General features: G+C 37.2%; 6 protein-coding genes and 1 long non-coding RNA gene across 7 annotated transcripts; 4 read left to right on the top strand and 3 right to left on the bottom strand.

The window, feature by feature from the left end:
* Positions 1-19527: 19527 nt before the first annotated feature.
* LOC107768976 (protein PIGMENT DEFECTIVE 338, chloroplastic) lies at positions 19528-27964 on the top strand. The gene is made up of 8 exons (XM_016588153.2): positions 19528-20499; positions 21557-21631; positions 21712-21783; positions 22380-22460; positions 22682-22779; positions 24820-24945; positions 27472-27520; positions 27613-27964. Exons 1-8 carry the CDS (start codon positions 19609-19611, stop codon positions 27781-27783), a joined length of 1563 nt encoding a protein of 520 aa, XP_016443639.1. The 5' UTR covers positions 19528-19608; the 3' UTR covers positions 27784-27964.
* A 7057-nt stretch (positions 27965-35021) lies between these two features.
* Positions 35022-39274, top strand: LOC107768978 (uncharacterized). Its single transcript, XM_016588154.2, has 2 exons — positions 35022-38475; positions 38692-39274. Exons 1-2 carry the CDS (start codon positions 35574-35576, stop codon positions 39072-39074), a joined length of 3285 nt encoding a protein of 1094 aa, XP_016443640.1. The 5' UTR covers positions 35022-35573; the 3' UTR covers positions 39075-39274.
* Positions 39275-41138: 1864 nt separating this feature from the next.
* On the bottom strand, positions 41139-44500 carry LOC107768979 (embryogenesis-like protein). The gene is made up of 2 exons (XM_075226401.1): positions 43933-44500; positions 41139-41589 (listed from the first exon to the last, which is right to left on the bottom strand). Exon 1 carries the CDS (start codon positions 44407-44409, stop codon positions 43936-43938), a length of 474 nt encoding a protein of 157 aa, XP_075082502.1. The 5' UTR covers positions 44410-44500; the 3' UTR covers positions 41139-41589; positions 43933-43935.
* A 1039-nt stretch (positions 44501-45539) lies between these two features.
* LOC107768984 (uncharacterized) lies at positions 45540-45887 on the top strand. Its single transcript, XM_016588158.2, has one exon. It carries the CDS (start codon positions 45540-45542, stop codon positions 45885-45887), a length of 348 nt encoding a protein of 115 aa, XP_016443644.1.
* Positions 45888-46343: 456 nt separating this feature from the next.
* LOC107768980 (uncharacterized) lies at positions 46344-49422 on the bottom strand. Its single transcript, XM_016588155.2, has 3 exons — positions 49004-49422; positions 47703-47867; positions 46344-46822 (listed from the first exon to the last, which is right to left on the bottom strand). Exons 1-3 carry the CDS (start codon positions 49307-49309, stop codon positions 46724-46726), a joined length of 570 nt encoding a protein of 189 aa, XP_016443641.1. The 5' UTR covers positions 49310-49422; the 3' UTR covers positions 46344-46723.
* Positions 49423-51837: 2415 nt separating this feature from the next.
* Positions 51838-52548, bottom strand: LOC107768983 (uncharacterized). The gene has a single exon (XM_016588157.1). The coding sequence runs from the start codon at positions 52546-52548 to the stop codon at positions 51838-51840; it is 711 nt and encodes a 236-aa protein (XP_016443643.1).
* Positions 52549-54566: 2018 nt separating this feature from the next.
* LOC107768981 (uncharacterized) lies at positions 54567-56201 on the top strand. Its single transcript, XR_001644287.2, has 2 exons — positions 54567-55569; positions 55976-56201. It is a non-coding gene; the product is annotated as an uncharacterized LOC107768981 (long non-coding RNA).
* Positions 56202-72089: the final 15888 nt, after the last annotated feature.

Here is a 72089-nt window from a genome sequence, read left to right as displayed (position 1 = left end):
AATATTTGACAAAGAATAGGAGAGAAACAATTAATATAATAATTAATTTATAATTTTTCAAGTAAGCAGGCAAACAATTAATTTGACGACGTATAGACACTCGACGACGTATAGACACTCGTCACCTCGCCTATACGTCGTTCATATACAATTCACATAACAAATGATTTAAGGGTTCTATTCCCTCAAGTCAAGGTTAACCACGACACTTACCTCGCTTTGCAAATTCCAATCAATTACTCGACCATAGCTTTTCCTTTTAAATTTATCTCCAAAAGCTTCAAATCTATTCACAAACAATTCGATATACTCAATTCGAATCATAGCAATTAATTCCATATGAATTTACAATTTTTCTGGATAAAAATCTGAAATATATTAAAATATTCGGCAGTGGAACCCACGTCTCAAATCCCAAAAAAACTTACGAAATCCGAACACCCATTCTGAGACGAGTCCAACCATACAAAAATTATCCAATTCCGATGTCAAATGGACCTTCAAATCTTAAATTTTTATTTTTGGAAGATTTTATAAAAATCTGATTTTTCTTCCATAAATTCACGGATTCATGATATAAATGAGTATGAAATCATGAAATATAATCAATATAGGATTAGGAACACTTACCCCAATATTTTCCCGCAAAAATCGCCCAAAACTCGCCTTACCTGAGCTCAAAAATGGAAAAGGGTTGAAAATGGGACGAATCCCATTTTTCAGAACTTAAGTTCTGTTTCTGGGACTTTTACCCTTCGCCAACACGGTCAGTGCCTCGCATTCGCGAAGTACAAATTTGTGCTGTCCCATTTTACACTTTGCGATCGCGAAGGCTACTTCGCGAACGCGAAGCTTGCCTAGCTTGGCCTTCGCGAACGCGAGATGCCCTTCGCGAACGCGAAGGCAATAATCCTGGACAGCCTCTTTCCCTTCGCGAACGCGAGGCTTCGGTCGCAAATGCGAAGCTTTGAACCTCAGGCCTTCACGAACACGGTCACTCTGTCGCGATCGTGAAGCACAAAACGTGCCAGGCCTAGTTTTCTCTTCGCATTCGTGAGAGTACCTTCGCGAACGCAAAGAAGAACACACCAGAAGCCTGAAGTTTGCAGAAAACCAGATTTCCTAAGTCCGAAAATGATCTGTTAACCACCCGAAACCAACCCGAGCCCTCGGGGCTCCAAACCAAACATGCACCCAAGTCCTAAAACATCATACAAACCTGCTCGCATGATCAAATTGCCAAAATAACACCAAGAACTACGAATCGGACACCAAATCCAAGGAAATTTCTAAGAAAACTTTAAAACATATATTTTTACAACCAGACGTCCGAATCACGTCAAATCAACTCCGATTCTCACCAAATATGGCAGACAAGTCATAAATATTATAGTGGACCTACACCGGGCTCCGGAACCAAAATACGTGTAAGGACCCGTAAAAAGTTTAACCAAAAACTCGGAGTTTTGTGGTGCCAAGATAGATTCATGCGTTACTATAGTAGAAAAGAGCTTCTAGGAATTGACACAGAAGGCACTATTCCGTAGTGCCAAAATTTTAACTACTCTTGCCTCTCCATTGACTAAATTGACACAGAAGGCGGTTAAGTTCCAGTGGTCCGATACTTGTGAAAGGAACTTCCAGGAATTAAAATCAAGATTGACCTCGGCGCCGGTATTGACCCTGCCAGAGGGTACCGAGGGATTTGTGGTGTATTGCGATACTTCAAGGATCGGTCTTGGGTATGTATTAATGCAACATGGTAAGGTTATAGCATATGCTTCAAGGCAACTTAAGGATCATGAAAAGAACTAGCCAACTCATGACTTAGAGCTTGTGGCGGTGGTTTTTGCATTAAAGATTTGGCATCATTATTTGTATAGAGTCCATGTAGATGTATTCACCGACCACAAAAGTCTTCAATACATTTTCAAGCAGAAGGAATTGAAATTAAGGCAGAGAAGGTAGCTTGAGTTGCTCAAAGATTATGGCATCGACATTTTGTATCATCCGGGGAAAGCTAATGTGGTGGCGGATGCTCTTAGTCTGAAATCTATGGGTAGTTTGGCTCACTTGGAGGCATGTCAAAGGCCCTTGGCCCGGGAGGTTCACCAGTTGGCCGGTTTGGGAGTTCGTCTTACGGACTCTAGTGAAGGGGGAGTAATTGTGCGGAATAGGGCGGAATCATCGCTTGTGACGGAGGTCAAGGAGAAGCAATACAGTGATCCAGTGTTGGTGCAATTGAAAGAGGGGATTCATAAACATAAGACCACAGCTTTTTCTCTTGGCATGGATGACGGTACATTACGGTACCAAGGGCGGTTATGTGTTCCAAACGTATATGGTCTTCGGGAAAGAATCATGGTAGAAGCTCATACTTCTAGATATTCCGTGCACCCAGTCTCTACAAAAATGTATCATGATCTCAAGGAAGTTTACTGGTGGAATGACATGAAGAGGGGTGTGGCGGACTTTGTGGAAAAATGTTCAAACTGTCAACAGGTGAAGGCCGGGCATCAAAGGCCCGGTGGGTTAGCTCAGAGTATAGAAATTCCAATGTGGAAATGATCAATATGTCTTTTGTGGTTGGGTTACCGTGCACTCCGTGTAAGTTTGACTCAATCTGGGTGATCGTGGATCCACTCACGAAATCAGCTCACTTTTTGCCAGTTAAATCCACTGACACTGCGGAACAGTATGCTCAATTGTATATCAAGGAGATAGTCAGGCTTCATGGCACTCCAGTTTCCATCATTTCCGATCGAGGGGCCCAATTCACAGCTAATTTCTGGAAGAAATTTCAGCAAGGTTTGGGTATGCAGGTAAATCTTAGCACGACTTTCCATCAACAGACTGACAGGCAAGTAGAGCAGACTATTCAGACGCTTGAGGACATGTTGCGTGCGTGTGTGCTTAACTTCAAGGGTAGCTGACATGATCATTTGCCGCTCATAGAATTTGCTTATAACAACAGCTTCCATGCCAGTATTCAGATGGCACCGTTTGAGGCCTTATATGGTAGAAGATGTAGATCGGTGATTGGGCGGTTCGAGGTTGGAGAAGCTGAACTAATAGGACCAGACCTTGTGCATTAGGCTATGGAAAAGGTTAAGATCATAAAAGAGCAGTTGAAAACTGCTCAGAGTCATCAAAAATCCTACTCGGATGTTCGTCGCAGAGACTTAGAGTTCAAAGAAGATGATTGGGTATTCTTGAAGGTATCTCCCATGAAGGGGATCATGCGATTTGGAAAGAAAGGGAAATTAAGTCCGAGGTATGTCGGGCCATATAGAATCATTCAAAGGATAGGTCAGGAAGCGTACAAGTTTGAACTACCACCTGAGATGTCATTAGTACACTCGGTATTCTATGTGTCCATGTTGAAGAAGGTAGTTGGAGATCCGTCCGCTATTGTGCTGGTTGAGACCATCGAGGTTAGTGAAGAATTGTGATATGAAGAAATTCTGGTTGCTATTCTTGATAGACAGGTCCGAAAGTTGATAAACAAAGAAATTGCATCCGTGAAGGTGTTATAGCGAAACCAATAAGTCGAAGAAGCTACTTGGGAAGCCGAGAATGAAATGAAAGAGAAGTACCCTCATTTATTTGAATAGCCATGTAATAGCTCTATAAAGTTCCCCCCCCCCAAAAGTTTGTATCACTTGTTCGGCTAATATAAAGACACTCCTTTCTAGCTATATGTCCCCTATGAGGCTTCGGTTGGTGTTAATTTGCATTATATTGTGTCATTTAATTCTATATATGTTGCTAAGGTGTGCTTCGGGGGCTCTCTGACAGGTGGATAGGTCTAAATACAAAGGAAACTCTGGCAAAATTTTCAGGAAGTTAGGCAAATTTGGGGCTGATGGTATGTGGCATAACTGAAACTGTGTTAAGTGAACCTTGATCCTCATTCGAGGACGAATGATCTTAAATGGGGGAGGATGTAAGGACCCGTAAAAATTTTAACCAAAAACTCGGGGTTTCGTGATGCCAAGATAGATTCCTGCGTTACTATAGTAGAAATTCTTTGCGGTTCGGACTTTTTGGATTGAACAGTACCCTACGGACTTAGAGGAAATTATTTCGCAGAAGAAAGCATTTCTGCGGCCCATTATGCGACCGCATAATCACTCTACGGACCGCATAATGCCCGCAGAGTGAAGCAGAAAGTTTGGCCAATTTGAGGTCAGTTTTGCGGTCGATTATGCGACCGCATAATCAATATGCGGACCGCAAATCGGTCGCATAATCCCTCTTGGGTTTTTGCGGAGGGAGTTTTGCGGTGCATTATGCGACCGCAAAACAAGTATGCGGACCGCATACTGGTCGCATACTTGGGCCGAAAGTTTAGTCCCCTGAGGGCCATTTCTGCTGTCACATTGCGGACCGCATAACCATTATGCGGTCGCATATGCGACCGCAGACCTGTGTCGGGGCACCCATTTTCTTAATTTAAAAATCGACCCCCATTCCGTTAAAACACCCCTTTAGTCTATTTTGAAGCTCATTTCTGATATTTCTAGAGTGAGAGAGAGGGTTCTAGAGGGAGGGCCTAAGTTTTCATCAAATTGATCTTCAATCATCACTTAAAGCTTTGGAAATATTCAAGTAGAGCACCAAATTCTTCATCCAAAAAGGTAAGACTTCATCACCCCAGCTCTTAATTTCAGACATAGCTATAATGAGGTACTAGTGTGATACTTCATGGGTATGAGGGTGGTTGAACTTGCATGCATGTGTGATAAAGAGTGTGGGGGAAAAGTGAGTTAGAACCATGAACGTTTTCCTAATTTTGGGTTCAATTTGTATATTGCTAAAATAGATTGAGGTTGCTAAGGGTTCCGGATAATTGTAGAGTCTAAAGAAGCGCAATTGAGGTATGTATGACTAACTCTCTTCTTCTTAGAATCGAACTCCTGGTGTCTGAATAATTGGTGTAAGTTCCAACTTGATCATACTAGAATTGTTCGCCTTAGTGTATTGGATTGAAAGATTCATGTTCCCTAATTGATTTAGATGGTTACCATGTCATCATGCTATTTGAGAACATAATTATATGTTTTTCCAAGCTCCTTCCCTTATGTGTGCAATGCCTTATGTGATGGTACTTATCGACATGAATGATGATGTTATTTGAACGGATAAAAAGGGAAAAGACATGAATTTAAAATGTTCCCCAGTGCCAAGAACTACTTAATAAATGAGGTTGTTTGTGCCATGTAACGAAAGATGGGAAAGAAATATGAATTTAGTAAACAATTGAAAGAGGTTATGTCTCAAGTGAGATGGCTTAGCTGATCGGGCCGAGATCATGCCATGTTGTACACATGGTGGCATTTGTGTTGGAATTATTGATTTACATTGTGGATATGGATATGTCTCACTTGAGATGGCTTAGTCGGTCGGGCCGAGACCGGACTCCGTGTAAAAACACGGTGGCATTGTGAGTTGTGGCTTTGGCACTAAAGATTATTAATCTAAAAAGATGGAAAGATTGAATTGAAAACTATGTGATCCTTACTTGGTGTTTTCTTTGTATTTCTATGAAGCATTTATTGATTATTATGACTGCCTTCTCTTTGTTTCACTGTTCATTCTACTAAGATTGGTGTTTGCCTTACATACTAGTACTATTCGACAGTACTAACGTCCCTTTTGTCGGGGGCGCTACATCTTTGAATGGATGTAGGTGGTTCCATCGCAGATAGTGATGCTCTCTTTCTCTCCTCACGGCAGTCTTGGTGAGCCCCATTTCTCCCAGGGGTCATGTAGTCCTTCTTTTGTAAAAGTTTTCATATTTTGAGGTATAGCCGGGGCCTTGTTGCCGGCATTATCATGTTGCTCTTTTGTACTCTTAGAGGCTCCGTAGACGTTTATGTGGGTCATGTATGTATGTTGGGGTGGTCGTTGGATCGAGTTGTATTTTGGAAACTCAACTATGGCATAATGTATATAAGGAAAAATGAACTAGCAACGTTTATATACTTATATAACTGATCTCTCCCCTATTTTACAAATGGTGATGCGGTCCCTTTTTGGATTATGAATGACTCGGGTAGGAAAGGTATAATAGGCTTGCTCGACCGGGTTCGCTCGGTTGAGCGCCGGTCGCGCTCCCCGAGGTTGGGGCGTGACAATACGGACCCGAGGTCAATAAATCCAATATTAGTAATTTTTTAAAAATCATTAAGCTTTCAAGCTCTTAATTTTTCTTCAAAATTCCATATCTCGAGCTAGGGACCTTGGAATTCGATTTCGGGCATACGCCCAAGTCCCAAATCACGATACGGACCTACCGAAATTGTCAAAACACTGATCCGAGTCCATTTATGCAAAATGTTGACTAAAGTCAACTCAGTTGAGTTTTTAAAGCTCTATTTCACATTTTAATCCATTTTTCACATAAAAACTTTCCGAAAAATTATACGGACTGTGCACGCAAGTCGAGGAATGAAAAATGGTACTTTTTGAGGTCTTAAAATATAGAATTACTTATTAAATTTAAAGATGACATTTTGGGTCATCACATTCTCTACCTCTAAAACAAACGTTCGTCCTCGAACGGCGTTAGAAAAAGTACCTGAGTTGGAGAAAAGGTGTGGATATTTACTCTGCATGTCCGACTCGGACTCCCAGGTAGATGCCTCTACCGGCTGACCTCTCCATTGCATCTGAACTGAAGGATAACTCTTAGACCTCAACTGTCGGACCTGCCGGGCTAGAATAGCCATCGTCTCCTCCTCGTAAGTCAAATCTTTATCCAATTGGACTGAGCTGAAATCTAACACATGGGACGGATCACCATGATATTTTCGGAGCATAGACACATGAAACACTGGATAAACCACTGATAAATTAGGTGGTAATGCAAGCTTGTAGGCTATTTCACCCACCCTTTCAAGAATTTCAAAGGGTCCGATATATCTAGGGCTCAACTTGCCCTTCTTTCCGAACCTCATTACACCTTTCATAGGTGAAACCCGGAGCAATATTCTTTCTCCAACCATGAATGCAATATCACGAACTTTACGGTCGACATAACTCTTTTGCCTAGACTGAGCTGTGCGAAGTCGATCCTGAATAATCTTAACCTTATCCAAGGCATCCTGTACCAAATAGGTACCCAACAACGGAGCCTTTCCCAGTTCAAACCAACCAACTGGCGATCAGCATCGCCTTCCGTATAATGCCTCATATGGAGCCATCTGAATGCTCGACTGGTAGCTATTATTATAAGCAAACTCTGAAAGTGGCAAGAAATGATCCCAAGAACCTCCAAAGTCTATAACACAAGTACGAAGCATATCTTTCAATATATGAATAGTGCGCTCTGACTGTCCGTCTGTTTGTGGATGAAATATTGTACTCAACTCCACCCGCGTGCCTAACTCACGTTGTACAGCCCTCCAGAAATGTGAGATAAACTGCGTACCTCAATCTGAAATAATAGACACGGGCACACCGTAAAGGCGGACAATCTCACGAATGTAAATTTCAGCTAACCTCTCTGAAGGATAGGTAACTGCCACTGGAATAAAATGCGCTGACTTGGTCAACCTGTCCACAATGACACAAACTGTGTCAAACTTTCTCTGAGTCCGTGGAAGCCCAACAACAAAATCCATAGTGATACGCTCCCACTTCCACTCAGGAATTTCTAATTTCTGAAACAAACCATCAGGTCTCTGATGCTCATACTTAACTTGTTGACAATTCAAACACTAAGCTACATATACAACTATATCCTTTTTCATTCTCCTCCACCAATTATGTTGCCGCAAATCTTGATACATTTTGGTGGTACCTGGATGAATAGAATACCTAGAACTGTGTGCTTCTTTAAGAATTAATTCACGAAGCCCATCCACATTAAGCACACAAATATGACCCTGTATTCGCAGAAACCCATCTTCCCCCACAGCAACCTGTTTGGCATCATTATGCCGCACCGTGTCCTTAAGGACAAGTAAATGAGGATTATCATACTACCTTTCTCTAATGCGCTTATATAAAGAAGACCGAGCCACTGTGCAAGCTAGAACCCGACTGCGTTCTGAAATATCTAACCTCACAAAATGATTAGCCAAAGTCTGAACATCTGCAGCTAATGGCCTCTCACTAACCGGAATATACGCAAGACTACCCATACTCACAGCCTTTCTACTCAAAGCATCGGCCACCACATTGGCATTTCCGGGGTGATACAAAATGGTGATATCATAGTCTTTCAATAACTCCAACCATCTTCTCTGCCTCAAATTAAGATCTTTTTGATTAAGAAGATACTGAAGGTTGCGATGATTAGTAAATACATCACACGAGACACCGTAGAGGTAATGCCTCTAAATCTTCAGTGCGTGAACAATGGCTGCCAATTCTTAGTCATGAACAGGATAATTCTTCTAGTGAACTTTCAACTGCCGCGACGCATATGCAATTACCTTGCCATCTTGCATTAATACTGCACCAAGCCAAATGTGAGATGCGTCGCAATATACCGTATACGATCCTGAACCTGTGGGTAATACCAACATTGGCGCCGTAGTCAAAGCGATCTTAAGCTTCTGAAAGCTCAACTCACACTCGTCTGACCATCTGAATGGGACACCCTTCTGGGCTATTCTGGTCAATGTGCTTGCTATAGATGAAAACCCTTCCACGAACCGACGATAATAACCTGCCAAAACCCAGAAAACTCCGGATCTCTGTAACTGAAGTGGGTCTAGGCCAATTCTAAACAACCTCTATCTTCTTAGGATCCACCTTTATGCCTTCTGCCGATACCACATGCCCTAAAAAGGTAACTAAGTCTAATCAAAACTCACATTTTGAAAACTTGGCATATAACTGATTATTCTTCAAAGTGTAAAGCACATTTCGAAAATGCTGCTCATGCTCCTCTCGATTGCTGGAGTAAATTAAGATATCATCAATGAATACAACCACAAAAGAGTCCAAATAAGGCTTGAACACACGATTCATCAAATCCATAAATGTTGTTGGGGCATTTGTCAACCCAAATGACATCACTAGGAATTCGTAATGCCCATACCGAGTTTGAAAAGCTATTTTAGGGACATCAGAGGCCCTAATCTTCAACTGATGGTAACCAGACCTCAAATCGATCTTCAAAAATACCTTGGCACCCTGAAGCTGATCAAATAAGTCATCAATTCTTGGCAGCGGATATTTGTTTTTGATAGTGGCCTTGTTCAACTGCCGATAGTCTATACACATCCGTATAGAGCCATCTTTCTTCTTTACAAATAATACTGGTATACCCCAGGGAGAGATACTAGGTCTAATGAATCCCTGATCAAGAAAGTCTTGTAACTGCTCTTTCAATTCTTTCAACTCTGGCGGGGCCATACGGTATGGTGGAATAGAAATGGGCTGAGTGCCCGGAGCCAAATCAATACAGAAGTCAATATCTCTATCGGGTGGCATTCCCGGAAAATTTGGAGGAAATACTTCTGGAAATTCATGAACAACTGCTACTGAGTCCATAGAAGGGACATCCGCACTGGGATCGCGAATATAAGCCAAATAGGCTAGACACCCTTTCTCTACCATACGCCGAGCTTTCATATAAGAAATAACCCTGCTGGCAGAATGGCCAGGAGTTTCTTTCCACTCTAACCGAGGTAACCCCGGCATAGCTACGATCACTGTCTTGGCATGACAATCCAATATAGCATGATAAGGGGACAGCCAATCCATACCCAAGATGACATCAAAATCTACCATATCAAGAAGTAGAAGATCCACACTAGTCTCAAGATTACCAATTGTAACCACACACGAACGATAGACATGATCTACTACAATAGAGTCCCCCACCGGTGTAGATACACACACAGAAGCACTAAGAGAATCACAAGGCACAACCAAATATGAAGCAAAATAGGAGGACACATAGGAATAAGTAGATCCTGGATCAAATAGAACTGAAGCATCTCTATGACAAACTGGAATAATACCTGTGATCACAGCATCAGATGACTCGGCCTCAGTCCTAGCTAGAAAAGCATAAAATCGGAGTTGGGCCCCACCACTCTGAACTGCGTCTCTGGGACGGTCTCTAACTGGCTGGCCTCTACCTCTAACGGTCTGACCTCCACCTCTAATGGCCTGACCTCCACCTCTAATAGCATGACCTCTACCTCTAGCTGCCTGACCCCTACCTCTAGCTGCCTGAGTAGGCGGTGAAGCAACCGGTGCCGGTATGATGGCACAAGAATCTTGCCGAGATCTGTTACTTGCCAATCTAGGGCAATACCTCCTGATGTGACCAATGTTCCCACACTCCTAACACCCATCCTGATGCCATGGATGCTGAAGCTGAAACTGTCTCATATGGGCCGGATAACCACTGTAGTAACTCTGGAGTGGTGGTGCACTAATAGGAGCTGAATGTGCACTGAATACTGGCTGCCCAGAGTAAGGCATAATAGGACCGTGACTCCCTGAAGCACCGAGAGATGCATGTAGTGCTGAATGAAATGGTCTGGGAGGATGACCCCTACCAAAATTACCTCTGCCTCCAAACGAGGCACCACTGAAACCACCGAACTAAAGAGGCCTCTTATTGGACCTCTGCCATCTCTCCTGTGTAAGAACCATCTCGATCCTCCTTGCGACATTAGCCGCCGCCTGAAAAGAAATCTCACTTCCGGTCTCCTTGGCCATCTGAAGTCTGATAGGGTGAGTGAGTCCCTCAATAAACCTCCTCACTCTGTCTCCCTCCGTAGGTAGTAAAAGGAGAGCATGACGGGACAAATCCACAAAACGGGACTCATACTGAGTAACAGTCATACTGTCCTGCTGTAGACGCTCAAATTGCTTGCGGAATTCCTCTCTCAGTGTGATAGGGAGGAACTTCTCCAGAAATAGCTGAGAGAACTGCTCCCAGGTAAGTGCAGGTGATCTAACTGGCCTGGTCAATGTATAATCTCTCCACCACCTCTTGGCGGAACCCGTTATTTGAAATACAACAAAATCAACCCCATTGGTCTCAACTATACCCATGTTTCGCAGCATCTCGTGGCAGCGTTCAAGATAATCATGTGGGTCCTCAGAAGGTGTACCACTGAAGTGAACTGGAAAGAGTTTAGTAAACTTATCCAATCTCAATAAGGCCTCAAAAGATATGGCGGGCCTATCACCGAGCTGTGCCGCAACAACTGGCTGAACTACCCCAACTGGAGGGGCAGCTGGAGCCTGATTCTGGGGAGCCATCTGCTCCGGAGCGGGAGTAGTTAGCCTGTGAGACGGCTGGTGCCACTAGAAATGTACCATTATGGGCCACGCCCTCCATAAGACTTACCAAATGGACTAGAGCATACTGAAGTATTGGAGTGGCTATAAATCCTTCCGGGACCTGAACTGGTCCAACTGGTACATTCTGAACTGGAACCTCCTCCTGAAGGTCCACCTGAGGTTCGATAACAGGTGCAGTTGCTCGAGCTTTGGACTGACTCTACCTCGGCCTCTGCCTCGACCTCTACCCCTAGCCATAGTTGCTACCGGGGGTTCTGGTCCCTGTCCATTGGTAGAGGTATTACGTGTTCTCACCATCTGCGAGAGAATAAGAGTAGAATTGTTCAATCATCGATGATAGAATAAAATCGCACGACAGAATAAGAAAGAAGTGATATTGTTCCTAAACTTCATAGCCTCTGAGAGATAAGTACAGATGTCTCCGTAACGATCCTTCAGACTCTACTAAGTTTGCTCGTGACTCGTGAGACCTATGTAACCAAGTGCTCTGATACCAACTGTCACGACCCGAAATTCCCTCCTTTGGACCGTGATGACGCCTAACATTTTACTTGCTAGGCAATCCAACATTTAGAATAATATTAACAAATTTTTAAACCATTTTTAAATTATTAATAATCAAGGAAACAAAAGCGGAAGCAAAGTTTGTAACATAGTGAAATAATCCATAAAAACAACGGTGTCTAAATACCATCCCAGAATTGGTGTCACAAGTGCACGAGCTTCTAGAATAAATACAAATAAAGGTCTGAATAAAATAAAGCTGTCTGGAAATAAACACACAGCTATAAAATAGATGGGGACTTCAGAACTGCGGACGCTATGCAGTTATACTTCAAGTCTCCTCTGGTAGCTGAAATCCGAGCAAGTCTATGGTACACCGCTGGGACCAACTCCAAAATCTGCATAAGAAGTGCAGAGTGTAGTATCAGTACAACCGACCCCATGTACTGGTAAGTGCTGAGCCTAACCTTGACGAAGTAGTGACGAGGCTAAGGCGGTTCACTTACATTAACTTGTACGCAATATTAATAACAACAATAAATAATAGAAATAAATCAGGTAACTCATTTATAATAATTGAAGCCAACCCTGCAGTCATAATTCATTATTATTTCAATCAATTCTATTGCAGCGTGCAACCCGCTCTCACAATATATTCACATTTAATTTTGTTGCAGCGTGCAACCCGCTCTCCCAATATTTTCCTTTTAATCAAGTCTGTCATATATTTATTTCAATCAAATATATATATAGACTTTTAAATAAGTCTATTGTGGCGTGCAATCCGATCCCCTAATATTGACTTTTAATAAGTCTGTTGCGGCGAGCAACCCGATCTTCCAATATGGACTTTTTAATAAGTCTGTTGCAGCGTGCAATCCGATCCTCCAATATTGACTTTTAATAAGTCTGTTGCGGCGTACAACCCGATCCTCCAATATGGACTTTTAATAAGTATGTTGCGGCGTGCAACCCGATCCTCCAATATGGAATTTTTAATAAGCCTGTTGCGGCGTGCAACCCGATCCTCCAATATTGACTTTTAATAAGTCTGTTGCGGCGTGCAACCCGATCCTCCAATATTTTCCTTTTAATCAATTCTTATAGAAGAAATTTTTTCAATAAATGCAACAATTAATATAAAATTATAAGACAACAAGCATACAACAATTATGATTTAATTATGAAACAAACAATGATAAATAGCAAATTATTATAGAAATCAGGGAGAAAATAGGCAGTTTAATATTTAATATATTAAATGTCAAATAACAATTAAAACACATAATTCAAATAGCATGTAACAATTAATGCGGAATTCAAGAATTGATATTTGATAAAGAATAGGAGAGAAACAATTAATATAATAATTAATTTATAATTTAAAATAATTTATGATTTTTCAAGTAAGCAGGCAAATAATTAATTTGAAGACGTATAGACAGTCATCACCTCGCCTATACGTCGTTCATATACAATTCACATAACAAATAATTTAAGGATTCTATTCCCTCAAGTCAAGGTTAACCACGACACTTACCTCGCTTTGCAAATTCCAATCAATTACTCGACCATAGCTTTTTCTTTTAAATTTATCTCCAAAAGCTTCAAATCTATTCACAAACAATTCGATATACTCAATACGAATCATAGGAATTAATTCCATATGAATGTACAAATTTTCCGAATAAAAATTTAACATTCATTAAAATATTCGATAATGGGACCCACGTCTCAAATCCCAGAAAAACTTACGAAATCTGAACACTCATTCCTAAACGAGTCCAACCATATAAAAATTATCCAATTCCGATGTCAAATGGACCTTCAAATCTTAAATTTTCGTTTTTGGAAGATTTTATAAAAATTTGATTTTTCTTCCATAAATTCACGGATTCATGATATAAATGAGTATGAAATCATGAAATATAATCAATATAGAATAAAGAACACTTACCCCAATGTTTTTCCGTGAAAATTGCCCAAAAATCGCCTTACCCGAGCTCAAAAATGGAAAAGAGTTGAAAATGGGACGAATCCCATTTTCTAGAACTTAAGTTCTGTTTCTGGGACTTTTACCCTTCGCGAACGCGGTCAGTGCCTCGCGTTCGCGAAGCACAAATTTGTGTTGTCTCATTTTACACTTGGCGAACGCGAGGGCTACTTTGCGAACGCGAAGCTTGCCTAGCTTGCGAGATGCCCTTCGCGAATGTGAGATGCCCTTCGCGAACGCGAAGGCAATAATACTGGACATCCTCTTTCCCTTCGCGAACGCAAGGCTTCGGTCGCAAACGCGAAGCTTTGAATCTCAGGCCTTCGCAAACGCGGTCACTCTATCGTGATCGCGAAGCACAAAATGTGCCAGCCCTAATTTGCTCTTCGCGTTCGCGAGAGTACCTTCGCGAACGCGAAGAAGAACATACCAGAAGCCTGAAGTCTGCAGAAAACCAGATTTCCTAAGTCCGAAAATAATCTGTTAACCACCCGAAACTAACCCCAGCCCTCGGGGGTCTAAATCAAACATGCACCCAAGTACTAAAACATCATACGAACTTGCTTACGTGATCAAACCACCAAAATAACACCAAGAACTATGAATCGGACACCAAATCCAAGGAAATTTCTAAGAAAACTTTAAAACTTATATTTTTATAACCAGACATCCGGATCACGTCAAATCAACTCTGATTCTCACCAAATTCGGCAGACAAGTCATAAATATTATAGTGGACCTACACCGGGCTTCGAAACCAAAATATGGACCCGAGGTCAATAAATCCAATATCCATAATTTCTTAAAAATCATTAAGCTTTCAAGCTTTTAATTTTTCTTCAAAATTCCATATCTCGAGCTAGAGACCTCAGAATTCGATTCCGGACATACGTCCAAGTCCCAAATCACGATACGGACCTACCTAAATTGTCAAAATACTGATCCGGGTCCGTTAGCTCAAAATGTTGACTAAAGTCAACTTAGTTGAGTTTTTAAAGCTTTATTTCACATTTTAATCCATTTTTCACATAAAAACTTTTCGAAAAATTATACGAACTGCGCACGCAAATCGAAGAATAAAAAATTATACTTTTCGAGGTCTTAAAATACAGAATTACTTATTAAATTTAAAGATGATATTTTGGATCATCACAATATGAGGCAACTGCTTTTCTAAACTCTACAGCATTTTCAAATACCATACCAAGCTCAAAAATAGCAAGGTAACAGTCAGGGTCAAACCTTACCTTTTTACTTCTCCTTCTAGGAGGTAAATCAATACCCTTTTCAGCTAAAACATCTAACTCATCTGTGTTATCATCACTTCCAATATCAGAACTGGTGTAGTAGTCTTCATCCCCTCCTAATTTTTCAGCAAACCTGTCCTCCTTAGATGGTCTGCCAATATCCTCAAAGCCTTTATCTATTCCAGCTTCTCCCAGAATAATCTCTTCAGTTGGAGTAGGCTTCTTTCTTTGTTTCTTCTATTTTTTCTTCTTTCTTCTTTCATGCCTTAAGGAAGTGAGCTCTTCATTCACATCACTATCATCTTCATCAGGAATGTTAGCTAATTCAGACTCACTACTTGGCAGATCTGATGCCAAACTAGCATCTATGTTTGTTGTTTCTTCAGCCCCTTGTAAATTCTCACCTGCAACTCCAACATCAGCTAGATTTTTCTTAGGCACATATGTGTTATCTGCAGCACTTTCTTGGACATTTATATCCTTTGGAACAGTAGATGTTGCCCTAGCCTCTTTATTTAATGTATTTTTACTTGGTTCAACAAATTCTGGCCCGCATAAAAGGCCACATGGAACAGTCTCACCAACCAACACAAGCTCATTAACTACATGCTTAATATACAAATCTAAATGATCAAGATGATTAAGGTGACAAACTATATTATATAGTTGTTCATCATTTTCAATCAAGACAAAGTCATTAGATTTAGGATTAATTAAATAAAAACCCTCTACCTCAGCATAACCCATATCATTTTTATGGGACAGAAGCTCAAAAAGAGAAAAGTGGTCCTTATCTATCATGTGACTATCCTCACCCCTCTCTCCTACATATCTCGGGACAGGATCCTTGACAATATATCCACCATGGTAAAAATCGACAAAAATATATTCGTCTGCAGATATGTCTAGACCCTCGAAACTCCAATCACGACCAACTCCAGTCACGACCAGCTCCAGTTACGACCAACTTCACTCACCACCACGATCAAAAGAAGTAAACGATTACCCGTATTAGTAATATAATGGCCAAATAGTTGACGGACAGTTGAATCTAACTCAAAATCGATGAAGATTCCACCGGAAATCGGTCTCAATATAGTTTATTAGGGTTTATTAGGCTAAAGAAAGGGGATTTTGGGTGGAAGATCAATTAAGTGAGGCGAGGTATGTGGGTAAGGTAAAAACAGGTTTTTTTATCCGACCTGAATAAATAAACACGTGTCAGACTATTATTGGTATATTATTCCACGTGGGAAGCGTTTAAAAACACGCGCTTAAGTTTTTACAGCCCGGTCATGCATTGTGTTTAAATGGTATAGTCCAAAATACAGTTAAAGTGTTCAATAGGAAAATAGCTAAGTTAAGGTGTTAAAATGGAAAATGGAGCCAAATTTAAGGGGATGTATACCTATTTGGCCTTTCTAAAATTATATTTTTTTTAGGAAACAAGCACCTTTTGTGCAACTATACTTCATCCTATGTTTTTTAGATTCACCACCCTAAACTTTTGTCTGTAGCTTCTTTTAGTTACAATTCGTGAAGAGACTGAAGCACCTTATGCAAATGTAAACCATCATAGATATTTTAGATTCATCACTCATACATTTTTATTGAAATAATATTTCTAGAAATAGTATTTGAAGTAATGCTCCTTATATGATTACAGGGTGTTGGTTAGGTTCCTCGAATCTTATTATATGTCATGGTGCTCATTTTGATGGGTACTAACATTTTTTGAAGTTAGAAGTTTCAAGTCAAATAAATAATTTTGATACTCCTGGTTATAATGCTTATATACAGGTTCTATGAATTTGAAGGTTATCTATAACCATATGTTTTGAAACCTTATTTAGACGTGAACTAAATTTTGATGAAATTCAAAAATAGCTAGATTTGCAAGTGGTAATTGAAAAATATATATATATGAAAAATTCCTTTCTGCCACTCTCTTTGGCCACAATGGCCCAAATTAGGGTTTTGTGCTAATTTTGTACCAAAAATGCCCTTCCTGTTAGGTTTTGAATTTCTCTCCTTGATTCTCTCTCATTGTAACGACTCGGCCGGTCGTTTTGAGAGTAATAGCCCCGATCCCCTATTTACTGCTTCTCTCATATCTATTTCTACTATTGTGACTTGCCGGGAGGTTTCGTTTTGATTTTTGGAGTGTTTTGGGACACTTAGTCCCTAAATGGAGGTTTAAGCCTTAGGATTTGGACCGTAATCGGAACTGTATGAAGACGACTCCGGAATAGAATTTTGTTGATTCCGTTAGCTCCGTTAGGTGATTTTGGACTTAGGGGCGTGTCCGAATTGTGCTTTGGAGGTCCGTAGCTTATTTAGGCTTGAAATGGCGAAAGTAGAATTTTTGGGGATTTTGGACCGGCAGTGGAATTTTTGATATCGGGATCGGAATCCGATTTCGAAAGTTGGAGTAGGTCCATAATATTAAATATGACTTGTGTGCAAAATTTGGGGTCAATCAGACGTGGTTTGGTTGGTTTCGGCATCGGTTGTCGAATTTGGAAGTTTCCGCACATGCGATAGTCGCAGATGTGGTCGCATAGCCGCAGGAGCGGAACCTGGGATTCTAAGTGGAATCCGCACCTGCGATGGCATTTTCGCAGGTGCGGCGTCGCAGATGCGACATAGAGTCCGCATGTGCGAGAATTCTGGATAGAACACTGAAATGCAAAGGTTCGCGATTTTTGCTCATTTTCAACATTTTGAACTCGGGGTTGACGATTTCTTGGGAGCATTTAATTTAATGTTAAAAAATTACATATCTATCTATATTATATTAAAAATAGTAGTGGATAAAAATATTAAATAAAGTCAAAAGTTAATAAAAACTCACATGAAAACGTAATAATTACATATTAGATAATGTTATAACAAAAGTAAGAAAAATAATTAAAATTCAACTAAAAGGAAAAGACTATTTGAACTTGCGATTATAAAGTTTTTAAAGTTAGGATGAAAATGCTCAAAATATAGATATGACAACAAAATTAAAGTCAAGTATACTAAATAAATATAGCATGTAGGTAATTTTACTAATGAAAAAAGCCAAATTTGTTTCTAAAAACTAAAGAGAAAAATAAATAATTATATGTAATACAAAAAATAACTATAAGACATTTCAATAGATTTGAAACATTATAAAATAGCTTATGTATTAATTTTTAGACTAATTCAAAGTTATATTTTAAAATAAAATGTGATATTATTTTGAGTATAGGTAAAATATTTATGTAAAAAGCTAATTAAAATTTCTTAGCAGGGAAGAGAATGTATAAGGAGGAAAATAGAGATAGTGGATACTTATATTTTAAATTTATTTAAAAATAAATAAATTAAATTATTAATAATATTCAAAAATATTATTGGTAGATTTAAATGATAAAAGAGTTCCGAGTATGAGGATAATAGTGTAAAAATATATTAAATTTCAAGAATAAAAAAAATTATATTTATTGATTATTATTAAAAGGGTAATAAGTAAGACATTAAGTCAATTCATAAGCTAATAAAAGATCACATTACTGTATAACAATATTAAGTTATAAATAATGCAAAAACTATAAGCAAGGAACAATAAAGAGAAACATTTTTTTATCTAAAAATGTAGAAGGATAAAACTTATTTGAATTTGAGATGAAAAATAAAGTGGTAGTAATAATTATTTTTTAAATAATACGATTTAATGTGCTCAAACTAGACAGATCACAACATTATATGTTTAGTATTCTTTAATATTGACCGTAAAGCAAAATACAAATGCCAAAATCAAGGGATTAGGTTATTACGGATATAAAAAAAGGTTATCTACTATGAGATTTAAAAAATGGTTTCATGTCGTGCTTCTTAATTAATATCTAATAATCATTTTATAATTTCTATATCGAAGGTTTAATTTTAAGGTTATTTGCACATAATTCAAATAACCCAAATCATAATTTGACATGGTTCATGTCCGCGCATCGCGCGGGTACTAATACTAATCTTAATTAAGGAGAAGATAAGCACAAGCCAGCCGTTCGAAAAATAAAAGAGAATCTATTATGATCACTCCTTAAATTTATTTCATTATTTGGTAAACTCTTACAAGCCTCTAATCATATACTATGACTGGTAAGAAGCATTTACTTATATGACTCTAATTCTAAATTAATTGGGTTAGTGTACTTCGGATATGTGACAGTTAAACCAAAAAAGTAAAAGAAAATTTGGGCTATATTAATTTTACGAATTGACTACTCTCAAGTTTAAATACATTAATATGAAATGCTATGATAGGGAACATTTTTTATAAAAAGATGCAAGTTTATTGTTCAAATATGAATTACTTATTATAAAGTAACTAAACTTTAAATACTGACTAGGTTTAAACAGTAGTCTTGAAATAGGCTATTTTTGCACTTCGCCAATCGTATGGCCCTTGGGCCCAATACTTCCTAGGTCCATTCAACATGTCTCTCGGGTAAAAAACTAAAAATATCAAAGGCAAACTGTAAACAGATAACGGAACAAGCGGCAATTCAAGTAATCTTAGTACTTGAGCTTCAGAGCTGATGAGCAGCCATGCCAATTTTTCTTCTTCCATGTAAGTCTTTCTCTATACTCAATCCAATTCTGCCCCTCAACACTTCTGTTATTTACAATACTGCCACCAAATTCTCAATTTTTTCCACTCCCCCAAAATACCCACTTGTTAAAACCCCAAAATTTTCCAAGAATTTGTCTTCCCATTGGAATTCTCAAATAAGTTTACATACCCATGTCTCGTTTTGCTCTAAAAATGAAATCTTGGAAGAATTTAGCACTACCCAGTTGGCTAAAGTGCCTGAAATTGAGGAGTCTGAAGAGTTAGAATTGCTTAATAAGCCATACTTAAAGCAGATAAATAATGGGGTTGGTGCAGAAATAGAAGAGGAGCCTAAAAAAGTTAGTAAAGATGAAGTCTTGGAGCCTTTTTACAAGTTATTTAAGCCTAGGGAGGAGTCATTGGAACAAGAAAGTAGTGATACAGAAGATACAGAACAGGAGGAGGAAGAAGTTCATTCAGTTGAAGCAGAAAGTAAGAAGATTAGTGTAGAGTATTACGAACCGAAACCGGGTGATTTGGTGGTAGGTGTTGTGGTTTCAGGCAATGAGAATAAACTTGATGTGAATGTTGGTGCTGACCTTTTGGGTACAATGTTAACTAAGGATGTTTTGCCTTTGTATGACAAAGAGATGGGTTATTTGTTGTGTGATTTGGAGAAGGATGCTGAGGAATTCTTGGTAAGAGGGAAAATGGGAATTGTGAGTTATGATGAGGCAATAGAGTGTGGGGAATCAATGTCAGGGAAGCCTGTTGTGGAGCCTGGGACTGTTCTTTTTGCTGAGGTTCTCGGAAGAACTCTCAGTGGTCGGCCGTTACTGTCGACGAGAAGGCTCTTTAGACGCATTGCTTGGCATCGAGTGAGGCAGGTTCTTTTCTCACTTTCTTTATTTTATAATATGCAAAGTTTGAATTTTCGTCTGTAGGGAACCTGATGTTTTAACTAGTTCAATCAGTCGTCTAAACCTCAATTCCAAACTATTTTGGGTTAGCTTGATGATTTACCTTATCAATGGAGCTGTTAGAAACCTGTCAGAATCTGTACTTCAACTTAAAGCTCAAAATTGGATCACCATCTCCATTCTGAGCACGATTATACTTTCAACTGTATTGATTGGTTGTCTTTTTAGTTATACTGCTGTCTCAAGGAGGCACTGGTCCTATTATTCATTCATGAATTATAAAAAGTCATGTATTATTTTCCAAATTTTTGAGCCTGAGTAACCAATCAGTCAACTTTGTCTCAATTTCAAATTGGCTGAGGTCAATTAAATGAATCTATTGCACTCTATTCAGCTCAATTGCATTCCTATAGTAAATAGAGCGTAAGACTCTATAATGTGCTAATTGCTGCTGGAAAACACTTAAATTTGGCTCTAAACATATGCTATTGATAATATTATTCCTCTTAAGCACATAGATGTCATTGTCATATATTCTTCTAAATTTGGGACCTGAGAATCAGCATATTGTTCCTATTCACCAATCTGTGATGCTTTTCCATTTTAGATTGTGAATTGGGAGAATTTTTTGGGTATGTCATTTGAACATCTTGAATAGCTCTATCATTTACCTGTTTGCATGTTCAAGTTATGCTGATAGATAATATAGCTCTAGGAGAAATGGTTCCAGTTATATTTGGTACAAACAAAGGGATGGTGGAAGACCAGACATTAGGAGGGGCGAGGAGAGAATATGGAAATTGAAGGATGAGTGAGCTCTGAGGGAAAACATAAAAAGACCTACTATTGCTAAGAATGAGTGAGGAAGTTGTGTGTCATGATATACTGGATCAAATTTGATGCTCTTACTTAGTTCTGAGCTATGTTTTTCTTTTCTTTTTTTGAAGTGTTTCTATTCTAGATTTGTTTTATCCTAGAGTTTTTAGCCCAAGAACTTAGCATTTTTTCTACTTTTATGCCACAGATTAAACAACTAAATGAACCTATTGAGGTGGTGATAACGGAGTGGAACACTGGCGGTCTTCTTACCAGAATAGAGGTATCTGGCCACACCTTGCCTCCATCAGTCCAGTGCAGGTCTACTTCTCTGTGTTAAACAGCTTGAATGTGGTTTTGCAGGGCTTACGGGCTTTTCTTCCTAAGGCTGATTTAATGAACAGAGTTAATAGTTATACCGAGCTGAAGGAGAATGTAAGTTGGAACCTTTTAGTGTTCACCGATCGTATATACATTTAATTGACCTCTGTATCTTTGGATTTTATCATACATTTCTTCTGCTGCATTTAAAGCATGCGGCATTATATCACCTCTCAATTTAACTACTTAATTAGAGTGCTCGGAGGCACTAGCTTTCGTAATAGCAAATAACATCACGTTTATTAAGTTGTAACAGTAGATTGTAGATATGTAGGAAGCACTGCAATTGTATCTGTAGTTGGCCACGTTCTTCTAAGTTCAGTGTGCATACCAAATGGTTAGTGGCACAGTGCTGCTTCTTTGGCATCTTTCCCAAAAATATAAAATTGTTATATGACATCCCTTGGGGTGCAGCCCTTCCCCGGACCCTGCGTGAACGCGGGATACCTTGCGCACCGGGCTGCCCTTTTTTATAAAATTGTTATAAAAAAATAAAAATAAAAGGAAAGTGCGAATTTTTGGTGGCCAGAATGTACTCTGCAATATGTAAATATTTCGTGAAATCTCCGCATTCTGCATCTTCTGCTCCATTTGACTTGGATTCCTTTATATTCATGTCTGCTTATTATATCTATTTCTTGTTGTTTCAGGTGGGGCGTCGAATTAATGTGCTTATTACCAGAATAAACGAAGAGACTAATGACTTAATACTTAGTGAGAAGGAAGCTTGGGTTAGTTCTTTTCACCTTTGATACCTTTGTTTCTTGTGCATAATGATCTCATTGTTTTTGTTATTTATGAGATTTATCGCCTTTTTTCCATGCGGGTACCTTGGTTCTGTTTGGTTTTTCAAATTCTATCAAGATTTTCCTCCTCCAATTATTTATTCTTGGAGAACCTCTCTTGATTATTTTGTTTTCTTATTTTATTTCTCGAATCTTGGATTCTACAGCAAATGTTAAATCTGCAAGAGGGGGTCCTTGTGGAAGGAACAGTGAAAAAGCTTTTTCCCTTTGGCGCGCAGATAAGGATTGGTGAAACAAACCGAAGGTAATTTACACTACACTTTCCAAAGAAAGAAGTCGGATTTAGCTGTGATTATTAGTGGCATGTAAAATCAGTGTTGTAAATAGCGCCCGCCTCAGCGCTAATAGCGTGAGGCGATGCGAAGCGGAGGCTTAACGCTGTTTTCATCTGAGGCGTAGCGTTTTCTGAAAAGTGACAGCGAGGCGTGGAGGCGACAGAAGCGTCACTTTTTTAAACTAAAAAAAAATGACAAGAGACTTAAATAAAACATTAGGGTTTCTTCTCTTCAAACCACTTCTTCCTCTTTCAGCAGTCAGCACAACCGCAACTCTTCTTCGAGTTTCAGGTACTGATTTCTCTTCTTTCTTTCTTTTTTCTTCTTTCTTTTTCTTTTTCCGGCAGTAAGCCCTCTCTTTTCCGGCTTCTTTTTCCGGCAGCAAGTCCTCTCCTCTTTCTTCTTTCTTCTTTCTTCTTTCTTATCTTTTTCTTCTTCCGGCAATAAATCTTCTTTGTTCTTCTTCTTTGCAGTAGCAACTGATTTTCGGCATAAATGTTCTTTCTTTCTTTTCTTTCACCTATGTTTTCTCTCTTTTCTACTCGTCTTTCTTCTTCTGTTTCTCTTTTATTCTATTTTTTTTAGTTTTTGTATACAAGTAATTGCATATTAACTTCTCTCTATAATTATAATTACAATTAACTGTTCTTTTCTCTCTTTAATTACAATTAATTTCTCTCTTAAACAATATTCAATGAAATATTTGCTAATATGTTATGATTATTGAATTTTTGGTTATTTATATATGCAAATTTAATATTTTAATTTTTTTGTATTAATTGGTGCTTCACTGCAAAAAGGCGAGCGCTTCGCTTCTCGCTTCTCGCTTCTCGCCTCAGTGAAGCGGGCACTCGTCGCTTTTTGTCGCCTCTCGCTATTCAAAACACTGTGTAAAATTAAGAAACTTAATAATTCTGATCTAGGATAGCTCTGAATTTTGCAGTTGGAGCATTGGTGCAAATTGCAATCAACATTTCTTTTCTCGTTTTTATGCACAAATAGGTAGATGCAATTGATTGTTGTTCAGTATCATCTAGATATTGAATTGTTTCAAGGGAAAAGGCCCAAATACTGCCCCTGTACTATCTGAAATTGCTCAATTTTGCTCTCCATCACGTGTTTGGTTCAATCATACCTTGCAATTAGCAAATCGTCTCGTATTTATTTAACCTTGCCATTAGTGGTAACTCTAGTGTGAAATGGGTGGACTCCATGAGTCCACACGTCCAAATTTTTTGAGGAAAATGTCCAAATTTACCCCTCAATTTTTGAATGTGGTATAGAATTACCCTCAAGTTATAGCTTTTTTGTGATAAATGGAAAAACTGATAACTTTTTCCTAACGGCGGGGTAATACTAGACCAAAAGTTTAACCTACATAAAAGAAAAAAAAAACTAGACCAAAAGTTTGACCGAGGGCAAAGTTGCTCAGTTCCGGATAGTATAGGGGCAAATTTGACCCTTTTCTTTGTTTCGATTAAGGGAGACTATTCTTTCTATCTTATTTGGTAATTTGAGTCTTATATGCTCGTCACACTTTCAATTGATGGAGGCGTGGACTTGGTTCTTAATGATAAACTTGGAAAAACCTAGTAGGAGAATATCTTCGAGGTTTGCTAGGCTTTGTCGTCTCTGAAAGAAATTTTTTTGGATTACCATTTCTTTTATTGCAGATATGTACTTTTATTGGATTTCTTTTATCTATTTCTTAGTGTCTTTACGATGGAAGTTTAGTTGCATGTGCATATGTTTAAGCAGCAGGAGAGGTGAGGAGGTGACAGGGAGTCTAGCTGTACAATTCAATTCAATATCATTTGTGATTGTTGCATGAATTCTTTATGGTATCATTCAGGTGTATTAATTCATGAGATATGTTTAGGGAGTATGAGAGAGGAGATAAAATTTTGAACATTCTTTGGCTAAAGCAAGTCATATTTTCGTTATTCCAGAAAAAGAAAGTATTTTTTTCCCTTCAAATTCTTATAACGCTTTTGCTTTTGAATTCTCAGTGGCTTGCTACACATCTCAAATGTCACCCGAGGCGAGATTACTTCTATCAATAACTTGTTAGCTGTTGATGAGAAGGTGAAAGTTATGGTTGTGAAGTCAATGTTTCCTGACAAAATATCTCTCAGGTATGTTGTAGAGATAATTTGTTTGATTATGCCCTATTCAATGGTAGACATAAATGCACCTACATGCCATAGTGTCTTAAAAATTACCTTGATACCTTTTATATGCATGCGTACTTTGATCGTTTATATTTCGACTTTTTGATATTTTGATATTTCAACTAGTAATATGTTGCCTCCATCTAAAAAATTACTAGTAATATGTTGCCTATAATTTCTGAATCTTCAAAAATATTTTCATCTATCAAATTTATGCATGTCCTATTTAACTTCGAAATGATATACTATGGCAAACAATTTCGGTGAAAGGCGTAAAAGCTAATATCCTTTTACCTTAAGAGGTTAGGTTAGTATATTAGTTATAAATTTTGGAGATCCTAGGATTGCATCTCATTCATCCCACTTGTAGAGACCCCTTTTCCCCCTCCCAAAATAAACCAAGCAATGCGATACAACAACTGTGCCTCAACTCAAGGTAGTTAGGGTCGCTATATGAGGTAGTCAGTATCCATTTTGCTCCATTTGGAATGAAGCAGCACTAGAAGCTATTATAATCACTCTTAGCTAAAAGCAGTGCTCATTACGTTGGTCATTCAACAGCTTTCATTGTGTTATCAACTCCTTTGCCAGGTAATACTCACCTAAATAGTGTTAAAACGTGTGACTGAAATTTGCAAGTGGGGTAAAAACTTGGGGTTATAGTTCTCATGTCTATTAGATTTGAGTATGGTAATCAATGTGGGCAGCCAGTTCAAGTCAGACAAATTAAGAATGTCACTCAAGCTCCGGTTTTGTCCCATTGCTACTTCTTCAATTGCTGCAAAGATGATTTGGAATTATTTTTTCACGATTTTGATGGTCCAAATTGTCATTTTATGGACTAAAACAAGCACTCAAATAATGGCATGCAAAATTTGACCATAATAATATGGTCAAATGATTTTAAGATTAATGAATGTGACAAATATGTGTACATTAAAAAAGCTCCAAATCACATAGTCATTATTTGCTTGTGACCAGGAGGTCACGGGTTTGAGCCGTGGAAACAGCCTCTTGTAGAAATGCAGGGTAAGGTTGCGTACAATAGATCCTTGTGGTCTGGCCTTTCCTCGGATCCCGCGCATAGCGGGAGCTTAGTGCACTGGGCTGCCCTTTTTTTTTTAATAATGTTAGTGCGGGATATTTCCAAATGAGGCAAGATTTTCTAGGTATTATGTTAGTTATGGCTGGAAATTTGAGCCAACTTTTCCGCTTCAAGTGAATGGAACATGAAACTTAAATCTTGTGTGCTTTAACTTTCATGTTTATTTTATATTCGTTTTTCCATTAGTTAAGATGGTATGAGTGAAGAACAAGAGAGAATGGATGGGAATTGTGTCTTGTATGGAGTAAATAACACTTCAGAATGAGAGCTCCTTATATAGGAATTTATGCCGCATATAATGTGGTAAATAGTTATTTACTACTCTTAATGTGGTAAGGGAATATTCTACTACTAAATATAGAATTTTCGACTAAATATTACAATATGTGATTCAAGAAATATGGTCAATATTGTCTTTATCAAAAAAGAGATAGGGTCAATAATCAATATTGTACCAAGGGTAACTTTTTATTTTTTATTTTTTAAATAAGGACCAATGTCAGTTCTTTCACATACAACTACCATTTTTTGGGAATGTAAGGCAATAGAGTCCTTAATGGGATCTAAACTTGCCACCGTACCGATGCCCGCACTCCTACTAGGGGTTTCACTCTTGCAGCGTGTTTGAAAGGGCTAAGCCCGAAGTGTGAGTTAACCATTTAGCTACTCCACTTGAGCAGACATAAATCTGTAGCTTAAAGCATAACAAAAACTTCTGCTTATGTTGCTTTGGTTAAATGAATGTTTGTTCCCTAGTCTCTAGTACAAGCAGTGTTATGCCATGACCTGGTGAGCCCTTAAACATGTTATCTACTGCTGTATATATTTACTATATCAGACCCAGCTCAACTGTCACAAAGGATGTCTTGTTACATAGCACTAGTACTTGACATAATTTCTTATCAAGCTTTAATCTGGTTTTGTTTTGGGGTGCTTGGACAAGACAATCTAGAAAATAATCCATCTCACTTGGGTATGTAATGTATTACTTTTGTTTGCTGGAAGCCCACGGCTTTATGGCATGTTCCTTTTTTTCATAAGTCTTTTTAAGGGCTTTACGACATGTTATCTTCTTAGTTTGATTTTTCGATTCCTTGTTCTCGTGTACATCTCCTCGTTGGAGCCCTGTCCTATTCAGCATGTTGCTAACAAGAAATCAGGCAAAGATATTTTTTAAGTGGTGCGATGCAAAGGCTCCTACCAATGGATTTATTAAGATATTCACTACATTCCTGCATATGCTCAATTTGCTCCTTGCTTTCCAGTTTCCACAATTAAGTTTCTGAATTTAAACGAGATCAAATAATTGTCATGTTGATCTCCTGGAACAGGCAAATAGTTGCCAATCTGATATCCTCTCATTTTTGTCATTTTGTCAAATGCAGTATTGCTGAACTTGAAAGCGAGCCAGGATTATTTTTAAAGGACAAGGAGGTGTGTCTCTCTTAAGTATTTCAGATCTCATAGCTGGTTTCAGTCGGTCATTCTTGCTTTTTTCCCTTTTATGGTGTTATTCTTTGCTGCAGAAAGTATTCGCTGAAGCAAAAGAGATGGCGAAGAAGTACAGACAGAACCTACGAACTGTTTCAGCAACAAGAAAACCAGAACCCCTTCCAACCGATAGACTACCTTTCGAAGATGAAGAAAGTCTGTATGCTAATTGGAATTGGTTCAAGTTTGAGAGGGATACCGTATAAATGGCATATCCCAACATTAAATATGTAATGAACTGTATATCCTTCGGTACGTCTTTAGGTCTTTAGATAGCATCCATGATAAATGTACCATACTTCAAACCCCAGTTATATTCTTTACTGAACTGAGTAATAAGTTCCATTGTTATTGAACTTTCCTTTAAGAACACCCTTTGAAGTTTCACATCCCTTTTGGCAATATCTTGTTTCCGCAATTGGACTAATTGAGTACAAGATTCCGAGGCATTTGCACAAATGGCCTTTTTTGAGGTCACTATTTCACTGCTACCCCTTAGTTCGGGGGTTGAATTTGTCAGTCCGATTACTTTTAAAGGCAAAATTTAGCGCTCTGGATTAACGGGCCAGAGTTTAAATTGTAGCTTCAGAAAGGCCAAAGATAGAAATGACACCAGGTAGCCACTCTAAAGGACTATTATTTAGGAATTAGGCAATGTGTCCTGAATTTTAGTTTTTCCGTTTAATTTTTGTGTCCTGAAATTAAGATTTTTAGTTCAAATTATCGGGATAAAATAAGTACTGGTTAATCTTTTAGAGCCTTAAGAATGGTTGTTTGTGTACTTACCCCCAAAGTTTCCATAGATTCTACCTTGGGCCTTCAACCAGTTGGCTCATACAATTCATTTCCCCCAATATGCATTTGAAGCCTAATTTGTAACTTGTGGTTTTCTCTTCCAGATCTTTAATAGAAGCATAGGGAATGTCAAAACTAACCAATTCAAAAAAGGAATTTCTGGAATAATAATAATAATAATAATAATAATAATAATAATAATAATAATAATAATAATAATAATAATAATAATAATAATAATAATAATAATAATAGTAGTAATAGTAGTAGTAGTAGTAGTATGGGATCTTGAGGTATCTCATTATTAGCTTTGTTTATTACAATCTTTTCTTTGTTTTGCAAGCAAATGCTTTCAACTCCATAAAGCCTGGAGCCTGAAGGAGGATACAGATAGCATCTGTAATTAATGGCCACTCCCTACTATCACTTTAGTTTTACTTCATGTCAAACATGACCAAACAAATGTAATTCACAGCTAGCTTGCAAAAAAGTCATAATATTTTCTTGGCTCAATGCAGATTCCCATAAAAGATGCCTCCTTCATTTAAGTGAACCCTTTTTCTTGTCTATTTGATTGATAAATTCCTAAGGAAGAACTTTTAAAAAAATGTAATTAAGAAAGAAAAAAAAAAGAATACAGTTTATAGACCTCATAATCCTAGTATAAACTATTTTTTTGCAAATCTTGAGGTTAGGGCTAAAATTATATAGCTATTTGTCCTTTTCATGTCTGCTTAAATGATTTTGTCTCTGTACTTTATCCAACTTTGTTTAGAAAATTAATTATAATTATGATAGAATCCAAGTGTAATGAATTGGGTCAGTACTCAGTAGTGTACCTATTTCCCTAATCTAATTAGGTTTGGGGCTCCATGAATTTAATCCAGAATTAAATATAGGACAAGGGTGTCCTAAAGTCAGTGCAGAATGGAACACTATATAGTATAATTGTTATTCCATTATGGACTTACTAATAATGATAGACTAGTCTTTGTTTTGGCTGCTAGAAATTGGGTTTGCCACTACTGCTTCTTTTTCTCTCAATTTGTTGCAGACAATTGACTTCCTTTTTCTTTTACTGAGTTTCCGTCTCATGATATAACAGCACAAAAGAATGTTAATGCTATCAATGTATTTAATTTGCTATAGCAAGTTATATTGTCTTACTCTTTAGTGGGTTATCCACTTATTATGGACGATTTCTGTAGTTATTTTAAATTTCATATAAATTGTGAGCGTATAGAAGTTAAAATTCCCCCTATAACTTCAAGAGTAAAGACAAAAACTATTTTCCTTTTTCCAGAAAGAATTGCTCTCTTCTTTAAAAAAGAATTAATCCATTTCCAGTCCAGTTTTAAAGACATATGAAAAATGTATTTACTTAAAAACTACTATAATGAACTTCCTGCTAATTAACAATATAGAAAGATACCTATTTCCGGTTAATAAGCCTAAAAGTTGAGCATCTTTGAATTAACTAGAAGTCTAGAACAATAGATTGCCTAAGGTATGGAGAAAAGTTGTTTTTGCAAGGGGTACTGGGTAGTGGGGAGGCTTGAGGTTTAAATGAGAATTGTATATACACCATATGTATTTGTATGTCAAGTTATTAAAAGTGTAGAAAAGAGTGAGACACCAAAAATATGTTTAGGACAAAATCAAGAAACAAGCAGTGGGGGGTATGTTAATTGGTGTTGCTTGAACCCATACTATCCGAGTTTTGTAGCCTTCTAAGGGAACTTGCTGGACCCCTTTAAGACCCCCACCCCCAACGTAACCAAAAATTAAAATAAAGAAAAGTAAAATGACCATATTATTTAGAATCACATTTGGCATAAGGTGCAAGTAATATATAGAGAAGATAAAATAATATAATATCGCTTGAGATAATATGGTCATACCTTACAGCAACCTCCAAATATAGGTATGAAGCCATGATAAAAGTAGTAAAAGAGAGCGAATAAACATACAATCACATGAAAAGAAGCTATCTAGCTGGAAAGACCTATAGTCTCTTGAATCCGTGCAAATCCAACAAAAAAATATGACATAATGGAAGAAAAAACTATATTAATGATACCAATTAGTTGAGATGAAGGAATAGTCACACTAGTATGTTTATTTAAGGTCCAATATTTCTTAGGGGTGCAAGATAATTTTTTTGGTAATATTGTTGAGACAAACTTAAATGGAGCAACATGAATAATGAGGATTCACTGCAATTTGATTTAAATCGAGGCATAATTATTATTGTATTAGAAATATCATGCATCTAGCAATTTTAGATTGTTTTTGTTTTATTTTGTTAGATTGACTTTAGGTTTACGTTGCTATCCGAATTATGGATACCATAATGAATGTATAGAAACAACATCATTTAATTTGATGATACTATATTTTAGATACAGGATACTATACGTCAACCTTAAGAAATGCAATAATCTCTGCAAATTCATTTATAAGAATTTTTCCAACACCGTTCATAATTTGTTGACATTCTTTAGTTATATTTTGACTTTTCGATTGAGTTTAATCGACTAGACTTAGCTAGAGCCACCTAATGGATATCATGTGACTAGAAACTTTCTTAAATAATAAGATATTATGTGAAGAACTTTTATGTCTTCATTCACACTTGAGCTTTAACCCTTTCCTATTGAGCTTAATTGTTCAATTTTTCGAGTTTATTATTTAAATGGCCATTCAAACTATGAAAATACAATTTACTTTTTCTTTGTAACAATAAATTCATCCAACTTAACTCAACTTTCACAAAAGATTATTTTAATCGGAAAATTAACTCAATAAACTTTCAAATTTCTCAAATGATCCTCCAAATTATATGAATTTTTACAAATTCTTTCTTTGTTTGTTAAATAATTCTGTGTCAATTCAACAATATTTGCTTGATAAATATTTTCTTTCACTAAATAACATTTCTATTTTTCACCATGTAAAATGTTCCTCTATTTTGCTAAAGTTTGGGAATTGGAATTTGGGAGAGGAAAGGAGGTTGTGGATCGACTAATTTTCGCCCATTAATATAGTACCATGAGACGTAAAACTATAAGTAATTAATTGTAATTCATGCAAGACTATCACTTTCTTTTGAAAACATTTATTATGTACCTTAGCTATAAAAAGTCAATTTTACACAATAGTTTCTGAAGATAAGAAAATTTTGGATATCGTTTTCAAGATTCTATCAAGTATCAAGAAGTGTTTATTATGCATAATTTACTTATAATATACATTTAATGACCAAATTATGGGTCTCATATTTAAAATGTGTCCTATACGTTCGAGTTCGAGCAACACAATTTAGCACAAGAGCATTCAAAATGACGTAGCTACCTTGCTTCAAATGGTAAGATCAGAAATTAATGTAAACCTTGAAACTTCCTTAGTGCGGTAAATTTTAAGATTAGGTCATATGCTGCTATATCACAGTGTCACTGTAATGACAAGGGCAAATTACCGTATCGTGTTTCTTTGAACTCAATACTTTTAATAAGAATATACTCAATACTTTTAATAAGAATATAGATTTATGCATAAAAATTTATTAAAATTATAACAAATAATATATGAACTCAAAATTTTTAAAATACAATGATTCAATGTTATAATTCTTAAAAGTTGATCCATCCGCTTCTAATTGTAATAATTGAAACAAACACTAAACTCTACAACCTAAAAGCTTAAACCTATACGAAATTACGAACATTAAGTTTTATCCCAGTTTTCAAAATGTCCCCAGTCTTCAAAAGCTACGTATAAATTAAACAGTATGTTCAACCTTAATGAGTAAAACTGTAAAGAAAAATAAAACCCTAGTGTGGCTGAACAGTGAAATACACAGCCAACACAGTAAAAAATAAAACCCTAATCGTTACTTGTGCCTTAATATATTCTAATAAAACCCTTCTCTCTCTCTCTCTCATGTGACTACATTTTTCTTTAAGCCCTACTCCCAAAACGCACCCACTACGCCTTTCTCGATAACAAAATCACCCTCATCTTTTACTACAGATAATTTCACCATATAGCAGTAAAAAGAATAAAAATTACTAAACTTACTATCCCGTTTTCAACTTTACCATTTAAGAAAAGGAAACAAAGTCGATGCTGTAATTAAATTTCCTCTAAGTGCACGCCCTCCGCTTAAATCATCGTCATTATATTAATATTTGAATATTAATTTCACGTTGGAGGACATATTGTTTATGTAAGAAAGGTTAGTATAATAGTACTACATTTTTCAGAAAATAGACTTTGAATTTATTGCTTAATTAATAGGAATTCCCTCTCTTTTACCTTTCACAATCTCCTAAGCTAGTTGCCTCACTCATATCATACTCCATCAAAGTTTCTCATCTTCCCTAGGCACTCTTGCAACCTAACTATACTACGTATTATAAAAGTTTTAGAGCCGAAAGCCACCTAGAAAATGTATTTGGGTGTAATTGAGTGTAATTACATAATTTTTGGTATGTTTGTCTGACCAAGTAATTACTTGATCAGCATGAAATTGAGTGTAATTAGATGTGTAATTACACTCTCCAATTCTCAAGGGGAGGTGAGAATTAATGGTAATTACATTGTATAATTACAAAGTTATTTTTAAATTTCTTTTCTTTTTGTTTTTATTTTAATTTATTTTCTTTAAAACTTTTTATTTCATTATTTTATTTTTTTAATTTTTAAATATATATTTCTTTGTACATTATTTATCTTTTATTTCTCTACCTTTACTTCTTGTGATTTCATGTAATTGTTCGTATATTTTATTTCTTATTTGTTTTATTTTTTTCATTTAGCGTAACTGCGTTATTATTCTAGTTTTTGAAACTACACCTCCTAATATTAGAAATAATGAGTCATTAAAAAACTTAGCATATAATGAGTTATGCCATTAAAGTAGAATTTCGTTATACGAGGTTATATACTTATTATGTTTCCTAATCTTAAATAGTATTAGAACTTATTTTTATTATGTTGGAATTTGACATATATTAAACTATTTTTTATTTTTCGAATTTTGAAATTGTGTTATATTTATGGTTCCAATTTACTTGTTTTAACAATATTGTCTTGTTATTTCACATTGCATGTAGTTCATTTTTTAGTTAGAATTGATAGATTAGTTTTGTCAAATATTTGAATAATGTTATGACATTATATTTATAAATATTAATTTATTTTATCAAACATGCATTCCATGATGTTCTTACAAGACGTATGTTTTTAGTTTCTATAATTAATTAAACTACATATTATTAATTTGGAAAATATTTATATTAATTATTTTTACAATATTAGTTATAAATATATGATTACTAATTAATGTATATTCAAGAAAAATTATGGATCTTAAATACCAAATATAATATCATTTATACTTATAAAAAAATTATTTATAGGCATATATTTATTATATTAACTTTTAAATTTTGATAATTACTTCATTTAAAATTTAATCTAACTGTGTAATTACACTTGTGCAACCAAACAATACGCTTGTAATTACACTGTAATTACGTTATGACAAACAAACAAGTCATCGTAATTACTATATTGTGTAATTACTAGGCTGTGTAATTACTACCCTAGTAATTACACCAATCCAATTACCAGGTGACTTTCCAAATAGACCCTTAGTAAAATTTAATGGAACTTTCTTGAAGAAGAATCCTTGATGTATTTCATAATTAAATCATTTTTTGCCTATGAAGGATTAGAGTCTTGATACAATGATAAGAATTATCATCGTGTGCTCAAAAGATAAGCTGTTAAAATTTTGCGAATAACTTCTTAGTACATCAGTATGTAAAGTAAAACAATATACAATTAACTCTCTTGTCCTTCCTTTCCTCAAATTCATGTATAGTGGGAGCTCAATTTGCAACGAGCTGTTAAATGATAAAAGTTAGAAATTAAACCATACATATGGGTTATAAGAATATTTTGTTAGATGGTTTTGGCTTGGATTATTGTACCTGATATAAGTAGTTTTTTCAATTAAATCAGTTTTCTTAATCAAAATTCAAAATCAATGTTTGGTAACTGTAAAAATGTAAATTTTTCAAAACAGACTAGCTTTTATTTCAATAATCTGATTAGTTAAATCAATTCTTTATAATTACTTTATAAAATAATTAGCATAGTTCTATATATATACACACCAAACCAAACAAGTATCTGGAAAAGAAAAGAAAGGCAAAAGAAATCTCGAGAGCTAGGGTATAACGTCGCAAAACTTTGGTTATTAATGTGGTAAAATTTTAGTTATTACCTTATTCAACAAAATTGGACATATACCACTTTTAAAGGGGGTTTCAAGAAGCACCAAAAGAGAGAAACAGGTCGATAATAATATCCCTACAGGCTACAGCCAATGATGAGATTAATTAAGCAAATATTAATACGCCTCTAAATGGCACTTTTGGGTCTTAAACTGCCCCCTTTCTCTAGGACTTACCCTTTAAAAGAATGACATACTTAATTATTATCTGTACAATTTGGAATTTAGTCCAAAACCAAAAAGAAATAAATAAGTACGAGTATATTGTATTCATAAATTAGTGTGGCGCTACAATCACTTTGTTCAATAAAAACTTATAAAATAAACTCTTTACTATTTAAATGTATAGCTCCATTTCTTTGCTCTTTAGTTTCTCAAGAACTGACTCACTATAGGAAAGAACAGCACACACTCTCAACTCAATCTCCTCCGCCACCAGCCACCACCACTACCAACCACCGCCATCAACCACCACTTATCGCCGTCATGAAACACCAAGAAAATGCAAAAATGCCAAAAGCTTATGTTTCATGCTAGTGACCATCTTCACCACCACCATTAGTAGCAGCTTCTTAGCACCACCGTGCAGGGCGGAGCAAGGAGGAGGAGCTCATTATCTCCGGTAAGGAAGCTCAGAAAATAACTTTAATAAGTAGCAGTTTTATTAGTATATATGTTCCATAAAAAAAAGCTAAACAAGAACTTTAAGTTTCACATGCATGGTAAATTTATCAAACAAGAGTTAGTGTGAGTTTGAAGCAAACCTCCATCAGCAAACAACAACCTCTTTAACCTTTCACATGCATGTTGTCTCCTAGAGTAAACTTTCAAACACCATTCTACTAGAACCCCATTTCTTGTTTTTCACTGTTTTCTCTATTTCCAAAAAGCTCAATAATGGAGAAGAAAAGCCACCATTTTCTCACCTCTTCTTCTTCAGCAACTTCCACTTCATGTTATTTCTTGTTTTTCTTGTTCTTTTGTGTAAGTTTGAGTCCAAAAACAGTAGTTTTAGTTAGCTCTGTTTCTTCTGATGGACAAGCACTGCTTTCTCTTCTTAAAGCAGCTGACCCTTATACAAAATCATCTTCTTCTGTACTTTCTTCTTGGAATCCTTTAAGTTCAACTCCATGTTCTTGGCAAGGGATTACTTGTTCTCCTCAAGAAAGAGTTATTTCACTTTCTATTCCAAATACATTCCTTAATCTCTCGTATTTACCCTCTGAACTCTCTTCCCTTTCTTCTTTGCAGCTTCTCAATCTTTCTTCTACTAATATCTCTGGCACTATTCCTCCATCTTTTGGTTCTTTCTCTCATCTTAGGCTTTTAGACCTTTCTTCTAATTCTATTTATGGGTCTATTCCCTCAGAACTTGGTGGGCTTACTTTACTTCAGTTCTTGTTCTTGAATTCAAATAGATTGACTGGTAAGATCCCACCTCAGCTTGTTAATCTTTCTTCACTAGAAATCCTTTGTCTTCAAGATAATCTCCTCAATGGTTCAATTCCATCACAGTTAGGGTCCTTGTTGTCACTTCAGCAGTTTAGGATTGGGGGAAATCCATATTTGACTGGTGAAATTCCTGCACAATTGGGCCTGCTCACCAATCTTACAATGTTTGGTGCCGCGGCCACCGGTCTTTCTGGTGTTATTCCACCCACATTTGGGAACTTAATCAATCTTCAAACACTGGCAATTTATGATACTGAGGTATTTGGTTCCATACCGCCTGAACTTGGGATGATTTCAGAGCTTAGGTACTTGTATCTGCATATGAATAAGCTCACTGGTTCAATCCCTCCTCAGTTGGGTAAGTTACAAAAGCTAACTAGCTTGCTTTTATGGGGAAATTCATTAACTGGACCTATCCCGGCTGAGGTTTCGAATTGTTCATCCCTTGTGATTCTTGATTTTTCTGCAAATGAGTTGTCCGGTGAAATTCCCGGTGACTTGGGGAAGCTATCGGTTCTTGAACAACTTCATTTGTCTGATAATGCATTTACTGGTTCTATACCATGGCAGTTAAGTAACTGCACTAGCCTAACAGCTCTTCAGCTAGATAAGAACCAACTATCGGGGCAAATTCCGTGGCAAGTTGGTAAGTTAAAGTACTTGCAGAGTTTTTTCTTGTGGGGAAATTCGGTTTCAGGAACCATTCCAGCTGCTTTTGGAAACTGTACTGAGCTCTATGCGCTCGATCTTTCGAGGAACAAGCTCACTGGATCGATCCCTGAGGAGATATTTGATTTGAAGCAGCTGAGTAAATTGTTGCTTCTTGGGAATTCGTTAACGGGAAGATTGCCTCGGAGTGTTGCGAGATGCCAGTCTCTGGTGAGGTTGAGGCTCGGCGAGAATCAGCTTTCAGGAACAATTCCTAAGGAGATCGGTCAATTGCAGAACCTCGTGTTTCTTGATTTGTACATGAACCATTTCTCTGGTGGCTTGCCTTCTGAAATTGCCAACATTACGGTTCTTGAGCTGTTGGATGTTCACAACAATTACCTAACCGGGGAAATACCAAACGTGATGGGAGAGCTTGTGAATTTAGAGCAGCTTGATCTGAGCAGGAACAGCTTCACTGGTGAGATTCCTTCAAGTTTTGGCAATCTCAGTTACTTGAACAAACTTATTCTCAGCAACAATCTGCTTACTAGTTCAATTCCTAAGTCTTTTAAGAACTTGCAGAAGTTAACTCTACTTGATTTGAGCTCGAATAGTTTTTCTGGTGAGATTCCATCTGAGCTTGGTTATGTCACAAGCTTAACAATCAGTTTGGATTTGAGCTCGAATCGTTTTACTGGTGAACTTCCTGAAACATTGTCCGGTTTGACACAGTTGCAATCTCTTGATATTTCTCATAATTTGTTGAGTGGAAGGATCACAATTCTTAGCTTCCTGACCAGCCTTACTTCCCTGAATGTTTCGTACAACAATTTCTCGGGGCCTATTCCTGTCACACCGTTCTTTAGAACTCTCAATTCATATTCTTTTCTGGAGAATTCAAAGCTGTGTCAATCTATTGATGGTTCTACTTGTTCTTCACATATAATGGGAAAGAACGGGTTGAAGTCAGCGAAAACCATAGCCTTGGTTGCGGTAATTCTGACTTCTGTAGCGATAGCAGTTGTGGCTACATGGATTATTGTGACGCGAAACCACATATATGTGTTTCAGAAGTCTCAAGGCATGTCAGTCTCCTCTGTCGGAGCAGAAGACTTTTCCTACCCGTGGACTTTCATCCCCTTTCAAAAGTTCAATTTTACCATCGACAACATCTTGGATTGCTTGAAAGATGAAAACATTATCGGGAAAGGCTGTTCAGGTGTTGTTTATAAAGCAGAAATGCCTAATGGCGACGTGATTGCAGTGAAGAAACTTTGGAAAACAAAGAAAGATGAGGAGCCAGTAGATTCTTTTGCCGGAGAAATTCAAATTCTCGGACATATTAGGCATCGGAACATAGTGAAGTTATTGGGATATTGTTCAAACAGGAGCGTTAAGCTTCTTCTGTACAACTACATTTCAAATGGCAATCTTCACCAGCTCTTGCAAAGTAACAGAAACTTGGACTGGGAAATTAGGTATAAAATTGCAGTTGGATCAGCTCAAGGCCTTGCTTACCTGCACCATGACTGTGTTCCGGCCATTCTTCATAGAGATGTCAAGTGCAATAATATACTGCTCGACTCCAAGTTCGATGCTTATATAGCAGATTTTGGACTCGCAAAGCTAATGAATTCGCCAAACTATCACCACGCTATGTCCAGCGTAGCAGGCTCTTATGGATATATTGCTCCAGGTACATAACTTTTCATCTTCTGCTTCTCATCATAAACGTTGAAATATATTTACCGGCCAGTCCATCAAAGTTACTTAACAAACACGTTGCACTTTGCATGTTGTAAATATATCATGATAATTTTCAAATGGCAAAATATATCATGATAATTTTCAAATGTTTGATTTACGAGTCATAGTTCGTCGAGTGTGACACAAATGCCTGTTGACTTTGCAGAATATGGATACACGCTGAATATAACAGAAAAGAGCGATGTCTATAGTTATGGAGTGGTTCTGCTGGAAATACTTAGTGGGCGTAGTGCTGTTGATTCTCAAATAGGTGATGGACTACACATCGTCGAGTGGGTAAAGAAGAAAATGGGAAGCTTTGAACCAGCTGTTACAGTTCTTGATGCTAAGCTACAAGGTTTACCGGATCAAATGGTGCAAGAAATGCTGCAAACGCTTGGAATAGCGATGTTCTGTGTGAACTCATCGCCGGCTGAAAGACCAACAATGAAAGAAGTGGTGGCACTTCTTATGGAAGTGAAGAGTTCACCTGAAGAGTTTGGGAAAACTTCTCAGCCTCTAATAAAACAGTCCTCAACTCAAAGTTGACTATTTTTGTTTTGTTTTTGCTTTTATCTTTGACTAAGAGGAGTAGGAATTAATTTTCTTTCATTCCCAAGATAAGAGTAAGTCAACCTATTGTTGGAAGGAGAGGAAAGCTCTTGTTCCTAGTATTGGATAATGTCTTGGGATTCTATGTACAGATTTCAGAAACACTGGTCTAGTTCATTTGCTGCTTCATTTCTTCCTATCCATTTTTATGCTGAGATTTTACTTTTTAGCTTAAGCTGATTAAAGTTGCATCATATGTGATTTTAATCCACCATAGATAAGAGGAATATTTAAAAAAAAAAAACTACACAAAACAAAAGGCAGAGAAACTCTGAAAACCAAAGATCACTGTTCATGTAATGACAGTAATTGTCAGCTTTTCAAACATAACTGGTACAATTCAAGTTTTTAAGTTACAGGGAAGATTTTAAAGTTGTGGTCTTGTGCATGCCCATTACTGCTAGAATTATATTGCTAATGTCCTCTTTATCTTCAAGAACAGCAGTGAGCAGTTAGCTGAAAAGTTAGGAACAAAAGATGGATAGAGTAATGTATGCGTTAGACGCATGTTATTTTTCCTCAGACAAAAATTTTGTATTAAGTGGCGAGCATAAAGGGGTGGACCAATTATTCAACAAGTTTCGTACTGTGCACCAATGGCAGGAGACTTCTCGGTAATCAAATGGGCCGAGGAAGGAAATATAAGGCTATATATAGATATATTTTTGGGTGGTTTGTCCCTCTACTTGATAATTCTTCTTTTCTTTTGGGGAAGTTGATAAAAAGATAATGCATACTTCATTTTTTCTCTCTCAAGATTTATATGATACAATAAAAAAATCTTTCTGAAAGCAGCCATGGGCACCTTAGCTCACCCATTGAGCACTTCATAATTTGGACACATACTAAACTGTCTGAAAGTTTGCCAATATAGAGACAAAAGAGCAAAGGGGAACACAAATGCCATGTTCTGTGAAGGAAAAAGTGGAGGGAGCATTTAGACAACTCCCACTATTTGACCTTAAAGTTTCAATACAAACTCACTAACTTTTCCAATGCTATATTCCAAACAAGTAGTTTGTAATTTCCCAAGTGCTTAAAATGAATTTCTGAACCATGCCAAAAAGTGATAACATCACAACCATTGAACTCGAAATTACCAGCAAAGAAAGCAAAAATTTGTGCAAATTAAATCCATGTATAAACTATTGTAGCCAAGAAAAGATGTTTGATGAATCTTATGAACACTAATGCAGGAAATAATACAGTATTTGGTTGGCCAGATAAGAAATAATAATAATCGCTTGACTAATGTGGCATTTTGTTGTCTGCTTGAGTTAAATAATATCCACGTTAAGTTATGCAAAAAAAAAAAAATCTATGATGCGGGATAGAATGTGGAATAAAAATGTGTATTACTAATATGCGGATTAAACTACTTAAAGACAAAAGCGGACATTAAAGTGAGTAATCTGTACACTACAATTCCCTCATTAAAAATCAGAACACAAGTACACAACAATGCATAACAATCTTTTCATTATTTTTCACCCCATAAACAATACCTACACTATAATCTTTGCACAGTTAGTATGTGGACCAAATAGCCTAATAGAACATAGTGGTTACGTACAAATGATTCTTATATCAAGACTAATTTGCATATTTATGTAGGACCGAGTAAGCAAATAAGGGGGAACAAACAGATGTAGACCATGCCTTCATCTCCATTATGCACGACTTAAAGGATAGGATATATGTGATATCTGATACTAGTAACTGCACATAAAAAAAATACTATTAAAATTTCTCTATTTGGAAGAATGGTCTGGTCAAAACCAAATCTAATAAGATCCTGGAATTCAGTTTTAGCTTCTTTGTCAGTTTCTCCCCATCATTTCCATCACTTCTTTGATGATGACTCTGTCCATATGCAATGTATATACTTTTGGAAACAAAAAGGTGTAGCAATAATTGCAACTAGAGATAAGACTCAGAAGAAGTAAAAATTGCAGAAATACCAATAAAGAGATAGGTAATGCAACCAAGAATGCCCAAAATGAAATGATTGAATGTACCAAATTATTTCAAGGACTTAAATTAGAACAAGCAGTGGGCACCTATGTATACAAATAGGTGGTACAAAATTATTCATATCAATAACTACTTGGGAAATAGACTTCAATATGATGATAACAACTTTAAGATATTCTGAACAGAAATGAACATCCATCCTCATCGTTCATACAAATTCACTTGCTCAATTTGGCAAAGAAAGGAGGAGGTTCAAATATCTAGGTCAATGAATAACATGTTTTAGGACTTTACTTAAAAGCATAACTGGCAAGCTTAATGCAGTTATTAAGATTTAGCGAGACAGAAGACAAGTGCCTTGGCAGGACTTCACAGGTTAAAATTTGAGTAGGTACAAGTAGTTTGTAGAGTTGAAATACTTGAGCTCCTATGGTTATGCTGAAGGCTCTTCCCATATTTTTTCACGCCAACATTAACCCTGAAAAAAATATGATTATCATTTATCAGCTCATCCATATCACAATGCACAAATGTGGAAAATCTTTGCTGCCTCTGATTCTCCCAGAACAAACTTTAATCGCTATAGTTCTGCTAGTTTTTAATGCCAAGAAATCTACCAAGAATCAGTGAATCAGACGCCAATAAGGATTCCAATTAAAACAGCTCCAGTTACACATTTAAAATGAACATATCAGTCCCAAGGAAGCTCAGTACAGCAGTAGACAACCATGGATCGCCAGAGGCCAAAAAATAGGAGAATATGGTGATTTCTGCTCCTACTAATTTACATAATCATTTGAGCCAAAATAAAGAGGAAGAATATATCATTCTTCATTTAAGAACCGCATACCCGTTACTCATGTATTTAATTTTTAGTTCTGATAAGTGATAATCCTGTATTACGTACATTGAATATAAGTACCTAATAAGTGCATGGTCAATGAATGCTTGGTCTTTTTCGAATGAAGTGCCAGGGTGCTGTTCTATATGCAACTAATGATTTCTTCACACATCTGGTGAAATGAAATTGAAGCCGTAGCCTTGCAAGACAGTTTCAGACTAAAAGGACATGACTACTTCCATACGACAATGATCTTTTCAACTTAAAGGAGTAAGTAATTAGCCAACTTCAACCAATATAGCAAGATTGGGCCATCTATCCATTATCACATACAGTAAACATCTTCTAACTGGGGCTTTCGCGAACACTAACGAAGGGAAGAGGAGGTTTATGGAAGTGCATTAGCAGACTATGGGAAGAATTTTTAGATTATCTAAATTGGAAGTTAGAAATGGACAAAGAATCAAGTTTTGGACAGATTTATGGATAGGGGATGAGTGTCTGAAATCTAGATTCCCTAATTTGTTCACTTATTCTGTTAACTGGGGCAGTACCATGTCTGATTTCTACTCAGATACAGGTTGGCAGGTAGTTCTCAGAAAGAATTTGGATGATTAGGAAGTTGAGGATGTTTCCCAATTGCTGCAGCTAGTAGGACAGGTTGCAATTGATCATAACAAGGTGGACTCTTTGATTTGGACTGCCAGCAAGGATAGGACATTCTCAGTGAAAAGCTGTTACAACAGGTTGATAGAACAGTCAATCACAGAGATAATAACTGGCCTTGGAAGATTATTTGGAAAACCAAAGCTCCAGTTAAGGTAGATTGCTTTGGGTGGATTGCAGCCTGGGGAGCCTGTTTGACTCAGGATAATTTGCAGAAAAGAGGCTTCAGTCTGTGCAATAGGTGTTATCTATGTGAAGAAGAGCAAGAATCAGTGAACCATCTCCTTCTTCATTGCAGAGTATATGGGCAATGCTGGGATCTATTTTTTAGCATCTGTGGTATTTCTTGGGTGATGCCTCAATCTGTGCAGGGCTTATTAGAAGCTTGTCGATCTCAAAGGGCACCTAGAAGGCTGAAACAGATGTGGAAAACCATTCCATTGTGCATCCTATGGACCTTATGGCTGGAAAGAAACAAGGCTTGTTTTGAAGGACATAGAAATCACATTATTAGAATTTTATTTGAAATGGGACATAGAAATCACATTATTAGAATTAAGAATATGTCTTCAGAATCTGTAATTTTTGGTGCAAATGTAGTCAGTTAGGAAATCTGAATCATTATATGGAATTTCTGGAGGTGTTAGAAGGGGAAGAACAATTTGCTGATGTTGTAATTTGGGATGTTTTCTGTATCTTTTTATACCATCTTGGTACCTTATAAATAAATATTTACCTTATCAGAAAAAAATCAGATGCTTCCTGTGATGCTACATTTTTAGTAGGAAAGTTTTTACAAACGTTAAGTTCTTTCCATACTATTGTCGCTTAGGTCTATTAATGAAAAAAATGTTTAAACTTGCAACTAGTTGTGAGCTTTAGTTGAGAGAGGAGCAGACTCTTGTCAAAATTGAGAATCAGTCAAATATACAGATGGTACACACAACTTTTTCCTTTTTTGGATAAGTAGAGAAAGTACATACAAATTGGTAGACATATAAGCAACATTTCATGATATGAACTAGAGCTTGTATCTGAACTCATAACAGCTTCGTAAAATTACTCTATATCAAATTCATAGTGAATAGGAATATGCAATGCAAATTAATCTACCGGAAAAAGATGCCTCAGAAAAGCGCATCTTACAACATAACAATCAGACAAAAAAATCTTTAAATTCAAGCTAACAAGTCAGACACAATTATACAGTTACACTTGATTCCAATCATTAGCATTTGCATTGCATGGAAGTTGTTAGTATACATGACCAAATGAATTAAAAAATTTTAAAAATAAACCACAAATAAAACATACCATTCACTCATTCAATTGCTCAAGCTCAGCCTTCAATTGCTCAATCTTAAGCCCCATAGACCTCTGAATCACTCCTTTTTCACTCTCTGACAGGTTTTCCAACAACCCATAATACAAGTCAAGAACTTCCTTAACAGCAGCACGAGCACATTCAGCTTCTTCGTTAAAATACACAGTTTCTTTGGATTCCATAGCTGATTCTATCTCCTCTCTTGCCTCTGCAAACTTGAGGTTAATTTTATCAACTTCTTTATCAGTGTCAACACTGTATTTCCTTACATTCTGCGAAATTATGAACTGGGTCGATGAATTTGATCTCGTTGGACCAAGAAAATGTCTGGCTTTCGTGGGGTTTACGGATATAATTGAGTCAGATGTAAGAGTTGTTAAGGAAAAAGAAGATTTGGGTACTGTTGATTTCTCAAAAGGGTGTTTGAGAAGCGATTTGCAGAGAGAGATTGATGAACGTCGATGCATTTTGATTGAGAGAGCGAGCAAGAACGCAAAGGAAAATGAAAAAGAAAACCCTTTCCTTTGCTGTTCTTGATGGGGTAACTAAACCCCGATCTAGTGATTTTTAATGGGCTGAAAAAGAATTTGGTGAGCAAGAAAGGCCCATGTTCCCACTTACAATTTTGAGAAATTTATAATTTTTAGCCTCTCCAAATAATAATAATAATAGCTGATAAATGTATATTGTTTGTATGAAGGTATATATATATATATAAATGTAATATTTTGCCGGGGAATGCGATTAGTTTCGCCCGACCGGCCAATTTTGAATTTTGCCATGCATTTTTTGGAAATAATGTTGTAATCTTGGTAGGGTTCGGACAATATTTGGTTACACATTGGCCCCTCGACTGAAACTATTTACATCCGTTAGCCAATATAAATAAAATTATACACTAATTGCACATTTACCGGCTATTTATTTGGGTGGACGGCTATACAATGTAAAAACCCCAAAAATGTACTTGAAGAAACGGGAAAAGTTGAAAAATCAGTATTTTAGTGAAGTACACCTTAAACAAGTTTTAAATTACTATGTACTATTTGTAAATACTTATGGTCAAACGGGTAATTTTTTTGTATGGGATGTTCCTGAGGGGACAATCCAAGTGGATTTGGTTGAATTGGTAACTATAGTTCCAATTGCAACTTTTTGACTATCAGATTGCTTTTGCTAGGACGAATTACACACACGTGTTCGAGATCAAAAGTAATTTGGATCAGGTAGAAGTGATTAGCCACATACATTTTCCCTCTGCAAAGTTGACAAATAGGACTTCTTCAGATTCTTTGTTATCTATTTTGAGAAATTGGATATGTTTAACTGAACCCACAACTAAGTCTCCAAAACCACTTCACTTTATTAACTATTGCTTCAAATCTTGGACCAAACTGTAGATTATGCAACTAATCTCCAAACTCAACAACCCCAATTCATCCATGCAACTTACATAAGCACATACCCTTAAATAACACCAGTCGTCCAACTTAGAAACAAGCTACAAGGAAAGGGAGAACCAATACATCTCGCGCTACCAACTAGAAAAATCCCATCAAGATAGGTTAAATCGACGACTTAATTATATACTTATTTCATGGCTCGCACACTAGTACTCTTGGAAAACAAGTTCACTAGCCTATCTCAACTAATTGCAAGCCATTCGAGGAAATGGAAGCGCAAATGGAGAGCATGTTATGGCTATGGTGATGAACATGATCCTGTTATTCAACTCAACAATGAAGAGATTGATCAGAGTTACTATTTTGGAGAAGTTGATCCAAACACATGTAGTGGTGAAGTCTCTGCAATCTGGAAGAAGAATATAATCATGGGAGGGAAGTGCCAGCTTCCTGAATTTTCTGGTGTCATAATTTATGATACTGCTGGGAATTTAGTTAATCCCAAAAATCCACGCCCTCTTGCACTTCCATGGAAAGAATAATGTCCCTTGCATTCATAAAAATGATGAATATTGCTCTAATATTTATTATGTACTGGTTGTTTATTTCCTTCTTTTCTTTCTTTTTATTGTTCTTAAATCTATTGAGAACCAAGTGACTTAATAATGATACTCTCTCTCTCTCTCTCTCTCTCAATGTTTATAACTTGCCTAACTTATTAACCGTTGAGACTGAACAATTGCATAGGCTGAAAATTTGGATATATTGAACTCAAAATATATTGTACAAGACAGGGAAGAAAAGAAAACCTTTTTACTACAAATGAAAAGTAAGATCTAAGGCAAAGTGGTTCATATGCCTAGTTTACCTACTTGACGAAAGGGAACAAAATGTCTTATCAGTAATTCAATTATCAGTATTTTCTAAGTACATCAGATTTCATAGTATCTAGTTATTTTGCAGGTTCATCAAGTGTTGGTCAAATAGAATAATCTACGTCAGTCAAACGAATTTCAGAAAATTGAAATGCCGTTGAGTTCTAATAATAGTTACTCCCCTACTAAAATACAAATTACTAACCATACAGGCGCGCACACAACAAAACATAGAGACAGGAAAATGAGGGATAAAGTTTGCGAAAACTATTCAATTCTTATGTATTTGAGAGGAGCCACACACTGAATATGCAGGTGTAAGTATATTAGAATATAAACTGGACGAGGGCAAGGGGGCGGGGCAGGGGCCCGGGTAAAGGGGAAAAAATGCTTAGAACTGATCCTTTGCAGTCCCTCTGTTTCACAAAATAAGGAAATTGGCACCTCTTCATCAGCAAAAGGTTGAATGTATCCATCAAATAAAGAATTTTCCTTGTATGGAATCAACTGTACATCTCAGGTTTGAGGACCCCCACGTAGGGTAAGTTCCTATAAAGCTCAGCAAAATCTAACCCATAGCCAACCACAAAATAATCTGGACACTGCATGCAAATTAAATGACGAATGATAAATAAAAGGTTACTTACTTGAACCAAGATTCCCAGTGCGGAATAGAAAGTTATAAGTAAACATTTACAAATAGAAGAATGGAGTTTCAATTAATCTTTTTCTGCAGGAGGAAAGGGGAAGGGGGATGTAGGAGGCTAGGAGCTATCCAAACACAAACTACATCTTTCTTTCTAGACATGCTGTTGTTATAGGCTGATTATCCATCAAAATAGCAACGAGTCTAATCTATTGTAATGCTATGTTTCAATATTTGATTTGCCAATAGTATCTTCCTGTGATATCGGTTAGCGACATGCAGAGAAATCTCAGTTTCTCAATTTAATTATGGGGCAAGAAAAGAACTAAAAATGTAGTATCATTTTACAAAACCAATGCCAACTTTTTCTCTATTGCATAAATGGTCATCAACCAATGTAGTAAACCAACCTCTTTGTCATGAAAGTTACTGGCTGCTATAACAATGAATAATTTCAAGTCTTCTCATGCGGAAGGGACATATTAAGAAAGCACATAAACCGTAGAAGCATATATCAAATACTTGCCAATTTCACAGTGTGGACAAGAAAATTTGCTACTGCAATAAGTCTTTCATAGGTGGAGAGAGATTAATCTTTCCTTTTTCATGAATTAAGAGTTAACTTAAAGGTTCTCGAAATATGCTTTTTTTTCCCCAAATAAAATGCTTTAGCTCTTTAGATTAGGCAGGTGATTGCTACAGTCTCCCCTTCTCGTTTTACTTCGTTTATTTTCTGTTAGACAGTCTGGGAAGCAGAACGCAACTATGATAAAAGAAGCATTGCCTTTTTTTTCCCCTGCTAGACAAGATAAAGCAAAGAGAATGTTAGAGATTACCTCAAAACCACGGTAGAACTTCCCTTCTCCGACAAGTTCAAAATTAACCTTCCTCTTTGATGGTTTATCAAGGAGAGTGCACACTGATATGGATGATGCCCCTTTAGATTTCAAGTGTTCAATGAGGCACGACAACGTGTTTCCTGTATCCACAATGTCCTCAACCTGGAGAAATGTCAGAAGAGCCATGATTATCAGCTCAGATTCAACATGTTTCAAAAACAATAATTAATCAAATAAAATGTCAGTATGCTGATATGCAGGTTCATTTTAGATATGGTCACCAATACAATTTTACAACTTAAACACAGGATTCACGAGTCCGACCGATAGGTAAGGCTAAGTTGAAAGAATCTTCATGCTCCAAGCACGTAACAAAACTTATATATACTGCAACTCACACACAACACAAGCTAATGGTTCGCTTATAAATCTGAAAATTGAGGAAGGGAAGGGGAAGACTGAGACAACCAAATAGCAGCAGTTATGACGACAATAGATGGGGACACGACAAATTAACCAGCCAAGATACTTGGAGAATGAAAGCTCGACCAAGAGGACCCTAATACACACTTTGGCAGGATCTCCCCTAAATCCTAAATGGTAGCAAGATATTCTACTGGAAAACGTGTACCTTATGTTAACTAAGATGTACACGTGATCTTTTGTCAAGTCATACATGCAACATCTCAAATGTAAAGGGACTTAAAAATCCAGTCACAAAGAGCAATTTTCTTGCTTCCCCCTAGTTATAAACAATCTTTCTGTATGTGCACCCACATCAGGTGATTTCCATTTTCTACCTTTCCAGCAAAAATGTGTAAATGGAGAAGTGCTTAGGGTGTGTTTGGTAATGATGGAAAATATTTTTCGGAAAGCACTTTCCAGAAGAAACTTTGTCTTACTATCCAACCCTCTAATGTTTAGAACTATTTCAAATGGACACGATAAGAGAAAAACATAAGCGAAGAAAGTCATCTTTCACTCTTTTATGGAAAATATTTTCAAGAAAGGTATCTTTTGGTGTTTGGTGGCCAAAAAATGTTGGATTCATACCAAGCACACCCTTAGTCTTGCAAAGATTTCCATAAAGTGACACAAACAGAATACTTTTATAAATTACAACAGTTTGAATTATGATGTACAAAATTTCAGCTGCTAGAACTGAAAAAATAAGTATAACCAGTGAATAAAGATTGCATTTTTAATTATCTCAATTGCACGTATATATCTCAAACTGATGAACCCTAACATACCAAAAAAAGGAATTCTCCCAAACACTATAATTAACAAATTCATACCAAAATCACATGCTTTCCAGTAACATCAATTTTCAAGTCGCAAGAAATCTTGGGTTTGCCATTGGATACAGTACCAGAGCCGTACGATTCAACCCGAACAAAATCAACGGAAATGGGAAGTTTGATTTTGCGAACAAGGTCAGCTAGGAACAGAAAAGCACCAGTGGCAACGCCAACGGCGACCGGAGCGGATTTACAAGAAGAAAAGTTGAGGGTAATTTGGGAAGCAAGCTCAGAAAGTCGTCGAGAAATTTGCTGCTCTGTCCATAAAACTTTTTCTATATGATCCTCCAAATTGGTAGCCATTGATGCCTAAGGGGCAGAATCAGCAATAGAATAAATGAAGGAATCTTTTACAATAGAATCAGCAATAGAATTGCCTGCAACTTTGGGGATAGAGTTTAAGGGCCTTTTAATGAGTTTTTTAATTACTTCATACGTAACACATTGATTATTAAATATTCTCTAAATGTCTTTTGTTTAGATTTTGTTGGAAAATATGCTTTTGCATTAATTTTAGTTTTTGGTAACCAAATTGTAGAGATTTTTTTGTAAACAAAGTTATTGAAGTTCATGTCTAGTAATCACATCAGACCAAGAAACTAATTGGGAAAATGTCTAAAATTATTCATCTACTATGGTATATTGTTTACTTCTGTCGTCCGTTATACTTTTTATCCAATCTAGTCCCTGCCGTTAATCAAGTTTTAAAAATTATCCCTAACCCTAGCGTTTTGACATTATGGCAGTTGACCCCCTCAATTTCATCCATGCCAGCTATCATATCATCGACCCCACCAAATTAAAACCCCACAGACCCATCGCATTCCCGTCTACAAAGAATTAGGGCTCACACGACCCCAATTCTATTTTCCTCGGCCTTCAATGTCGCAAGGAAGCTCTTCTTCCCAAATTAGGTGTCGTTGTGGCATCATTGCAAACCACTTCACTTCAACGACTCCATTAAACCCTAGAAGGCGATTTTATAAATGTCTGAAGCCTAATGTTAGTGATTCTCTAACAAAAGCTCTAAATTATTATCACTTTGCTCTAAATTATAGTCTAATAATAAAGATCTTAGTTTCTTCTCTAGTTTTTTTGTCTTCGACAGAATCGTTCTTGTGGTTATTTTGAATGGGAAGATGAAATCTCGTTGAATAGTGATTTGGTTACAACTAAAGATCTAACATCATCTTTGGAAGCGATTAAAAATGATAGGGATAAATTGAAAGAAGAATTAATTGCCATGGAGGCTCTACACCAAGCTGAAGCTGTAAAATTAATGAAATTGAAAGAGAAGGTTTTGAAGGCGAGGATGATGCTTATGATTTCATGGGCACTTTTTATTGGATTTGTTGCGGCGTTGATGATAAAGTGAATGTTGGTGAATCTTGTTGATGTCTATTGTTGTGATCATTTTTTAGTGAATATGTTTTGTTTTCAGTTTTCTTCTCGTTTGAAATTGGAAGAGAAGGTGTTATGTATATTATTTTGAACCGTTTACATTAGTTAATGTAATTTCAATATTTATGTATTTTGTGTATGTATTCGAGGGCACCAATTGTGATGAACCTGATATATTATTAGTTGATGTTATGGGCTGATGAACATAGCAGTTACAAAAGCATACACATTGTATGTGTTGAAGGCATTGTCTCTGTCAAAATCAAGATAGTTTTTAATGGTGATAAACCTACAGATTCCTAAATCTTGGACAATGAAGGGGTTGGACAGCATCTATAACAATGAAACGAACACTTAAACCATTCATAAACGAACACTTAAACCATTCATAAACTAATAGTTGGACAATAAATAGGAATGAAACGAACACTTAAATTCATAAACTAATAGTTGCTTCATCACAAATGGATGTCACATTAACACCTCAAAACAATATCACAAACAAGTGACAACATGACATCCAAGTTTCTCCAACTAGACAGTCAAACTACATTAAACCCCAAACAAGGGGATGTCACATTATCACCCTAAAAACCTACACAACCAAGTGATAACATAACATCCGAGTGAACATGTCACTAACTAAACAGTCACACAACCAAAAATAACAAGTTTACTTGGCTAACAGTAATTACATCACAACTAAAAATATACAATCATAATAGAGTTCAATAGCTCCATATTTTAGAACATCATATTGCATTAAGTCTGCTTCTTCCCATTACCCTTATTTGCTTCCAACTTGGCCAATCTTTGTTTGTTAAGTTGGTTACCAATAATAGCATTTTTTTCATCACCTCAGCTTCATGTTCATTAATCATGTTCATCGCTTTGATTCTAATATCCTTAAACATCTTAATGATTGGCTTGTGCCTTGCTTGTAAGATCCATGCATTGAATGACTCAGTCAAGTTGTTGTCCACAGACTGGTTCTTGTAAACAGTATCAAAGAATGCCCTACTCAAATATTTTGGTAGATACTTTAAAAAATCCTCAGCAACTTCCTTTCCATCATCATCTACTTGACTCACACTCTTTATCTGATCTTTGAAGTCCTTTTCATAAGTACTCCATGCAGCCCGCCAAAAGAATTTTTTGTACTCATCAAAACCCCATCTCCTACACCAATTTGCTTTTATATGTCTTACACAAAATCTGAAGTGTGACTCAGGAAGAACAGTTTGGATTGAGTCAATCAACCCCCACAAATATCAGTAAATATTATCAAATAACAGTACAAAGAAACTAAGAAAATAGCTAAAAATAACAGTACAAATAAACAGTACATACTTCTGTATATCTGATATAAATGTGATTCCTCTACCCATTTTGAGGTCTAGTAAAGTCTGCAGGTGACCTAAGAACCACTTCTAAGTAAGTTTTGTTTCTTTATCAACAATAGCCCAAGCCAATGGATAAAAATGATTGGCAGAATCTTGACTAACAACCACCAAGAGCTGACCTTTAGCTTTCCCTTTCAAAAATGTTTCATCCAATCCAATGAAAGGTCTCAAACCACTCTTAAACCCAGACTTCATTGCTTGAAAATAAATATACATCCTTAAAAGCCTCTTTTTGCCTTCTTCAAGAGTATATTTTGATAAGTTAATTATCACATCACTCCCAAGATTGCTAAGTTTCAGTTCATTGGCATAGGCAATAAGCTTATTATATTCATCTGAAAAACTACCTTCAAGTTTCTCCAAAATCATTTTCTTTGCCCTTTTGCACTTAGATTCACTAACATTTACATTAAATGCAGCTTTCAAGCTTGCTCTCATCTCTTTAACCTTAATTTTGGGATTATCTTGCAAGCTTTTTTTTAAGTAAGCAGCTATTGTATTTGCATCAACTCTTTGATTTTCAAATGCAGGTTCACATATGTGCTCAGGCTTTAAAGTCTTGAATTTAAACCGACCCCCTGAAGAATCTTTAGATATATGACAAACAAAGGGGCAGTCACCAACACATATGTACCTAAGCCTTGCTGGGTCACTTTTAACTTGCTGCAAGTCATATCCATTTGTAAGAGAATACATGTTGATCACTTTCCTAGCTTCATGTATATCCTTAAATGTCATTGACCTATCTAACTCTTTATAGTCAGTTAACTTATCATTGATGTCCCTCTTCTTTTGTAAAAAAAAATTGCTCCAATCCATCAGAACTTAATTCAGGAGAATCAGAATCATTTCCCTCACTTTCATTATCACTACAATCAGTAGCAGCTTTAACTTCTACTGTGTGTGACTCACTGTGAGTGACTATATTAGGTACATCAATTGCTGGTTCACACTCTTCTACAACAAACAAATTAATAACATTACACCATTTACTAACAAAGTCCAATAAAGTCCTAATCCCAACACCCCATCTATTTCATAGTATCTACCAACAAGACCCCTTACTATTAGTTGTTGCACCCCTATATACCCAAACTTGGTATCATATTCATCAACTTAATCAGCATAAGAGAGTAAGTTAGAGTCATAACCTTTATTGATGTACACATACTCCTCTTTATACAACATACGTGGCTTACTAGTCCATTCCCCACCATGATGAAAAACTAAGTCAACTAGCACTATCTATAAAAGGTTGCATAGTAACCATGAATAAAGTTATTACATCCTACCATAGTAAATGCATAAAGAAGTAACAAAGACAAGAGGTACAGAAGTAATAAATAAACATGTAAGGGAAAGACTGAATAAACAAAAGAGGGGATAAATAAAGGGAATAAGAAAAAGGTACAGATATAGATGAATAAAGAAACAAAATTGAATGAGGTATTATGATAAAGAAATAGACGCAAGCATGCATATGGGGGACCACATAATAAAGTATCAAACTTAGAGTCCCACCTCAATAAAATAAGTACAAAACATATATGTAAGAGACCCACATGAGCATCATCTTCAAAGTAAATGCAGGTGAAATAAGGGACCAAATAACAACAAGTCAGCTATTAACAAATACTTCAAATCCCTTTTCACTTAAAAAAACCAACCATATGCGACCCTTATTTAAAAAACAAAAGGGACCACACATACTTGAAATCCTAAACCAGAGAAAGTTTTTCTAAAACAAAGTAATAATAAACCAAATATCATTAATTCCACCAATATACCCTAACCGACCAACAAAAACAGGCAAATAATTAGGGTATAAAGTTAAAAGTCACATGCAAGCACAAATAACGACAAAAATACAGACAAAGTAAAATCCTAAACGACAAATCACATATCTAAGCACATAACAGTGAAATCCCTAAACCACGAAGCATAATCTAAAAACCCTAACGTTAACAGAAAAGAAATGCGAACCCTAAGACAAAAATGCTTCATTTATAAACAACAAGCATATGAAACTAGCAGAAAAGTTCAGATTTTGGGGGAAAATCTTACCTTGGACAACATTAAACACTGAAAATAAAAAAATTTCTTTTGAACCTTCCACACTCTTCTCTCTCGTTTCTATCGAACGTATACAGACCAAATGACTCTCTTTGTTAATTTAGACGGGTCTAACTTATTTATTTAGCGTGTAAACGGGTCACGAGTCACAGATCACGGGTGGGTGACAAGGAATGTAATGGGTATGTGTGGTTTTAATTTGGCGGGGTCAATGATATGGCAGTTGACATGACAACTGACATGGATAAAATTAAGGGGGTCAGCTGCCACAATGTCAAAACGTTAAGGTTAGGGGTAATTTTTAAAACTTGATTAATGGTAGGGGCTAGATTGGACCTTTTCCCAAACTAATTTCGGGTAAATACCAACATCCAAAGAATAAAGAACCATTTAGACCCATTCACTTTATACTGAGATTTTGCATATATTTTATATTTCTAAAAAAACATCTTATCCTAACGCAATTAACTTTTCAAAATAAATATAGAAACATAAATTATTTTTAGAATATTCAAGAAAACAGTTTTAAGATAAACTTTTTGTAAAAATATGTACAAATGACATCTAACAAGATCAGTCCCTTTCCATATAACTCTAATATCTCAATATTGTTTCAAAAAATTATCTATACATATATGTACTAAAAATGGAGTGTTGAGTAGCAAGCAAAAATAGGAGAAAAAGATTAGAACATGCGAAAAAATCACTGTTACATGAACATTAGAAGTTGGCTTTATTGAAAATTGTTATCACACCGGGAAGAAATAGAAGAATTATGTAAAAATATGTCATCACTTCTGGGAAGATTTGGACGAGGTGGTACGTAATATTCCGCTCACTGAGAAGCTATTCCTAAGAGGTGATTTTAAGCTATTCCTTCATTTTCTTTTCTTCCCCTGCTCTCAACTTCCATTAAAGAACCCTCACCTAAACCTCCCAAAGAATTCCAAGCCAACAGAAATTATATTTTTATCTCCTCTCTTTTATTTTCTTTCTCCTTCTTCTTCTTCTCTTTTCAACCTCCATTGTAAGTGAGTGTACACATATTTTTATTTGCATATATTACAATTATAATAGATTGGTTCTCTTTGATATAATCTCTTAAACTCTAATTGGTTCTCTTCGATAAGTTACTCCCTAATAAATTTACGTTATGTGTACCATCATCTATTAATAGGATAAAATCCTCTAAGATTAATGAGGATGGTTTTGAATGCAAAGAGAACATGTAAGACTAGGATGTGTTTTAGTAATTAGGAAATAAAATAGGCCAGCTTTTAGGTCCTTGAAGAGTAAAAACAGAAATTAAAAGGGTTAGAAGGAAAAGAAAAAATCTAAAGGCTGCCCTAATTTTCATGTTTTAAAAGGATAGACTCTCATTCACTCTCACACACATCTTTACACACGCCCGAGCCACAACAACAGCTGGAAGCCCTAGAGTTTCAGATCTGAAAACAAAAACTCCCAAATATCAAAATAAAAACTCCCAAAGAAGAGGATTTCGAAGAGCTGATTGACCTCTACTGGTTGCTATACAATTTCTGGGATTTTCTGAATTGATCAAGTTTTAAAAATCATTTTTGTTTTCTGTTGCTGTTCTGGGTTTTCTGTAGCTGAGCTCCACTTCATAGCTGTTGTTTTTCCTGCCTTTATTTGGCTTTTTGTAAGACTTTGCACTGCTGCAAGGTATTTATTCCAGCCTCAAATGATGTAATTGTTGTTTAGATGTCATTGTGCTATGAAATATGCCAATTGTGTTTCTGTTGAATGCTCTTACATATTGATTGCAATTTTAAGTTGGTATTGAAATATTTGATGTAACTCTTGTCTAAAACATGTTGTAGATTCAAATAACAATAAGATATGTTTAAAAATTGAGTTGGTTTTGTGGTTTGACGTTTTGCTTTTACCTGCTGGTCTGTTTGTTTGGTAATAGCAATTTGTGATGTTAATTTTGCCATACCTAAAACTGAAATTGTTTGTTACTTGTGCTAGAACCTGTTTTCAATTGATTCATTTAAGTAAATGTTTAATCATGTGTTGAGTGTTGTTTCAGATTTAATTAGCCATGAATTTGACTATAAATCTCCAGGTTAATCAGGCAATTCTGAGTTCATTTCAGCAGGCAGGGTTGAATAGAAATGAGGATTTGGGAATAGTCTTAGTCCTAAAAGTTGTTAGAGATCACAAATAGTTATCTTAATGTAATAATGTTGCATCAAATTAGATTTACATCTTTCGTGTGCTATTGCTAAGCAGCTTATGATGTAAGGATTAATTGCATGTTTGATCTTGAAGATGGTAGCCCCCGTTATTAATATTGTTTCGAACAGCTTGAGTTTCATTTACTGGGTTTGATTATGGGTTTAGAGTTGGGCAGACTTGTACCCATATAAACACCTCCAATATAAATAAGTTTTAAGGTGATTAATGGCTGTTAGATACCCTGCTAGGATCACTGTAATTAATTTCCCATCCACCACCAAGTGACTCTAACATTAGAGTCGAATGACTGAAGGCTCAACCATTACTTTAATAAACCAGATGTTAAGGAATTTTCTTTTTGTGATCTTACACGCATTGGAAAAGACAATTTAGTGGTTAACCAATAGCTTCGAATCCACCTGATTAAATGTGTTGTTCATCCACAATAAGTCCTTCTATAACGTTGGGCCTTTACATTAATCTCAAATTACCGCATATAGGTAGTTAATCTTTGAACATTCGTAATTTGCTTTAGACGCTCTTTAACTAAAATCCGTCAAAATTATGGGTACGGTTTCCGTGACATAACTTTGACACCTAATCAGAGGCGGATCCAGGATTCGAAGGTTGTGGGTGCTACCATGTTATGCGTACAATATACATGTAGTAACTACAAAGACAAATTAGGAATAATGGGTCGGTTCGGTTAGTTTTTGGTTAATTTGAATAGGCCTTTCATTCACAAAGCAAATAAGTTCGATTTTAGTTCAAATTTTTAACTCTTATTTTAAACACATTCTAAATAAAAATGCAAAAGAAAAATAACATTTCATGAAAGAGCGCCTCCAATATAAATACTTGCTTAAAGAGTACCTTAACTATACTATATTCTTTGTTTGACTAGGTTAATTTACTTGTATTGTTCTTTGTTTATTTTTTCATCTTAATTGTTGAGTTATATGACAATTATTTTCAAAGAAAAACCTTTAACATTCAACCGATATTCAACTCAAAACGACTATCAATCAAGCCATTTAATTATTTTTTCAAAACCCAATAGAAGATATTGCTCAAATTATATTCCAAAATATAAATTAATATCGTTTCATTAAAAATAAAGAAATTATATTCTAATTAAAATCAATTAAAATTACCTATAGAAAATAATTGTTTATAAAGTAAGGTATAATGATAGAAACAAAATGAGGACTGAAAGTTAAAAAAAATGAAAAAGAGAGACTTAGCAAGTAATAAAAGGAGGGAAAGAACCGAAAAAGAAGGAAAAGAGGTGAGGCCCTAGGGTTCAACTGAAAATAAAAGAAATCTTAATAAGTAGAAAAAAAAAAAAATCAAAGAGCTGCTCCAACAAGGAATCGAACTTGCATTCATGAGGCCAAGAAAAGCCTTCAAAGGGAAGGTTGAACCAATGGCACCCGCTTTCACTTTGTGACTTTTGGGTGCCACTCTATCCATTTATACATTTCTTTACAGAGATATTATGTACATAATAAGAATTTTAGCGAAGCGAGCGGGTGCCGTGGTACCCCTAACTTACAAGGTAGATCCGCCCCTGCACCTAATCTCAAATTCAATCCATCTTCCTTTTGATTGGCCTATATCTTTGAATCCGGTCTTTCGTTATTCCCACATTCCCTTAGTCCCGTATTGGCTGTCGGTCTATCTCATATTCGCAGAAGAAGGAATGACGGACTAAGACGGCCAGAAGTGGCCAGCAGTCGCGGTCGAAGCTTGGCTCTAGCCGATAGGCTAGCAGTAAGCTTGGCTACAGCGAAGCGCTTACCAAGCGCGAAGGAAAGGGCCTTAGCCACTTGAGCCGTATGCGGGGTAACTCGCACGTGCGGTTCTTAGGGGGGAGAGCTAGTAGGAGCCATCCCATATGACTTGACCCTAACTTCAAATAATAATAAAATAAACATGTTGTAAATCACAGGTACGTTTCACGTGGCGTGATTTATAATATGTATAAAAAAATAATAAGTGCGCGACATCGTGACTTGTTTAAATAATTTTCATAATTGTGTAAAATAATTAAAAGCGATAAAAGTTTAAAACGCACAGTAAGTTCTAAAACGTCTAATAATCAGATAAGTAAGCCAGGTATAATTGTAAAGTGATCGTGATAAAACTACGGAATTCGGGAGTGCCTCACACCTTTTTCCGGATTAACAGAATTCCTTACCCGATCTTCTATGTTCGCAGACTTTAAATAGAGTCAATTTTTCTTGATTTGGGATTCAAAATAATTGGTGACTCGGACACCGCAATTAAATAATTTCGAGTAGTGACTCTTGTAAAATAAAATAAATTAATCATCCTTCAAATAATATCATTTAAAGTGGAAAAACTTCTTTCCCCATAAAAAAGAGATGTGACAGTTCTGGAGACTCTGCTGGGGACACGAATCCAGAACTTCTGGTTCAGGGTTCAGAATTCGAGCTTAGAATAACTGTTATACTTGGCTTGTTCGTTTATTGTCTCACTTTACGTGTTTGGGTCTAATGTGCTAATTGCCGCTCTTTACCGCTTTAATATTGTCGTGAACTGTATATAAACTGTTACGACATCCTTCTTCTCTCCGAGTCTTCTAAATCTTCCAGCAAGCGTGCGCTTCGCGTGGCTTCTTTTCTATTAGATGTCATACCCTTAATTTTAGATCGAGGGCCGGACCAGTTGCAAAGTCGATGAAGCTTATGTATTCCCGGTACGCTGCCCCCTCGGCTCGAGTTGTCCGCTTGGGTAAGCCTTGTCTAGAACTCTACACCGTAAGGTTTAAACTTAGAAGAACAAATCCCTAGTAGGTACACTTGTTTGCATCACGTGCATTTGACTTTGGGGACTTAACACAGGAGTTGGGTCCGTCTAGAACATGTGTACCCCCAAAATAAAATACCATCATGATGCATCTTATGTGTTACTTGTTGCATTTGTTTGTTCTGGTTTGCATGTTGATTAGCTTATAGAATAGGGATAGAAAATCAAGAAAAACTAGGAGAGTAAAAATAGGAGGGAGAAAATTTGCCCGGTTCCTGAAAATCCCAATTTTTTTGGAAAAAAAAAGAGAAAGAGAAAGAGAAAGAAAAATCCTGAAACTCTATCGAATTTTTAGAAGGTTGTTACAAAATGAGTCCAAACTTTCAAAAAATGATCTTTTCCTTAATTTTGAAAAAAATTCCCCGAACTACGTAGGTCTGATTCTAACCGGATGTGAAATACGTAGAAAATCTTCATCAGGTCCGGCCCCACTTTTGCAAAAATAACCAAAAATAGGAATATGGCAAAATTTTTAAAACATGGTCATTACCCTGGGCCGTTCTTGTCGAAATAACCTCAAAATGTTCTCCCAGGATGCCGGAAGGCCGTTTTTGCAAGAATAGCCACAATATTAACCCGAGTCAGTCTTTTCCCTATAATCAACACCATTTGGCAGAAACAACCCTAAAAACTTTTCTCAAGCGCTGAAGGGTTGTATTTGCGAAAATAACCCATGTTTGTCACTAAGTTATTAAACGAAAATTTTAAATTTAGCCACTTTGTGTTTTTGAAAACAGTGTCTGTTTTGACCCTTTGTCCTAATTTGCGTACAGAATGTGCACTGTTGAGAATTTACTTTTTTGGGTCGTAGACGAGATTCCTTTGATACTCCACATGTGGTGGAATGACCTAGGGGAAGTCGGTCAGCGTTCTGTGACCAAGGCATTGGGTGGTCTTAACGATCTTTTGAAGATTAAGCCAAGGGTTGATATGATCGAGGTATTGATACCGTTCTGGGACCCGGTACATAATGTTTTTCACTTCTCGAATTTAGAGTTGACTCTTACGCTGGAGGAGATAGCAGGTTATGCCGAATATGATGGGGGTCTTAGTCATATGTAATGACCCGATCACTCATTTTAAGAATTAGCATCCCATTCGGTGGTTTAAGATCTCGATCAACTTTATATTATGTATTATGACGTGAGTGTATTGTCGAGTTCGAATTTCGGATGATTCGAGATTGATTTGGAAGAATGATTTTTGCTTTAGGAGCTTAAGTGAAAAGAGTTGACCGGAGTTTTGACTTTTATGTAGACGACTCTGGAATGGTGTTTTGATGATTCCAATAGCTTCATATGGTGATTTTGGGCTTAGGCGTGTGTCCGGATTTGGATTTGGAGATCCGTAGGATAATTTGAAGCATTTTGGCAAAAATTGAAAAGTTGAGAGGTTTGACCAGAAGTTGACTTGGTTGATATCAGGCTCGAATTGCGATTATGAGAGTTGGATTAGATCCGTTATGTCATTTGGGACTTGCATGTAGAATTTGAGATTATTCCGGATTGATTTGATATGTTTCGGCGCGAGTTATAGAAATTGAAAATTCATAAGTCTTTTAAGTTCGATTCGAGGTGCGATTCATAGTTTTGACATTTCTGGATGTGATTTGAGGCCTCGAGTAGGTTCGTGTTATGTTGTAGGACTTGTTGGTATATTCAGACGGGGTCCCGAGGGGCTCGGGTGAGTTTCGGACATGATTCAGATCATTTTTGGTCATGTTGGCAGTTCTGGTGCTGGTTCTTCGCACCTGCGCAAAATTGGCCGTAGGTGCAGACGCGCTTATGCGATGGATGCTTCGCTTTTGCTAAGGGGAGGTGCTGTGGCGAGTTCCACTTTTGCGGAGGGAGATGCGCAGATGCGCAAGCGCTCCTGCGGGGACTCGATTGCTTCTGTGAGTCTGAGTGCGAATAGGGCGTCCGCTTCTGCGGTGGGGGCAGGCGCTTCTGGGGAGTCGCAGGTGCGGCAGATGCTCCGCAGGTGCGGTCTTTTGTCCTTTGATTTTTAGTCGAAGAAGCGATGTTTTGGCTCGCAAATGCGAGGCTGTAGGTGCGGCATTTTGTCCGCAAATACGAAAAATTCTAGGCAGAAAGGTTATATTCGAGGGCTTGCCATTTTTACCATATTTTGAGTTGTAGACCTCAGAGTCGAGCGATTTTTGAGGGGTTCTTCAAGTGTTCGATTGGGGTAAGTATTCTATTCCGAAGTTGATTACATTTACTGATTTCATAATTATTTATATCATTAAATTAGTGAATTGAATGGAAGAAAATGGGAAATTTCATAAAAATCTTTCAAAATGTAAAATGAAGATTTGAAGGGCAATTCGATGTCGGAAATTGATAATTTTGGTATGGTTGGACTCGTATCGGAATGGGTGTTCAGGTTTTGTAAATTTTTATAGGGTTTCGAGGTGCGGGCATAGGGTTGACTTTTGGGTTGATTTTTTAGTTTTAATAAATGATCGTAGTTTTATTATCTAGAATTGTTTTCTATGAGTTTTATTTGTGTTATGAAGTTATTTTGGCTAGATTTGAGCCGTCCGGAGGTTGTTTCACACAAGAAGGTCATTTTAGAGTATCAGTGTAGGTTTTTTGAGATAAATATCTTACCTCACCTTGTATGGGGGAACTACCCCTTAGGATTTGAGTCATTTGTGCTAATTGTGTCATGTGAAGACCGTGTACGTGAGGTGATGAGTATGTACGAGCTTATTTGTGGGAACTTGACCGTTGTAAGCTCTTAGGTTATTTTTCTCAATTAAAATTGAAGTTGTCTTATCATGTTAAATCCTACATTTACTAAATTTATCCTTACATGTCTTAACTGGAGTTGATTGGTTCATGTTCTACCCTTGTTGCCAATAAACTATTATGTGCCTTAATTAAAGTTGTCGCCTCTTTTATTGCCATGCTATCTTTTTCGTAAATGCTTAACTTTAATTGAAGTTATTATTATTCCTTCCGTAATTGATTAACTTTAATTGAAGTTATTATTATCTCTTCCGTAATTACTTAGCCTTAATTGAAGTTTTGTTATCCCTTTCATTGTTGACGGGTTCTTATTTGGGGTCATTGATTCATGTTATCTCTCTTATCATCGAATTGTACTTTTGTGAAATTATTGTTACACATTATCTCTCCCTTGTTGAGCTATTCTTGTTGAGACTATTATTCCCTGTTGTGTCTTTCTTTGTGATCTCGTTCTTTCGTTTCTTTATGTTCTGAAGTTCTTGTGTTGATTCACTTGTCGTACTCTTATGTTATTGTTGTTATTGTTGTTGTACTCAGTGTTGTTGAGCCGAGAGCGATGCGTGATTGTGGTGCCGAGATTGTTTTGAGGAAAATTTATGGCATATGGGCACATGTGGTGAAAGACCTTATATTGTGTTGTTATGTTTTGGCACATGTGATATTGTTGAGAGGATTGTCAGGGTGTTCGCACGTGAGTTGTCCGTGCTATTATTGTTATTGATATTTGCACATGCGGTGTGACAAGTCGGGCTATATATGTGGGTTTGCGCATGTGGCGAAAGAAGGTGAGAATATTATTATGCACATGCGGCGAGACAAGACAGGCATTTACTTTATTGTTGCGCACGTGGTGAGACAAGATGGGCTATGTCGGGGAATGATTTGTGATGACTTGTGATGGACTGGAGGCATTGTTATTGTTGATATTTGTGTAGTGGTGTTCCTACCTTGTGTGAGTTATACCTAGTACATTTCTTGATGATCATTTCTTATGTGCCATTCATTGTCTCCACTTTTACTTGTTGACTTGAATTGTGATAGAATACTTGCACAAGCATACACGTAATTAATTACCCATATTGGTTTAAGAAGATAAATCCTGATGTTATTGACCATTTACATGTACTCATGTTTACTTGCCTTCGGTGTGGGAGTTGTTCTATTGGCATGTGAGTTGTCCGTGTGGTCACGAGTCATTATTATTGTTTGCACGTGACTTGTCCGTGTGGATATTTGATATTGTTACTTCCTTGGCACGTGAGTCGTCCGTGCGGTTTTGAATTGTAATGTGGGCACGAGATGCCAAGTGATTAGGGTCTGCGCGTCGGGACCCCTGAAGTGTGACTAAGAGGTGAAGTAACTCGGGGAAATCTTTGAACAAATCTTGTGTGGAAGCGGTTGCTCTTGTTGAATCATTACTTGTTCCTTCTACTTGATTTCACCGGACCTAAACTGTGTTCAGCTTACTCTATGGTGTTATTACCTGTTTTTCCCATGTTGCTAATCGTTGTTTCTAGGGCTTTATTGTGAGTATTGTTTTGTTAACTTTACCATGCTTAGCTTTATATTGACATTGTTTTCTTGTTAGTTTCACATTCATACTTGTACATGTTATTTAGTCTAGTAAGTGTCTTGACTGTCCCTCGTCACTACTTTACCGAGGTTAGTCTTGATACTTACTGGGTATCGCTGTTGTGTACTCATACTACGCTTTCTGCACATTTTTATGCAGATCCAGGTACCTCAGATGTTTGTTGATCATTAGCTATCTAATCAGGCATTTGCTATGGAGACTCAAGGTAAACTTGCTATTGCGTTCGCAGGCCTCTGAGTCACTTTCTGAGATTTTACTTGTACTGTTTATTTCTATTCCAGAACAGTTGTACTTAGGGATTTTTTGGTAAACTCAGTAAAGATTATGACTTGTACTACCGATTTTGGGTATTGTATTGCACTTGGGATTTAGTGGATTACTATATAAATTTCAGTTTCATGCTTAATAGTTATTTCTGGTTAAATTCTGTCTTTAATTCAGTAAGTGTTAGGCTTACTTAGTATTAGTGACTAGGTGCCATCACAACATCCTACAGAGAGAAATTGAGGTCGTGACAGTATCAGTATCCAGTAGCCCCGAGAGCTGTGACCCCTCACAAATTTTTGGACCTTTTGAGCATTAACCGACAAGTTAAGAATGAAAATTTGGCCGACGGTTACTGTACCTTCCCCTTTCTGTATAGCCGGCATAGGGACCTTCATGGATTTGATACTCTAGACACTAGTCTTTGTCATCAAGGGAAGAAAAATAGGTGGGAGTCGCGCAGAGGTTTAGCCTTCATAGTCGCATTTTTGGGCACTCTGATATTCCCAAGAGAGGACAGATATATAGAGTTGGGCCTTGCAGGGGTGGCTGACTTTCTAGCCAAGAAGGCCAACGGTACTCTCGTGCTAATGATCCTCGCAGATATTTATTGAGCTCTAACCTCTTGTCGAGCTGGCGTGAAATTTTTTGAGGGTTGTAATCTGTTATTGCAAATGTGGTTTGTGTAGCATCTTTGTCATCGCCCTAGATACATGAACTATGGGATAACCGGACTTAGTTGCATTGATGAGTATAGAAATAGGGCAAGTGGCTATGAGCTGTCGGAGGGTATTAAGGCTTGGTTCACACGTCTGTATTCGCTAACTACAAATCAAATTGAGTGGACTTTCAGTTGGCTTTCGGTCAAAGAGGTTATCTACATGTTTGCCCACGTGTGCTTTCTGCTATTGATGGGTCTTTGGAGTATTCAGCCTTACACTCCACATCGGGTTCTACGTTAGTTGGGAAGGTATCAAACGGTCCCTCATGATGAGGATCTGAGTACACAGGTTGCTGAGTTACGCCCAGGGGCTACTTTTTCGGAAGAAACGGTCCGCTAGATTTGGAATCAAGGTAGGTTTCTGGAGCCACATACTCAGGTGTGGGATTTATCTTCCCGGGGAAGTAGAGTCTAGCTATACGGCATGGTATGGTAAGAGAGTTTGGGTCAATCAAGAGCTGAAACAGCCCGCCAAAAGGCCCCATGTCCAACAGTTCACAAATGAGGCACAAGAACAGTGGGTTTGGACAACCAAAGAAAAAGATTATCGGGTCACCATCAGCAAATTAGAAAATCAGGTCAGAGCCATTAAATTTGAGAGTGATCTGCAAGCCGCCGAAGATGAGGGAGAGAAGAAAAGGTTAGCTCAAGAAAATGAAGCCCTCCGAACCCAACTCTGAGAAATGAGAATAGCTGCTGAGATGCCTGTAAGAAGTGAAAGAGACCAAAGAATCATGGACAACTTGAGGCAAAAAAGTATACGACTATGCGGCCAATCTAACAAAGGCCGAAAAAGATTTAGCAAAATCTTGGGAAAGGATGGTCCAATTGATGAAAGATGCGGAAGAACGCATGAGGTTAGCCCTCAAAGCAAAGCAAAATTATGATAAAGAGGTCACGGTTTTAAGGAAAGAGTTGACCGCTCTTGAAAACAAAATGGGTCAACAAGTTAAATACTTCAAGACGGAGAGGGAGCATCGCTATACATTGCTTAACAAGTTGGAAGGGAATGTGTTCAATATTCAAAACCAGAACAACAGGCCATGCAAGTAATGGAAGCCCGAGAACAACAAATTACATGGTTGCTCCAAGAACGGAATGCTACCAAGCTTAGAATCAAAGAAATAGCTGACTTCATCGCGATGAAATGCAATGAATGTGAGGATATGACTAAAGCTATGTTCTTTGCTTTAGCGTTGTCTTTCGCTCACCAGGTCATGGCCGACCTAGAGTTCTTCCATGATGAGCTTACAGGCGGGCCCGCACCGTGACTGACTGATGTCACCCGGGACCCGGGATTAGAGTTTGAGAGTCATCTGTCTTTTAAATTGTATTAGTCATTTCGATTATCGAGTTTGTAGTTTACTTTTCTTGCTTCGAGTCTATTTGTCCTTTTTCCATTTTGAGTCTGTTGTTATTTTGCTTCGAGTCTGTAAGTTTTCCTTTTAAAGTCAGTTGTCGATGTTTTCAAGTCTTTTTAATGAAAAACCCAAAAAGATTTTTTTAATATTAAAAACCCCAAAATTTCTTTGCTTTCATTTTACATTCATTTCCCTAAACTACGTAATGGTCTGATTCACGCGGCGTCATAATACGTATGCAATTCTCATCGTATGCGATCATAGCCATAAGCAAAACTGAACAAAAAATCAACAAAAGAGAGAAAAATTGAGAGAAAAACAAATAAAAAGAAAAGAAAATAATGAGTGAAAAAATATGAAGGGAAAAATCAAGAGTGATGAGATCAACAAATAAAGAGAGCGTTGAAACCAACAAAGACCCAAAAATGGAAGAAAAGAGTCTAGACATTTAAAAGCCGGGATAAAGCACGCGACCGTTGCAAACACATGGTAGAAGCGTTTAATTGTTTAGGTGCATTGCATCCCAACGTGTTATTTCCTATATGTTAACTAACAAGGTTGTTGTGCGTGCTGAAAAGTAGGTTCTATTCAAGTGGTTGGTTTTTTGTTGGTAATCTGGCTTTCCATCCTTACTTCGCAAGATCTAAAGGAAAGGTTCTGATGGCCTCTAAAAATAATTTACACATTATCAACCTTGAGGATAACCCGACACCGGCTATTCTACAGCCAGAATCAACAAGTGCTGAAGAGAATATGATGTTGCGTCTCCGCGTGTTGGAAATGTGGGACACCTGGTCTAATGGTAGGGAACCGCCAAGTGCAATTCCTGGGTTCCCTGAGTTGATCCCAAGGTCGGGTGGGGCTACCAATTTCCCTGTGTCCAACCCATTTATCTCATGCGGGTACCCTCCAATGTCATCTGACGGTCCTGGCATGCCTTCTATGGTTCGCCTCTAGGCGCCGATTTCTAGGGCACCTCCAGCACTATTCTCCGCAATGCCTGTCTTCACTACGGTGCAGCCGATCGTGCTCAGGCCGTGTTTTGAACCTCCGACATTCATATTCTAGGGCCCAAAATTTCAGCAGGATATGACCTATATCACTCCGGACTCATATACTCAACATCCATAGTATGAGTTTCTAGATAAACCTAAAAGAATAGTCAAAAATCCCGAGCAGGAAGAAATGGCTCGGAGAATAAAAAGCCCGGAGCAGAGTTTAATGAACATGCAGGGCCTGAGTGGCCAAAATAGTGTCTCCTACTCCGAATTATGCATGTTTTCCCATGTCCATATGCCATCAGGTTTCAAAACGCCAAAATTTGCAAGGAACGACGGGCACGGAGACCCGATCGCTGATTTGAAATGGTACTGCAACCAGCTAAGGGGTGCTGGTGGAAAAGAGGAACTTCTGATGGCATAAATTGGAGAGAGTCTGGTAGGAATTGCCTCTGAATGGTATATGGACCAGGAAAACACTCACTGGCACGTATGGGATGACCTTGCCAGAGATTTTGTCTGCCAGTTTCAGTACAATGTGGATATTGCTCCAAATAGAAACTCCCTATCTAATCTGAAAAAGAAATCCACAGAAAGTTTTCGTGAGTATGCTGTTAAGTGGCGCGAGCAGGCTGCCTGTGTGAAGCCTCTAATGGATGAGACAGAGATGGTCACGGTTTTCTTGCAGTCCCAAGAAACCGACTATTTCTAGAACATGATGTTTGCCATGGGAAAACCATTCACTGAAGCCATAAAGATTGGGGAAATGGTTGGAAATAGGTTAAAAAATGGAAGGATATTGATCCAGGCAGCCCTTAAAGCTACATCTAAAGCCATCCATAATGGCTCGGGGGGTCTAGCCAATCGGAAAAAGAGAGAAGAGGGAGCCATGATAGCTTCAAGCTTGAGGGGGTCTTGCAGATCATTTAACCAATCTTATATGCCACCCTAAACCCCACAATATTACTACCTGCACCATGACGTTGCATACGCCATGGCACCTCCCCCTATGCGGTGATGAACACACAACCCTACACACGACCCTAGAAAAATTACAATCAAAACCGACCTCCAGCTCCCAGAAATAACCGTCCTTACCAAGCTCCATATAATCCTCGCCCACCACAAAATACACCTTAATATAATCCACATCCTCAAGATCCTCCCAGAAGAAACCATTTCACCCCCATCGGTGAACCATACTCGAGTTTGTTCAAGAAGTTGATCCAATTGGGTTTACTACAACCCGTGGCTCCGAATTGGCCAAACCCCGAGTCTCCGACATACCGAGCTGATTCCATATGTGCATACCACTCAGGGGTGGTAGGCCACGATACAGAAGATTGCTGGACCTCAAGAGGGAGGTTGAAGACTTGATTGAAGCTAAAAGAATTGTGCTTAGGGACGAAAAGGCTTCCAATGTGACCAATAATCCATTGTCTGCTCATAATAACATGCTAGTTATTGGTATGATATGTGATGATAAAGAATTTAACCGGTGTTGAAGGCCATTGTTGCCATCTCTAGTTCGGAGGCAAAACCTAAAGTAGTAGCAAAACTGAAAAAAATAGCTTCGGTCCCTCAGGCCATTGAAACAAAAGCTGAGCTGTCACCTGTCAAGAACTTGGTTCTTTATGTTCCAAAAACCCCTAGGAAAGAACAACTTGTCCGCAGCACTCTAAAGAAGTTTGATGAAAAAAAAAGTTACATTGAACGTGCCAAGGTTGTATGTACCGAAGGGAACACATGTGGCGCGGGGACTGATAATATCACCAAGGCTGACTGAGCCCATGGTTATCAGTCCCGCACCACAGAGTCCAATGAAAGATCCTACAGTAGTCCCTTGGAACTACAATAGAACCGTGGTTACTTACAAGGGGAAAGAAATTGTGGGGGAAGTAACTGAGATGACTTGGTCCGGGAGGTACTATACCCCGGATGAGCTAAGTAAAGCTAAACAAAATAGGGATAACCAGATGCCACCCAAGAAATCTGTGAGCAATGAAGAAGAGGAGGAATTCTTTAAGAAAATGAAAAGTTCGGAGTACTCAATAATTGATCAACTCCGGAAAACTCCCTCCCAGATCTCACTTCTATCTTTGTTGCTGAGTTTAGATAAACACCGAAAGGTGCTACTCAAAACTTTGCACGAATCTTATGTCCCAGATAAAACTACTGTTTCACAATTGGAAAGAATGGCCGAGAGATTTTTCGAGGTCAATAAGATCTCATTTAGCCGTGATGATTTGCCTGCAGAGAGAGCTTCCCACAACAATGCCCTCCACTTGACTGTTAAATTTGAGGGCTACTATGTGAAAATGGTGATGTTGGATGGCGGGTCTGGAGTAGATATTTGTCCCATCTCAACGCTCTAGAGGATGAAAATTGGTACAGAAAGAATTCAGGCCAACAATGTATGTGTGCAAGCCTTCAATGGGGTTAAGAGGGATACAACCAGAGAAATTGATCTAGTTTTAACTATTGGCCCTGTGGACTTTGAGGTGACCTTCCAAGTCTTGGACAGGTAAACCTCGTACAATTTTCATCTCGGCATGCCATGGATTCATGCCGCCGGAGCAATTCTGTCCACTCTCCATCAGATGGTCAAGTTTGAGCATGACAATCAAGAAATCATTGTCCATGGAGAAGACGATCAATCTATTTACCGGGACCCTTCAGTCCCGTGTCTTGAAGCCAGGGAGGGCAGTGAGAACATCATGTATAAAGCTTTTGAAATTGTGGTCGCTGACCAGTTTGAAGAAGGGGCCCCGCTACCTCAACCTTGTTTGTCCAGTGCTTCAATTATGATTGCTACCCAAATGATCAAAAATGGGTACAAACCCAGAAAGGGGCTCGAGGCATCTTCACAGGGCATTACTGAGCCCATTTCCCCGGTCGTAAATGAGAAGCCTTTTGGTTTAGGTTTTCGAGCTACATCAGCTGACAGAACTTGGGCTAGTAATCACAAAGAAAATGGTTGGGCCTTATCACAGCCCATCCCATATCTCTCCCGGTCATTTGTCAAATCAAAGTATGTGGAGGAAGAAGAAGAGGCCTTCACGGCCGAAGATATAGATGATATATGCGGAGCTCTGAAAGAAATGCTATATGAATCTGACATGGTCCAGCCAGGGAAAGGCACGAGCCGTGTCGAGGTTCAGTATATAGGACCAGATTTCAAGCTCCAGAACTGGGAGGCTACCCCGTTCCCCGTCAGGCAGGAATCCCGGTAGTTCAGTCTTGTTTTTTTTTTTTGCATTACAGGTTATTTCAAGGTATAACTCAAATTTTTTACTTTTCTGTCTTTAAATTCTGATGTGAACCCTTATATCTTTCAATTCAATGAAATGAAATTAATATTTCATCATTCATAGATGCCTCTTTTTCTTTTTCTGATTTTTCTATTTTTCTTATCTTTTTCTTTTCAGTTCTAATGATGCAGACTTTAATAACATGCATGCTTGCAAATTTCATACTCAGATCCTAAAAATACTGTCTAACTTTGAAATAATGAATCAAGATGCAGAATATGATGAAGATGAGGCTTTTAGGGAAATAAATCGAGAATTTGAACAATTTGAGAATAAGCCTAATCTAAACTTAAATGAAACTGAACCAGTTAATTTGGACAATTCAGAAGAGGTCCGAGAAACCAAGATAAGCATTCACGCTGATGAGAGAATTAGAGATGCCTTGATCTAACTTTTATTTGAATTCAAAGACGTGTTTGCATGGTGTTATGATGATATGCCAGGGTTGAGTGTTGATTTGGTGGTACACAAACTGCCTACCTATCCCAGTTATCCCTCCGTCCAGCAGAAGCAAAGAAAGTTCAAAACTGATATCAGTAAAAAGATTAAGGAAGAAGTCACGAAACAGTTAAAAGCTGGTGTGTTCCGAGCGGTCCGATACACCGCATGGATGGATAAAGTGGTACCGGTGCCAAAGAAAGACGAAAAAACCCGAGTTTGTGTTGATTATCGAGATTTGAACAAGGCGAGTCCCAAGGACAACTTTCCATTGCCAAATATCCACATTCTTGTTGACAATTATGCTAAACACGAGATACAGTCTTTCACGGATTGTTATGGTTATCACCAGGTTCTAATGGATGAAAAAGATGCGGAAAAGACTTTTTTTGCCACACCTTGGGGCACTTACTGTTACAGGGTCATGCCGTTTGGTCTGAAAAATGTCGGGGCAACCTATATGAGAGCTATGACTGCCATCTTCCATAACATGATGCATCAGAAAATTGAGGTATATGTGGATGATGTTATCATTAAATCTAGAACTCAAGAAGACCATGTGCAAGATCTGAGGAAATTCTTTGAGAGGTTGCACAAAGATCCACTCGGGGACGGTTAGATAATCTTTTGCTCTATAGCAAATTCCCACCGGGAAGTTAAGTTTGCTATTGAGAAAATGTTACCCGACCATTCACGAGCACAAACCACTTGAGGGTTGTTAGATAGTCCTTCGCTCGATAGCATAGATTCCCGAGAAGAAGTAAAGTATGTTACCGAATTAAGGATTATCTAGCAATCCATTAGTGGAATCTTCGAAAATACGAGACTTCCAGTGTTCCAATTCGCACTCTTCACATTCGAACACTGGGGGGAATGATATGAGGATACAAAAACAATGACTTTCACGTCGACCGAAAAATGAAAAATCGGAAACATAATTACATCATCGGGACCGGGGACTGCGCGACCAGCCCCGTAGAAACAAGTTGTACAAGTTAGCCACAAGTAATGGCAATTTTTTTTCAGCATAGCAAATTCTTATGTACTTATTAAAAATAGAAGGAATAAAATAAAATGAAATCCTTTTGTTTTTATCTTGTTTCTTGTCTGAACGATGAATTAACTTTGTCATTTGAAGGTTAAATAAGTACTTCAAATGCTAGTGCCGTAATGAATAGGAGATGTCTTCTTCAAGAGTACCGTAAACATAAGAGGGCCCTCTCTTATAAAAACCCTCACGTTAAAGGGTTGGTTTCGGAAGAATATATGCCCGAAATCAAAATGCCTTCGAGGAAAGATACACCCGAAGCCGTAAACAAAAAGACACAAAAAGTGAACTTGCGCAAATACTTATCACAACCCTCACGAAAAAGGGCTGATGCCCAGAGCCAAAATTCTTTCGGGGAGAATACACCCAAGGCTTCACATAATAAGACGCAAAAAAGAAAAACTTGCGCACAATTCTTAAGCAAAAGGAAGAAAATGCAAAGATTAAAGACTTGCATGAATTTTAAAATGAAATAGAGACTCAACAATACTTGAGCAAAAAGATATTTTTATTTACAAAAAATATGCCAAAACGGCACATATACAAGAATTGGAAAAAGAAAAGAAAACTAAACTGCAGTATCTCCGAAACCAGGAGGAAAAGAAGTGTTTTGCGCCCCCGGGAGAAGTAGATGGATCAACCGATGACTCAATATTTTGGTCTTCACCAGTTTGGCCTTCA

The sequence above is a fragment of the Nicotiana tabacum genome, chromosome 12, assembly GCF_000715075.1.
Source record: "Nicotiana tabacum cultivar K326 chromosome 12, ASM71507v2, whole genome shotgun sequence".
NCBI lineage: Eukaryota > Viridiplantae > Streptophyta > Magnoliopsida > Solanales > Solanaceae > Nicotiana > Nicotiana tabacum.
The sequence above is the reverse complement of the archived record's forward strand: the minus strand, read 5'-3'. Positions and strand labels throughout refer to the sequence as shown.

What these genes read in the sequence shown, in the direction of transcription:
- LOC107768976 (XM_016588153.2), top strand. Translation starts at nt 19,609, where the DNA reads ATGCCAATTTTTCTTCTTCCATGTAAGTCTTTCTCTATACTCAATCCA. An exon ending in GTCTTCTTACCAGAATAGAG is followed by an intron (nt 21,632 to 21,711) that starts GTATCTGGCCAC and finishes GTGGTTTTGCAG; the next exon opens with GGCTTACGGGCTTTTCTTCC. An exon ending in TTAGTGAGAAGGAAGCTTGG is followed by an intron (nt 22,461 to 22,681) that starts GTTAGTTCTTTT and finishes TGGATTCTACAG; the next exon opens with CAAATGTTAAATCTGCAAGA.
- LOC107768984 (XM_016588158.2), top strand. Translation starts at nt 45,540, where the DNA reads ATGGCTCGCACACTAGTACTCTTGGAAAACAAGTTCACTAGCCTATCT.
- LOC107768980 (XM_016588155.2), bottom strand. Translation starts at nt 49,309, where the DNA reads ATGGCTACCAATTTGGAGGATCATATAGAAAAAGTTTTATGGACAGAG. An exon ending in CTGGAAAGCATGTGATTTTG is followed by an intron (nt 47,868 to 49,003) that starts GTATGAATTTGT and finishes ACATTTCTCCAG; the next exon opens with GTTGAGGACATTGTGGATAC. An exon ending in AGTTCTACCGTGGTTTTGAG is followed by an intron (nt 46,823 to 47,702) that starts GTAATCTCTAAC and finishes ATTTGCATGCAG; the next exon opens with TGTCCAGATTATTTTGTGGT.
- LOC107768978 (XM_016588154.2), top strand. Translation starts at nt 35,574, where the DNA reads ATGGAGAAGAAAAGCCACCATTTTCTCACCTCTTCTTCTTCAGCAACT. An exon ending in TTATGGATATATTGCTCCAG is followed by an intron (nt 38,476 to 38,691) that starts GTACATAACTTT and finishes TTGACTTTGCAG; the next exon opens with AATATGGATACACGCTGAAT.
- LOC107768979 (XM_075226401.1), bottom strand. Translation starts at nt 44,409, where the DNA reads ATGCATCGACGTTCATCAATCTCTCTCTGCAAATCGCTTCTCAAACAC.
- LOC107768983 (XM_016588157.1), bottom strand. Translation starts at nt 52,548, where the DNA reads ATGACATTTAAGGATATACATGAAGCTAGGAAAGTGATCAACATGTAT.